Below are 72,089 nucleotides of genomic sequence, written 5' to 3'. Positions count from 1 at the left end.
CATGCTTACCCATCACACATGTTCTTCTCTTTTGTATGTTTTGGTACAATATAGACTGTATATAGACTGTAAGCTCCTTGAAGGTAGGGACTGTATCTATCTTGTTTACACCTTTCTCTCTAGCACCTGGAAGAGAACCTAGCATACAACAGATGCTTAGTAAATATCATGTGACTAAATACCTGGGCAGAGCACCAGCTCTGATCACACTGAGTTGTAATTACTTATTTAGGTCTCTCCAGTAACCATGAGCTTGAAGCCAAAAACTGGCAAACCCTGGGCCACATTTGGCCTGCAGTTTGAATAGTTTGTCCTACAAAATATTGCCCACACAACTTTAAATTTTTTAATTAATTGCCAGTGTTTAAGAACTGGGAAACTACACTTTAAAAGTCCATATTTTTGGCTTCTCTTGAAAAAGCCAAAGACTTGGCAACATTTCCCACATGGCAGTGATCCTCTGAGCTGAGACACATCTGCTCCTACAGGGAGCTCAGTTGTCCTGACTGCCACAGTCCTGATCTCCTCTGTTTCACTGCTTCCATTACTCTCCTAGGGCAGAGACTAATATTCCATCACCAAACTTTTCTCCTCTTCTCCCTGAGCTCAGAGCTATATTACATTTTGCAGCCTACCTTGCAGCTAGGCGTCGCCATGTGACTGAGTTCTAGCCAATGAACTCTGATAACACGTGATGAAAATTACTTCTGGTCATGGCCCATAAAAACTTCCAAGCAAGGTCCTCTCTCTTCCCTCATCTGTCAGGTGAACATTGATGCCCAGGACACTCCTGGAAGGCACCTGTTAAAGATGGAAAAGCCCCCATCAGCCTTGGTTCCTGAAAGATTGGGTACAAACTTCCCCACCTACCTCTGTGCCCACCAGGAACACCCACATGGGGCTGTTTCATTAGAGAGTAAAACATTCTTGCTATGTGAAAGCCACTGACATGTTGGGTTTTATTTTTAACAGCAGCTGATGTTACCCTAACACAGCCTCCATAAGGCATTTGAATTTGGTATCTCTGCATAAGCTTTTGGAAAACAGAGATGATGTCTTGCTCGCTCCTTCATCTGCAGTGCCTAGCACAGTGCTGGGCCCCTAATGGATGCTCAAAACATGTTTGCTGACTGCTTGAATTACAGGAAGAGAAAGAACACAATTAAGCTTCCAGCAGAGCTGAGACAGGCTAACTCTACCCCACCACCCTCATTAATGGCAGCACCAGCCTTGCCTCTCACCAGCCCTGCCCATCAAAGCCTTGCAGCCGAGCTCTCTCCTATAAGACCCTCCCCAGTTGGCCTCAGATCTGCCCTAGCCCCTGCGCCCTCATGGCCCACACCTGTGCCGAAGACAGCAGGAGGTGAGTGTGGAATTGGTAGGAAGATATAGGCATGCGGTGTTAGAATCTGCTTGGAAAATAAATTGCATGGAATCACCTGCTACTCCTCCCCAAATCTCACCTGGAAACCGCTCTCCCAGTCCCTGCTTCTGCTCCCTTCTCTTGGTTGCAGAATGCCCTGGAAACAGAGTTCCACTGGACAAGAGGAAGAACAGAACAGAATCCACCTTCAAAATCGTGTACCCCCATATATTTATTGCATGCCCAGCTTGGATAACAGTGGAGGCTGAGCCACTTCTGTGCATGCCTTCTTGTCCAGAAATTGAGAATGGTAACAGCTAATATTTTATATCGCATCTTGAAAATCTCATTCACTTGTATTACTTCATTTAATATTCAAACATCTGTGTGGTAAAATGCAGGCAGGATAGGGATGAATGCAAAACGTTCTCAGACTTTTGCTTCATATGTGCCAGGCACTGTGCTAAAGACTTTATGTGTATTATTTCATTCAAAGTGCAAAACAATTCTATGAGGCATGTTCTATTACCATCGTGTCCATTTTACTAATGAGGACTCTGAGACCTAAAAAGATAAAGTGGGTTGCTCTGACTCATGCGATAAGAGGTAGATCCAGAAATTGAACCCCTGTCTGTCTGACTCCAAGGTGCTATATACCCCTTAGCTTAGGGTTATACTTGAGTTATTTTTGTTACGCGTATGTCTGTCTCCTCTAGATTATGAGCTCCTCCAGCTGAAGACCAAGCCATAGCACTCTCCCCAGCGAGCACCATGCCTGAGACTTCCAACGGTACATATGTGATGGATGACACACAAAAAAGCAAGAGTGAGTGAGGGTTTAAATGACCTGTCCACAGCCACGTACCTAGTAGCTCCCTGACTTGAGACTCAGAATTTTGAATCCAAGAAATTTTCAATAATAATAATAGGAATAATCAAAACAATAGCTATCATATATTGAGAACTCATGTCAGGCATTTTTTGCCTACACTATTTCATTTAATTCTTAAAATAACCTTGTAAAGTGAGTAATAATACCCTCATTTTGAAACAGGGGCTCAATGAGATTAAATAACTTGCCTATGGTCACCCAGCTAACTAATATCAAAGACTCAGTTTGTCATATCTGGGTAACAACACTTTTCACTTTCCTCCAGTCTCTGTGTCTGTTCCAAGCTGATTGAAATTCGCACCTCATATCCCAAACCTTGACGCCCAACCATCAGACAGTAAGCACCTCACTGCTTAGACACTCCTGTGATAGAGCTCCACCTCCAGAGGAGGCCCTTTAGATACGGGGGACACTCCCCAGAATTATACCAGAGGGGCCAGGAGCATGAGCTTCTGCATCAGGCAGACCAAGCTTCAAATGCTCTGCTGCTTTCTAGCTGCATAAATGGTTAGAAGAAAGAAAGACAGGACTTACTGCAGACTATTATTTCTCTATTACGTGTGGCCTAGAACACACCTTATGCCCCCACCACATATTTCAGGATGTTTCATCCACCTATGCACCGATTCCTTTTTTGTCTGTCAATCAATCCATCAACCTTGCATCCTTTCCTTTCTTTTATCCATTCTTTTACCAATGTACCCTTCCATCATCTTTCCTTCTTCCTCTATTTACACCTTCCTTTCTTCCTTCAATCCATCCACTCAGCAAACATTTGCCAACTGAAAAAAAATGCACAGCCTAAAAGCTGAGGATTATGTCTTATTCAGCAGACATACTGAGGACTTAAGCCCAGGAGCAGCCTCTCAGATAGCTCTGAGGGACTCATCTGAAAACGTAAAGGAGGAGCCAGGATACATTGGAGGTTTTGCAAAAAACAAAAAACAAAAGAAAGAAAACAAAGAAGAAAAAACTGAGGTAGTCAAAACATCAAAAGATTACTGTTAATTAAACAAAACCAAACATCTTAAGTTAATGGATTTAGTGCTTTTCTGTGTGGGAGGATGCAAGAGTCTGGGCTCATTGAAGTCATTCCTTTGATATGCACCTTAACTATCTAGGGCCAGTATCCTGCTTTTCTTCAACCTGAATCTCTTCTGGAGGCACGGTCTGGGGCAGCTGCAGTGGCTGATGACTTGATGACTGCAACACTCTCTGTTTACTGATATGGCAGGTAACATTCTCTGTCCACACATTATTGACCAACTAATGCGTTCCCAGCATTGCATTGGGCTCTGGGTTTACAAAAATAAGACAGCACGTGACGTAGTACAGTGGTCAAGAATGGGGTCAGCAAGGAGAGAGAACTAAGTTAACATCTGAGCTCTGTGGCTTACAAGCTGAATGCCCTTGGATAAGCCCCTGAGCCTCTCTGAACCTCAGTTTCCTCCTTTATAAAACTAGGGGGAGAGTGCAGTACATGACTCGTAGAGCTGTTTGTGAGGAGAAGACAAGATGAAGCACAGAGTAAGTGCACAACACCTTTAGTCGGCTTTGTTATTACAAAACCACTTCCTGCCCTGGAGGAACTCACAGGAAGGTACACTTGTAAACAAGTTAAGACTTGTGATATGAGACCAAGTAGCGGGAGGTAACTAAAGTCAGCCTGAGGCATTAAGGTCAGCCTCAAGAATGAGGAAGACCTCAGCTTCTTTTCTAATAAAAAGACACTTCTTCCAAGAGAAGATTCATCCTGAATTACTTGATGACCTTGAGTTATTTAAAATGACTTTACGAATAATCACCTCTTTCTTCCCCTTGACCAAGGTCTTTGCCAAAGTATTTTCAGCACTCTGGTTCTGTGCTGATGTCTTGTGTCTGTTTCTGAGTTTAATAGATCTTCATTATGCCATCTAGAATATCCTTGGAACTTCATATATCTTAGATTCATCATAAAATTACAGCAGTGTGAACTACCTTAGGTACTATCTACCCTACACTTCTGCACTCACTAGAAGGAGAGGCCCAGAGAGGTTAAGTGAGTTGTCTGAGATCACACAACTAACCTCGTGACCCAGCTGAGATCAGACCCAAGGTACTGTGATGCCCACTTCAAGGTTACTTCCAGCCTACCATGCTGCCTACTCCTCTAATTTTTCATGCCTCCTAATACCAAGCTGCCACTCTGTAGTCCACTTTCTGTGTATTTCTTTATCTCTTCCTCATCCATGGTGGGGTGGCAAGTTGAGGGTCAAATTATCTTGAGAAAATTACTTTGCCTTGACTCACTGAGTCTCTTTTCCCATCTGTAAAATTATGTTGATAAGATCAACTTCACAGATTTGATGTAAAGATTAAAGGAGAGAATTTAAGTGAAAGTACTTCAAGAAATGCTATATATTGTCTTTGATTCTCACAACAGCCTATAATTGGTGGAATCAGAACTCAGACTTAGCTGGATCTGATGGCAATGTATATGTTCTTTGCACTACATTTCTGGCACTTAGTAGGTGCTTAACAAATAAAAGAAATTAGCTTCCGAGAAGGTCAAGTAGATGTACCTTTCTCCATTCCTCCTGCTAAGTACAACTAAAAACCCTGGACATCATATACAAAACAAACATAAGTACAACTTCTACCTAAAAGTAGCAGGGCTACACCACTCATTTCTCCTACCAGAGCAGTGTCAGAGAAAACCAGCCAAAACCAAAGGCTTTAAGAAGATCCAGGGTCTCATAATATAATACAAAAAATGTGCAGGCTTCAATGGAAAAATCAATCATCAGACCAAGAACCAGGAATATCTCAAACTGAATGAACAAATACAATTAATAGATGCCAACACAAATATGCCAGAGGTTTTAAAATGATCTGACAAGAAATTTAAAACAGCCATTGTAAAATTGCTTTAACGAGCAACTACAAACACCCCTGAGACAAATGAAAAGCTAGAAAACCTCCATAAATATAGGTGTCAGCAAACAGGTAAAAGTTATGAAAAGAACCAAATGATATTTTTAAAGTGAAAAGTACAATAACCAACATTTTAAGACTCAGTGAATGGGATCAATGGCATAATGGATGGGAGAGAGGAAATAATCAGTGAACGGAAAGAATGAACAATAGCAGTTACCCAATCCAAACAACAGAGAGAAAATAGGCTGAAAAAAGGAAAGTGAAAAGAGCCTCAGGGAGCTCTGGGACTATGAAAGGTATAAGATTCACGTCATTAGAGTCCCAAAAGGAGAAAGAGGATGAGTCAGAAAAGGTACTCATAGAGACAATGGCTGAAAACGTCCCAAATTTGGCAAGAGACAGAAACCTTCAGATTCAAGAAGTTAAGCAACACCCAAGCACAAAGATGGTCACACGTCATAAACAACCTTCTGGAAAATAAAGACAAATAAAAAATCCTAAAAACATCCAGAAAAAGAAAAATGACACCTTACCGACAGAGTGAAAAACAATTCAAATAACATCAGATTTACCATCGGAAACCATGGAGGCTAGGGACTTCCCTGGTGGCACAGTGGTTAAGAATCTGCCTGCCAATGCAGGGGATGTGGGTTCAATCCCTGGTCCAGGAAGATCCCACATGCCGAGGAGCAACTAAGCCCATGTGCCACAACTGCTGAGTCTGTGCTCTACAGCCCATGAGCCACAACTACTGAGCCCATGTGCCACAATTACTGAAGCCTGCGTGCCTAGAGCCTGTGCTTCACAACAAGAAAAACAACCACCCTGAGAAACCTGAGCACTGCACAAAGAGCAGCGCCTGCTCACAACAATTAGAGAAAGCCTACACACAGCAGTGAAGACACAACACAGCCAAAAATAACAAATAAATAAATAAACAAATAATTTTTTCTTTAGAAAGAAAGAAACCATGAAGGCTAAAAGGAAATGGCACAATATATTCAGGTGCTGAAAGAAAAACTGTCAATCCACAATCCTATACCCAGTGAAAACGTCCTTTAGAAATAAACAGGGAGTCAACATATTCTCAGGTGAAGGAAAACTAAGAGAATTTGTAACCAGAAGCCTAAAGAATGGCGAAAGAAAGCTCCCTGAACAGAAAGGTAATAATTTTTAAAAAAGAACCTTGGACTATCAAGAAGGAAGAAAGAACACAGCAAAAAATATGGGTGAATATAATAGGTTTCCCTTTTCCTTTTGAGTTTTATAAACTATGTTTGATGGTTGGGGAAAAATAGATAAATCATCTTCATAAGAAGAGAAAAATATTTGGAACTTAATTTATAAAAATTTGGAAATTTCTATATAGAAATGTCTTCTTGATATGTGCTTTATTTAGAATTTCTAAAAACTTCATTACTTCATTTTTCACTTGCTGTCTAAGAAGTACAAGTTCCAAGAAGAGCGATCTGTCATACATCACTCCTCCCTAGTCAAATCCCACCCAGGTAAGGCACAATGTGTCCAGCACCCAGAACATTTTTTTGTCTCTCTAAAAACTTTCCTTAAACATGGCTAAATTAGAACTCTCATTGCAAATGACAAATACTCAGTTTGAACTTTTTTTAAGCCAAACAATAGGAACGTCAAGGCTGGTGCTAAGAAATGGCTAGAATCAGTGTCTCCAATGCCATCAGCTTACCCTCCATCTCTGTCGCCTGTCATGAAATTGCTTCCTTCTGCATACCAATTTCATGATCTCCTACCTGGGCTTTCTATGAGTTTACATCCTAAGAGCCCTGGGCCCAGAGTAGAAAAAGATTTTTCTCCTCTGCCTCCCACTTGGGAAAAAAAAAAAAAAAAATCTTGGGAATTCTCTGGCAGTCCAGTGGTTAGAACTTGGCACTTACACTGCCAGGGCCTGGGTTCAATCTCCGGTCAGGAAACTAAGATCTTGCAAACCACCAGGTGTGGCAAAAAAAAAAAAAAAAAATCTTAGGGAAGTACTCTTATTAGTCACTCTTGGGTCATTTCTTCCCTTTTGACCAATCTCCTAAACCTATGCCTAGGGGGTGGGATCTATTAGTAAAATAGAGTCTTGGTTGCTGGTCAAACACAATTTGTGGCCTGCAAAATACTTTAAAACAGCGGTCCCCAACCCTCGGGCTGTGGGCCAGTAGCAGTCTGTGGCCTGTTAGGAACCAGGCCGCACAGCAGGAGGCGAGCAGCAGGCAGACCAGTGAGAGATGCTTCATTTGCTGCCCCCATCACTCCCCATCGCTCCCCATCACTCCCTGTCTCTCCCCGACACTCTCCGTCACTCGCATTACCACTTGAACCATCCCCTTCATCTCAGTCCCTGGAAAAATTGTCTTCCACGAAATGGGTTCCTGGTGCCAAAAAGGTTAGGGACCACTGTTTTAAAAACACGAAATCCAAACAAGCCTTGACTATTCTCCTCCCACTGACTTCCTCTTCCTTAGTTAAGAATCCTTAAGGAGTCCCATCACAGCGAAGCAGGATTTCTCAGCCTCAGCCTCAGCCTCAGCCTTAGCCTCAGCCCTACTGATGTTAGTTGCCAAGTAAGTCTTTGTTGTAGGGAGCTGTACTGTGGACTGTAGGATGTTGAGAGCATCCCTGGTTTACCCACTAGATGCCAGTAGCAGAGCTCCATCTCACATTTGTAATAACCAAAAATATCTCCAGACAATGCCAAGTGTCCCTTGGGGAACAAAACTGTTCCCAGTGTAGTCACTGCAGTAGAGGAATGTGAGATGGGAGAACAGAGGGCATTTTCCCAAAAGCTACTATCAAAGTGGACATCTTGCAGGGTGAGGGGAAGATAAAGAGAAAGACATGGAGGAAGGGAGGGAGGAGAGGATGGAGATGGCAGTACTTCCAGCACCTCCCATATCATTTTCCCATTAGCCCCTTGGAACCAATTAATTTATCATATTATCTAGCTGTCACCTTGGAAGAAGAGCTGGGGTCCAAGGGCATATGAAACAGAATGAAGCGTATAAATACTTCTGCCTGGGGGCATGGGGAGGGAAGGATGGACTAAGGATTCAGACTCCTTAATGGAGCAGCTCGATGTGGCAAATCAGCATCAGTGACCACAAGCTGCAGGTGCTGGACTGTGTTTCTTGTGTCTACCACCAATAGTTATCCATATTAACAAAAGTGATCGCTTGCAGTTCAGAATTTTCATTGGGCTTTCTCAGGCCCAATCTTATTTGATTCTCCCCTAAACCGTAAGCATTGGGCAAGGGAATATTGTGTTATGCCCATGTTCATATGAGGAAACTGAAATCCATTAACATGGAAATAGAGACACTATCCCATAAGGCACTAAAAGTGTGGGTGCCCACTTTTAATACAGACAAACCAGGCTTCACTTCCTGGCTCCACCACTTACTAGTTATTTGATCTTGTCACGTTACTTAATACCTCATCTGTAAAATGGAGTCAATGCCTAGGTAATGCAGGTTGTCTTGAGCATTAAGTTGGTTAATGCAGGTAAAGTATCTATTAAGGTACCTGATAATTAGCAAGCACATAAGAAAAGGTAGCAAGTATTATTACTATAGTTATCACTAGCCTCACTGACATTCCAAGAAAAATTAAAGTAAGCAATTTAGCCAGAGTCTCATAGCCTAAAAATGACGGATCATGTCCTTAAAATCAACTTGTGAATATTCGCTATCATTTTACTCTTCTGTGATGACGGAGACTGAATAAGGCGATAAAGACTGATTATTCGCTAAGGTGCCTGGTACTTTACCTTAGTTAACCTCACTATGATAATCAGTCAATGGTATCTGCATTTCACAGGTGAAAAAACCTTTGATGTAGAGAGGTAACTTGCCCCTGTCACTCAGGTTGGGAGTGGGGTTGGATTATCAGTGTTGTTGTATTGCTGCAAGAAGGGGGGCCCCTTCCAGAACCCGAGAGGGACCTCTTATCTAACACTTGGAAATGAATTGTCCGAGGAGATACACGTGCTGACAAAGCAAAAGACTATTGGGACGGGGCGCCCAGGAGGGTAAGGGAACCCAGGAGGACTGCTCTGCCATGTGGCTCACAGTCTCGGGTTTTATGGCCATGGGGTTAGTTTCTGGGTTTTCTCTGGCCAGTCATCTTGCTTGGCCCGTAGTCTGACTCAGGGTCCTTCCTGGTGGCGTGCTTCTCTCAGCCAAGGTGGATTCCAGCAAGAAGGATTCTGGGAGATTAGTCATCTCTTTTGGCCCCTCCTGAATTCTCCCAGTTAGTTTTCAGCTGCAGCACCATGTTGCTTACAGGAACCTCCTGTTATGAGAAAACTCAGGCAAGCAGGCCTGGCCAAGGAGGGTGGTCTCGGTCAACAGTTCCCTAACGACTCCCCCTGAGAGACGTCATACTCAAGATACTTCTTGGGAATTGGGGTGGAGGTCTATTTCTTCTGTAACTACTGCCGTCCTGCCTAATAGAGTACAAGTCTCTCTCCACCTGATCTAAATCGAGGTATTCTGTGTCTGAAACTGGCTTCCACCCTCACAGTGACAACAATTTAGCCTGAGATTGTTGGACCCTATTGGAGATAAACCTTGTAAGCCGACAGGGGCCAAACAGGAGGCCTAACAGAATGGTCATTGCTGAGCCCAGAAAAGGAAGGCAAAACTTGGGATGGGGGCTGCAGGGTGCGCGACTTTCTTCTGATTGGTTGGGGGTGAGGGCACAGGGTGGGGCTCCAGGAACCTTGCGCTCAACCTGAAGTTACCATCCTCCCCTCGGGTGGGGCCCCCAGTCCTGCAGAAGAACTCAAAGATGTTGTTATGTATATTCCTTGAGGAGGAACCAGGACCCTGCCCCAGGGCTGCAACACCACTCACTGCTCCTCCCCTGTTTCTGCATCCCCTCCCTTCCCTGATTAGCAACTGCTTGAATCTTCCCTTTGGAACTCAGGGCAGGTCATGGAGGCTGAAACAGAGGACACAGAAAGGATTTGTACCCAGGAGCCCCACAGGGTCCTGCTCAGTTTCAATTCCCCCTTTTCTTTGAAACTCATTGATCTTTCAGGGAACAGAGTGACAACCGTTCTGGCCATTTCTGCTGAAATGGGGCATAGTCCTGCCTCGATCTGGGGAACAGACACCAAATTGGAAATATGCCTGAGTTCCAAGTCCTGGATCTGGGTCTTACGTGATTAAGATCTCAATCCCTAGGTCTGCCATTTTGGTGTAGCAGACCCAATGAGAGGTAGTTGAAGGAGTGACAACTGGAATTTTGATAGCCAGAATAAATCTCATTCCCCAAGGAATTCAGAAGAATAAGCCTGAAACCCAGTCTGGACCTCACATCTTTGGGAGACTTGTAGCCAAGTAGCCAGTTGTCTAATTTTACCTAAGTAAGTTTTAACTTCTGATGTAGCATAAACATAAACATAACAGGAGCTATTGGCCACTACACATGTTGCCTCTTTTTGCTAATATCTGATCTAAAGTAATTTCATTGTCTACAAATTTAATAATTACAAGAGGATACCTTGAAACTATAAGGTTGTAGCTACCAGCTGCCAGCAGACATTGTTTTGAGAATCGCTGGTAGCATCTCATGTCTGACACAGCTCAGAAAACTCAAGTTCCCTGCAATACAAGGACTTGTCTGAAATCATGTCCATAATGCCACCTTGGATGTCTGAATCACAGCTACCCTATTTTGACTTTCAATTCCATTTCTCTCCTTAATGGCCAAAGCAGATGTCACTGTTAGTGATTTCAGTGCTTTTCTATACATGAGAAGATGCAAGAATTTGGGCTCATAAAATCTTCTCCTGAAAGTATCTAACTATCGAAGGCCCGTTCTGCGAACACAGAGTGCGTCGTTCCTGATCTCCACCCTGAATTCCTTTCAGGGGGTGTTGGAAGTCAGTGACCACAGTAGCCATAGACTTAATTCTTGCAGAGGCAGATGGCAAGTGTCAACTTTCAGTTGGTAGGGCCCCTTCATGGTCATAAATCTGACCATGGTTTGGGGATATTTCATGGCCATTTCATCCCACAATGCTAGGGAAGCTCATTACCAGGTCTGGCGAAGGTTTCGCTGACAGGCCACTCAATGTGCTGTTACTGGACTAGACCTAATTACAGTAGCCAAAAGTCTCTAGACCACCTGTCTCACTAGTCTTTTATGGTCCAGGAAAACATTCCCTCTTGTTGCTTCTCATATATAGAGCTACACTATTACCATCACTGATCTCATATGGAACTAAATATCATCATTTTATCAGAGGCTCAGTCACACATTTGGTAATGCAAGAAACAACGGTTTTGTAAAACAGGCAATATAAAAAAATAGTACACTTAGCAGTATTAGTAAGGTCAGAAGACAGCATTTAAGACAAGAACGTCCATGAGGTGCAGCCCAGTACATCCCACGTCGTCTGAATTAGTCTGTGTACCAGTCCTTATCTTTAAGGGAAATTGTATATTGGCTCTGTCCATTAGGCACCCAGCCCAGTTTCCTATTGTTGCTAAGCTGGTTATCCCTAGTATGGTTTGATTGTTCCCAACATGAGGGAGCCTTTCAATTTAAATGACCATAGCCTGGTGTTAATCTCCTGGTTGCAGATAATGAAGCATCTGATCTTCTCCCAAAGGTAGATTAGTGAGTTAAGCTTCAAAAACAAACCTAGAGTGCCCTTTTAATAATTTAATTAAACATTGCAACAATATAACCTAACAGCAAAGAACTATCTTGGAAGGTAGTCTTAGTAAACACAGACCTCAAGAAACAGAATTAGAATTGATATCCATTGATACATCTCTTTCTCTCTAAAATTACCCTCATTTTTATCAAATATGTTCAAATCAAGATTAATTTGTCTGCAAATTAAGTCTGATTATTGGATAAAAGCCCCCCTAGGGCCAGGAAAGCCACACCAAGGGCTTGTCACAGATTTCGCCTTACAAATTTAGGTGAATTCCTCCCTTTCTGAGGCCCACAGAATACTTTCAGATTCCTACAACTGTTAGAAGGTGGCCTTCCTAATTTAATTTATCAAAGCTGCTAGGAGCCTAAGAGTTTCCAGTCTCTGGAGGGATCAGGTAGAGAGAAAAGAGAAATGTTTAAATTCTACTCACAGAGGTGTCATTTACCAAATTGTTTTAAGTCATAAGTAACTTGAGGGGAAAGGCTTCCCTAAATCTGGAAGACACAAATCAAAACCAGTAATATTTCAAGACAAAACCCATTAAAATTATAACCATATTCACCAGTTCACTTAGTAAACAATCCTCTTGTTAACCTTTTATAAGCCATCAAGCTTTCCTTTAGGATTCTTTAGTTTCTTACCAAGTTCAGCATGATGGTCTCAAAGTCAGAAATTTGTATTTATCCAAAAGTTCTTTCTATAAATCTACTTGAAGAGGAAGCTTTTTGGCAAAGGTAACAGAGTAAAACCATAACTGTCTATAATGACAAAAAACTCAAGAAGGCATGTTTAAAATCTGATTACAATACAATTGACAAAGAAATTGATTACTGCTGTGGCATGCAACACTTTCAGATAATAACTCTAGTTTTGACTGACAACATTTTACCAGAACATATCAGATTATTAGGAATCCCATATAATTCCTAGGATATCTATATTAATAACAATTACCATGCAATATAACGTAAGAAGATTTATTACTCATTTGACAATACTTCCCATGTAATTTAACATACCAAATGAGCCTAATTAGTTTAATATCTCTCTTTGGGATGTTTCAGAGGCCCTTTGAAGCATCCCAAATTTAGCTAGAGGTCAAAAGGACTTCATTGGAATTTGATTCAGGAAGTTTTATTCAAAAAAAGAAAGAAAGAAAGAAAGAGAGAAAGAAAGAAGAAAAATACCAAAAAAGATTTTAAATACTTGGTCAGATAGGATCATAGGTCACTGTGAAACATCAGTTATTCACTTAGCCAAAGTGACAGTGAAAGATTTCAAAGGCAAATACAGAATTGTCCACTTAAAAGGTAAAGAAACTTAAAATCTATTGTCAAAAGCACTTCAACATTTTAAGAAAACTTGTTCTTTTAACACAGAGTAAAGCCAAATTCAAGTTTGCAACAGCTTACTTTTAAAATTCATTTACTCAGTTAAATTCACTCCAAATTCAGCCAGTGCCAACCACGCACAAAATCAGGGCCCACTTCTCACAAACCTTCCATCACTTTCTGTGTCTATATTAGCCCATCCCTCATCTTTCCATGCAAAAAAACCCAACTCCAAGGCAGACTCGCTTTCTTATTTCTTAATAAAATGTAATTCCATTCCTCATACCTCCCTTACTGAAAATGTACATCCTACTTTCCTTAAGCAACCATGAACTGTCTTTTACATTAGCATTGAACACAAATACCAGTGATAAATTCTAAAAACATTTGCTTTCTTATAGAGAACCTCTCAAGGAGGCACAAAACTCATTCATTAATAGTCCAAAATCCTTTAGTTTCTCTGTTTGATAATTTTATCTGGGAGTGACACAGCTAGTCAACAAATGTCCATCATTAAACTTAATTTAATGTAACTCTAAAATTTCACGTTACCAAGTATATGGAGAGATCATCCTCAGGTAGACATTCCTAAAACATACTTATTTCTATAGAGTTTACCTAAAGATCTTCACTCATTTACATTACTTTCCTTAAAAGTTTTTTTTTAGTTACTTTTCTTGTTGACAGATTTGTAACAGATAAAATAAGGTTTTATTTGACTTCTATTAAACCTAGGTACAATAAAAGTATTATACTTAATGTTGATGACTCTAAAGACATGCTTATATTAATTAAATTAATAAACAAACTACATTTAATACCATATATTAATTTAATACTGAATATTTCCCAGTTCACATGAATCTGAAATTAATTCTGGCCAGTTCTGTATTTTTGAGAATTTATGTAAGCACTTAATCACCTTTAAGGCAATTAAGTGGAGCTCACTGGCAAATTAATTTGATAATACCATCCAAAGATAAGGACATATGTATAATGCACACAGATGTAGAGACAAACACAACCAGAGATCTCATAGCTTCATTTTCTAAACAGTCATGAATCAGGTATTACAATATAAAACTCACTAGTTTATAAAAAACAGTTGAAATAAATAAAATTTTTAAATCTATTATTTATTTATTTTTTGGCTGCATTTGGTTGCATTATTATTTATTTATTTATTTATTTATTTATCTATTTTGCTGTGCACAGGATTTCTCTAGTTGTGACAAGGAGAGGGGGACGACTCTTCATTGAGGTGCTCAGGTTTCTCATTACAATGGCTTCTCTTGTTGTGGAGCACAGGCTCTAGGCATGTGCACTTCAGTAGTTGCAGCACAGGGGCTCAGTAGTGTGGCTCAAGGGCTCAAGAGCGCAGGCTCAGTAGTCACGGCGCACGGGCTTAGTTGCTTCCTGTACCAGGGCTCGAACCTGTGTCCCCTGCATTGGCAGGCAGATTCTTAACCACTGCACCACCAGGGAAGTCCAAAATAAGTAAAGGTTTTAAAGGGTTCTTTCCCCATCTTTTTCTCCTCAGCCTCAGGAATTAGGGATGATCTAAATAAGACACGTGATCCTGAGAGCCGTGGTCTCAAGGCACAGGGCAAGAAAAGCAAGTTCTTTTAGAAGGACTCATTCCTCAAGGCAGAATTCTGAAAAGACATTTATCAAGCTTGCTTTTACTAAATGTATATGAAAAAGGAACCAGTTTTGGAATTTTCAAGAGTTTTACCTAAACCAACTTTATCTGGAGTCTAAAGAATATTGTGGCCACATGATGTTATAATAAAATATCATTTCTTTTTCAGTCATCGTTTTTTAAGCTCATAGCTTAAATCTTTCCAGTCAGGCAGAATTCACTCACAAGGGCTTCATAGTGGAACAGAACCAGAATTTCCCATTTCACAAGGCAGAATGGCCATCACAAATCACAACACAGAACACAAAGTATAAAACACACATCGGCACAGCTGTCCTAATCAGACACTCCCTTAAATAAAAAATTGCAGTCACTCAGAAAACCTACAGAGACACAGAACTTCAGATCAGCGTATTGACGGAGTAAATGGAAATATCTCAGGTCTTCAATGATTTCAAAGGGAGGAAAGAAGTCCAGGTCGAAAGAGGAGGGGAAGGAAGAGGGACAAAAGGGGTGGCTTTACGGATATCTCCTGCCACCCTCAGATGCCCAGGCATTACAGGACTTTTCCCTGGGCTTCTAGGAAGGGAGGACAGGAACAGAGCCCTACCAGAAACCAGAAGCCAGATATCAGATAATTCGAGTTCTTGGCCCACCGGAGGTGATCCGGCTCCAGCCCTCAGATCAGGCTGGGGCCCTTCAACCAGCCTCCTGCGTCCAGGACCAGGACAGAAGGAAGGAGGGGGCAGATGGTGGGGGGGTGAAAAGAGGAAAGGGAGAGAGAAGGGGAAAGAGGTCAACAAAGTCTCTTGTTCCTTACCTGGTCAGGGCACTCTGATCAGTCACCCACGTCAGGAGGAGACCAGGGGCAAAAGGGTCTCAGTTGTGGCCTCCGGGTCTGGTCCATCAGCAGGCGCGTTGGTCCCTGAGAACTCTAAATGGTCAGGATGTCAGCTGTAGCAAAGAAGGTGTCCCACCAGAGTCTCCAGATGTTACAGGAAGGGGGACACCTTCCAGGGCCCGAGAGTGGGCTCTTGTCTAACACTTGGAAATGAATTGTCCGAGGAGATAAACATGCTGACAAAGCAAAAGACTCTATTGGGAAGGGACGCCTGTGGGGAGAGCAGGAGGGTGAGGGAACCCAGAAGGACTGCTCTGCCACGTGGCTCGCAGTCTTGGATTTTGTGGCTATGGGGTTAGTTTCCGGGTTGTCTCTGGCCAATCATCTTGCTTGGTCCGTAGTCTGACTCAGGGTCCTTCCTGGTGGTGCGCCCATCTCTCAGTCAAGATGGATCCCAGCAAGAAGGATTCTGGGAGATTGGTCGTCTCCTCTTTTGGCCCCTCCTAAATTCTCCTGGTTTCAGCTGCAGCACCATGTTGCTTATAGGAACCTCCTGCTGTGAGACATCTCAGGCAAGCCAGCCTGGCCAAAGCGGGAGGTTTCAGTCAACAGTTCCCTAACAGTGTGAAGCCCTACCACTCATTCTTTTGCAGTTCTAGTAACTAGTTGAAGTGTGGAATGGCAACACTATTCTGGCCATGAAAGTCACAGAGACTAAGGGAGTTTTAAAAAAGCTTTCCTTCACTAAAAAAAATAAAGATGCCCAGGGAAGAAATGGCCCCTCTTTTGTGTGATATGCACAGAATAGCTGCCACCATCTTGCAAGCAGGAGAAGAACAAACTGGAGAGGAAAGCTGAAACACCAAAGGCACCAGAGCAGATGACAAAGACATCTGGGCCTTGACGATATCACTCAGCCAAGCACTGATTTAACAGTCCTGGATAGCTCTGTCTCAGGACTTGTTTTCATGGGAGAAAATTAATCTCCTTTTTCATCCCTTTGAATTAGATTTTCTGTTATTTGCAGCCAAATGCATCCTGGTAAAATCAGCCATATTGATACCCGCACAACTAATAAGAACAGGATTCACTGTACACTTATTACATTCCAGATACCACACTAAGCTTTTTAGATTTCATATTTCCTTTGAAATATTTAATGTTTCATCCTTACAACAAACTCATAAAGTAGATACTATTATTAACTCCATTTTACAGATATGTAATAAAGTGGAAGAAAGAAAACTAGCATTTGTAGGTTGCAAATATACCTACGTAACATCTTGGGATGTTGGGAAGATGGCTAAGAGGACAGACTCCTGAGTCAGACCATCTATGTTCAAATTCAGTTTGATCTTTTACCAGCCCTGTGATCTTGGGCAAGTACTTGTAAAATATCCTCTTTGAGCCTCTGTTTCCTCATCCTTAAAATGGACATGACAATTGTATCCATCTCAAAGTGTTAGGATGAAGTGAAATTCATTGAAACAGCAAAAGTTGTGTGCATGATTTACTGTTCCTCATAATTTTGCAAGATTGGAAAATACTACCTCCATTTCCGAAAATGAGGAAACTGAGATTTAAAGAGGTAAAATTACTTGCCAAACTCCACACTATTAACAATCAGGGGGATGGGACCCAAATCTAGCTAGGTTTCTTTTAGTTTCAAAGAAATGTGGATAGCTACATGACAACGGCTGTATGGGTCTGAGCTTGCGACAGAGAGGTGGAAGGATGAACTAAGCACAGGTTGTGAAGAGCTCTTTGTCAAGGAACATGGGCAACACACTGGTGAACTGAGGCTGTGGGACTGTGAGAAGAAGGAGGCAGTGTGGTCTAGAGCTGGCAGTGGAGAACAGGAAAAGGTGAGCACTGCCAGATGGGTGACCCTCAGGCTACAGAAATGCAGCCAGTCTCTGGGGATACATTCTCCAAGGATGGCTACGGGATTGCCTCATTAATTATTAGATTTGCCTTGTGCACTGTGATATTGTGACTTTTAATAAGAAATATGTATTTGTCTCTGTCCTACGTCTGGCACAGAGCTCCTAAAACCCTTAGAATTTCCTAAGTGTTGGGAGTGATTAAGGCGTCTTCTGTTATGTACATGAGGTGAGTTTTGGACAACATCCAGATGAGGGCTGCTTACCAGAGGAACCAACCCTGTGATTGGAGGATTGGAACTTTCAGTCCCACCCCACTGACACCCAGGGAGAGGTAAGGAGCTGGAGACTGAACCAATACCCACAGGCCAAGGATTTAACCAATTATGCCCATGTAGCGAAGCCTCCATAGAAACCGAAATGGAGGGGTTCAGAGTGCTTCCAGGTTGGCGAACATGTGGAGGTGCTGAGCTCCATCCCCTCTCCCCACACCTTGCCCTACGCATCTGCTCCAATTGGCTGTGCCTGAGTTATATCCTTTTATTAACTACTCTAGTAAGTAAAATGTTTCTCTGAGCTCTGGTGAGTCACCCTAGCAAATTAATTGAACCTGAGGAGGGGGTTGTTGGAATCTCCCATCTATAGCCAGTTGGTCAGAAGTGTAGGTGACAACCTGGACTAGCGATAGATGTCTGAGGTAGGACAGGGTGGGGGTGGGAGAAATTCTCGTGGGACTGAGCCTGTAACCACTGAGACCTGACATTATCTCCCAGTGGAAAGTGTCAGAATTGAGTTGAATTGTAGGACTCCCAGCCAGTGTTGGAGAATTGCTTGGTGTGGGGAAAAAAAACCTACATGTTGGAATGGGTATCAGAATATTACGCACTTTTGTTGCCAAACATGCATGAGATGTTGCTGATGGTTACAGTTCAGTCACCTCTCCATTGACCAATGTGGGCACAAACTGACCTCAAGCATTTGGGCAATCAGGGCTCTGAAGTCTCAAATTATCTTATTCAAAAAAAAAAAAACAACATGATCTAGTAGCTACAGTAGATTTAGAGTCAGGCAGAGCTGGCCTGGAATCCTTCATATCTAGGTGACCTTAAGTCATGATGCTCCACTCTTAGGCCCTCAGTATAATGGTTCTGGAATCACACTATCTGGACTCATATCTTGGGTCTGCCACCTACGGGCTGTGTGACCTCAGATAAATCACTTACAAGCTCTCTGAGGCTGTTTCTTCATCTATAAGATAGGGAAGATAGTTTTTTTAAAATAAATTTATTTATTTATTTATTTATTTATTTATTTATTTGGCTGCATTTGGGTCTTTGTTGCTGCACACAGGCTTTCTATAGTTGGGATGAGTGGGGGCTACTCTTCATTGTGGTGCATGGGCTTCTCATTGCAGTGGCTTCCCTTGCTGCAGAGCACAGGCTCTAGGCGTGAGGGCTTCAGTAGCTGTGGCACATGGGCTCAATAGTTGTGGTGCACAGGCTTAGTTGCTCCACGGCATGTGGGATCTTCCTGGACCAGGGATCGAACCCATGTCCCCTGCCTTCGCAGGAGGATTCTTAACCACTGTTCTACCAAGGAAGCCTAGGGAAGATAGTTTTACCTACCTGTCAGAGTGGTGGAGATGAAAGTATATGTCACATATTCGATGAGTAGTTACTGAGAACCTTCTATTTGCCAGTTAGATTCTGGTGGTGACAAGACAGAGAAGATCCCTGTTCTTGTGGAACTCACACTGGAGTGGGGAGGTAAGAGATGATACACAGTTAATTAAAATAAGAAAATATTATGAAGCAGGGATCAAACTAGAGCTGCTTTGGACACAGAAGTGGAGGTTTGAATGAAAAGTTGAATAACGATTGAGCCGGGGCCACAGCAGGTACAAAGGCCCAGAGGCAACGCAGAGCCTGGCACAATCGTGGAGGAAAGTAAAAGGCAAGTCTGGACTAAGCAAAGGGAGGAGAAAGAGGTACAGGAGGTGGCCAAGGGCTGGACCCTAAGGAGCCTCATCACTCCTATTTTGGAGTTTACTTGAGAAAGGATGGTACTGGAGGAAGTTTTTAAACAAGAGAATTTCTTACCAGAGTGCCATCTATTCTAAACTTTACACCCAGGATTTGTGTTAATGAGACATGGTTAGACACGTAGACATGGAAGTGACTGTCACGAGGGAAGAAGTTTACACTCACAGATCCCTAGAAACGGGAGGCAGGGCTGCACAGTGAAGCACCAGGGTCAGTCAGGAAGCAGAGGTGGGATGGGGCAGAGTGTGGCCCACAGCCTTCACTAGGGTACTAGCAGGAAAGAAAAGGTAAGGCAGGGCAGGTATACTGAGCAACTTTAGAATTGGATGGTCTGAATAATTTTGATGAGCTCTGGATTATAGGGCCAGTCCCTGGTTGTATAGTACCTGGCCCTGGAGTGATTGAGGGCAGAGGGAACATTGGTTTGGTGTGTGAGAGTTTGATAAAGGAAATGATTGGGGGTATGGGATCTGTACTAGTTGGTTTGTGTATCAAAAGCACACTCAAAAAGAGTCGTTTGCTATTTCTAGGAATTAGCTAGCCATGGGAGTGGCCATCTCTCTAGCATCAAGACCCTAGATGTCAGAACACCAAGAATACAGAAAATAAGAAAATATAACCAATACACTATCACATAACAAGCTTTCCATAATTGACATCTATTAGTATTATCTAACAGAGAGATGAAGGCAATGCATCCTATTTTGAAAAATTGTGAGAAAGGATTTACAATGTATGCAAAGATCCAAAAACATAGGAAGCCCTCAAAATTGTTATTTCTTTCCCTTTCCTGCTACAACACATTTTGACCTCTAATGCTGTATTTAGACCAGAAAATACCCTATAGCACAAGGGTCCCCAATCCCCAGGCTGAGGACTGGTACCACACAGCAGGAGGTGGGGGGGCAGCAAAGCTTCATCTGCCGCTCCCCATTGCCCCCCATCGCCCACATTAGCACCTGAACCATCCCCCCATTGCCCATGTTATTACCTGAACCATCCCCCCATCGCTGGCATTACAACCTGAACCATCCCCCCGACCCCATCCCTGGAAGAATTGTCTTCCACAAACCAGTCCCTGGTGCCAAAAAAGTTGGGGACCGCTGCTATAGCAGAAGGGTTCTGACCTGCATTTTAAACTGAGAACAAAGTTTCACCTTCCACAAACCAAATCAGCCCTGGCAACTGATTAAAAAAAAGTGTATTCTTCATTGGAAGTGCTGCCACCACTTGTGACCCTCTGACAGTCACTTAAAAAGTAGCAGTGATGACAGGACAGGGAAAGAGAATAAACGTGTGTTGAGTGTATCCTGTGGGCCAAGCACTGTGTAAGAAACACAGCATCACAATGTTTCCCCAAGCACAAAAGATGCTGTGGTCTGACAGTTGTGCCCAGACTTCAAATTCACGTGTTGAAATCCTAACCCCAAAAGGTGGTGTTAGAAGGTGAGGGCTTTGGGGTTGATTAGGTCATGAGGGTGGAAACCTCATGAGGGAAATTTCTGCCCTTATAAAAGAGGCCCCACAGAGCTTCCTAGCCCCATTCCAGCAAATAAAGACAATGAGAGGTCTCTGGCAGTTCACCAGGAAGTGGGCCCTCACCAGCCGCTACACAAATCTGCTGGCGCCATGACCTTAGATTTCCCAGCCTCCAGAACTGTGAGGAATAAACTGCTGTGGTTTATAAGCTGCCCACTCTGTGGTATGCTGTTGTAGCAGCCTGATAAAGTAAAACAAGAGACTACGAAGAAGATATTTTAGAGATTCCTGGACCTAATATTAAATGACATTGAATCACACAGAGAGAGTGTTCATCCCTTTCCCATCATTCCAATTGCAGCAAGGGAAAGTCTCGAGTGAGTGCTAGCATACCTTTAATGCCTCTCTAACACGTATCAGTCTCCCCTTTCAGCAAAGAAAGTGTTAGGCCTTAGACTCAGAGCCTTGAAAGCCTACAATACTAGCTAGAATTTTAATGACAGTAGTTTTTTCCCCCCCTTGATTTCCTAAGTGATTTCCTTCTTTATAGAGCAAGAGAGGCTAGTTTGACTATATGTGATAAAAATTAATTTTAAAAATAATTTCAAATATCTAATTTTTAAATAGAAGTATTTCTAAGTGAATTGACTTAAAGAGAAATACTATGTAAATAATAGTACAAGCAGCAAAAATCATGCACATGGTACTCAAATGGCTACATTTCAGGAAATACTAGGTTATTTCTTTTATCTAATGACAACCCTATGAGGAAGATGCCATGTTTACCTCTGGTTTACCCATAGGAAACTGGGACACAGAGAAATGACTCAGCCAAGGTCACATAAGCCTCTTCAACACAGTTCCACCTGGCTCCAAAGTTTGAAATCTCACAACACTGATAGGTCATGGTGTTTGTTTCCAGAATCAGTTATCAATTTTGGAGAGCCTCATATTTATCTCTTACGGAGGCTCAAGGACCTGGCAGCTTTAGAAAGTAGCAGCCAGGTGTCTGGGTAACCCTCACCTGGGAAAGCTGAGCAAACACTCAATTCTCTCTTCAAATCTCCTGCGGCTTCTCCCACAGCACAGCGAGAGAGAGAAAGGCAGAGCAATACTAGAACCAGACATTACATCCTAAATTGGTCTCTTAGATCAGTAATGCAGAGTCCCTGGGATGACAGCCTTTTTCCAAAGAAGACAGCCTTTAGTGCTCAGGTATTCAGGACACTCTGAAACTTTCTTGAGCAGCACAGCTCATGCCTCTGCCCCCACCTAGCCTGGTCCAGCCGTTAGATGACCTACCTGCTGGGCTTTCCAGCCACTCGGCTTCTGTGCCCGTCCCTGCCTGGCCAAACTGGCCTTATCTGTACATTGATGACTCAGGCTTTCTGTACATTTCAATGTTTTATCCCTGCGGGGAAGATTCCGGTAAGTACCTTCACTCTCCCTGTTCTTAATACCCCATGCCTCCCTCTTAGGCCTATTTCTAAGGCTCTTAAAGAAAATTGAACTTTTTGGCAGTTATAGTACAGTGATTGGAGGTGCGGGGGAGGGGCAGGCTCAAGGACTGGGCGAATGTTCTCATGATCAGCTGGCTAGAAAGAATATTCAAACCTTCTCTCCTCTTCTAGTTTGACAACTTGAGTACCTGGAATGTCCTAGGTGTTATATGTTGTGTGAGAATTCTTGGCCTCCGAAATTCTACAAATCAAAGGAAAATGACATTTGGTAACTTTTTTTTTTTTTAAGATTCATTTTATTATTTATTTATTTATTTTTGGCTGCGTTGGGTCTTCATTGCTACACGCGGACTTTCTCTAGTTGTGACGAGTGGGGGCTACTCTTTGTTGTGGTGCGCAGGTTTCTCATTGCGGTGGCTTCTCTTGTTGCAGAGCATGGGCTCTAGGCATGCAGGCTTCGGTAGTTGCAGCACATGGGCTCAGTAGCTGTGGCTCACAGGCTCTAGAGCACAGGGTCAGTAGTTGTGGTGCATGGGCTTAGTAGCTCCAAGGCATGTGGGATCTTCCTGGCCCAGGGATCGCAGCCACGTCCCCTGCACTGGCAGGCAGATTCTTAACCACTGCGCCACCAGGGAAGTCCTCGTAACTTTTTATTCTAACAACACACATGCATGATGGTAACCCTACTGTTATTGTCTTTTTTAAAGCCAACTCTCAATTGTGCTCTGTGTCACATTGGCTTCAGCTTTGAGTATTAAAAGCTGCTTTGCATTCCAGCTCTGACACTAATTATGTGGTCATGGACACCTCACTTAAGTTATTTGAACCTCAATTCTCTCATCTGTAAAATGGGGGAACTAGAAGGAATTCTCTCTGCGGGTCCCACAGCTCTCAAGCATTAGGTCATCGTGGGCACATTGCTCCCTGACTCTGAGCCACAGATTTCTCATGTGCAGAACTAGCTAATTAAGCCCTGGCCACTTCACACAGCAGCGATGACGATGACGGTTAAAACAGAATGGTTCACGTGGCTACACAGGCAGCCTCAGAGACACTGCGGGCTCAGTTCCAGACCACTGCGATAAAGCAACTTTGCAATAAAGTGAGTCACACAAATGTTTCTGTTTCCCAGTGCACATAAAAGTTACATGTGCACATAAAAGTTACATTTACTCGCTACTGCCGTCTATTAAGTGTGCAATAGCATTACGTCTAAAACAATGCACATGCCTCACAAATGTAAAAATACTTTAGCTAAAAAATGCCAACCATCACCTGAGCCCTCAGCGGTCGTAATCTTTTTACTGGTGGAGGGGTTGGAATATTTGGAGAATTACCACAATGTGACACAGAGACACGAAGTGAGCAAATGCTGTCGGAAAAGTGACGCCCTGATGGTCTTGCTCGATGCAGGGTTGACACAAACCTTCAGTTTGTTAAAAATGCAGTACCTGCAAAGCACAGTAAAACAAGGCATGCCTGTGCTTTGTTAAAAATAAAGTCCTATCAGTCATGATGTGTCACTGTAATGACAACAAAGAATGCAAAAAAAAAAAAGTAGATATATGTATATGTACAACTGATTCACTTTGCTGTACATCTGCAACTAGCACAGCACTGTAAATTAACTATAATCCAATAAAAATTTTAAAATAAAATCGTCAAATTCTAAAAAAAAAAAACAAAACTTCGGCTGATCAATGTGTATCCTTTACATGAAAGGGAGGGTTTTAGGGGCTTTTTTGAGAAGTACTCCTATCTCTGCAGAGCCTTATCTAGACCCGCTTTATGTTTGGTGGATTTTTTACAAATTGTAGTGAGAACATTTAACATAAGATCTACCGTTCTAACAAATTTTTAAGTGTGTAATACAACATTGTTAACTGCAGGCACGATGTTAAGATAAGATCTCGGGGATGTATTCATCCGGCATAGCTGAAAGTGTGTGCCCCTTGAGTATCAACTCTCCATCCCCTCCACCCCCCAGCCCCAGGCAACCAGCACTCTACTTCTGCGTCTATGAGCTTGCTCTTTTAGATGCTCCACATAGGGGAAGCATGCAGCATTCGTCTCTCTGTGCTGCCTTACTTCACTCAGCCTAATGTCCTCCAGAGCCACCCATGTTGTCACAAATGGCAGGATCTCCTTTTTTTAAAGCTGAATAATATTCTATTGTATGTATAGACCACATTTTCCTTGTCCATTCATCCATCGGTGAACATTAGGTTGTGGCCACAGCTTGGTGACTGTGAATAACAATGCTGTGAACACGGGATGAAGAGGAATTAGAGGGCTGACGAGCAGGCAGGAAGCCATTGATCCGGGCATGGGCAGGAAATAGGAATCACAGAAACGGCCCCAGAGCAGATGAGTCCTGTTTGACCATCCCCACAGAGATGAATGGACTCCATCTCTCCTGCCCATGTTCCACTCACACAAGACTCTGTGCCCCAGAGGACAGAATCTAGTTGACCAAGTGTAGGGTTCCTGCCTGTCCCTGATTCTCCTGACTCAAAGGATCTGACCTCTTCTGCTCCCATAAAGAAGAGGCAGGCGCCTGAATTCACTCTCCTGAGCAAACATCCGGCTGAGTGAACCGACGTCCTAAAGCAAATCAGGATCTGCGGGGAAGAGGAATCAGGTTCTGTGCAGCCCCTAAATGTGAAATAACCACTGCCCAGAAATTACCTAACTGCTTAAGTAGTCACAACGTGTCACACTCAGATATGACTCCTTTTTTTATCTTTTTGCCGTTACACATTCTCCCACCTGATGGGACACAGATGATTTGGTGAGACAGACTGGTTTTGTTTCCTTCCTCCATCTCTTGCTCTCTTGTCTCCTGTCTTCACTCTTCCTCTCGCTTCCTGTTCCTCCCCTCTTCTTTTCTCCCTCTCCCCCAACTGACTTCTGTCAGGTGAGATGACAGGAGCAAAGTAAGCCTGAAAGGCTCTTCAGGGGTCTCATGGGTCTCTCTGAACGAGAAAAAAGACTCCTCCTGCTTCAATATCCTGGTCAATTACACCCTCCCTCCATCTACCCCACAAACACACACACACACACACACACCCTCCCTCAATCTAACAATCACATGTATCCACACACACCCATGTGTGTGCCCATACACACATGAACACACACACACATATAGAGTCATACACATGTGCAGGTACATCACACAGGCATGCACACACATGCACACATATACAAATACCTGTGCATGTATACACATGCATGCACACGTGCACAAATACACACACACACACACCCCGCAACCCTTGCCACCCTCTCAGACAAAGGCCCATTTCCTTCACCTCGTCCACAGCCATTCTTCGCCTGCTGGTGAAATTTATCCAGGTGTGACTTGAACTCTTTTCCCCACGCTGGGCTGTAGGGGAGAGAGAGGCATGCAGTTGTGGAAATATTTCCTTCCTGCTCTGTGGCAGCCACTACCACTTGACAGGTCAATGACAAGCAGCAAAAGACTTTCTCCAAATTCTATGAGAATCGACGTGCCCCTCAAAGAACTTAGTGCATGGCTGTTACAAGCAGCACGGGAAAGAATCCTCGGCAGCTCACCAAGATGTCCTCAACCACAAGCCGTGCCTGCAGAGTAAAACCAGCACAGCCAGCAAGGAATGCAAACAAGAGGCTGCAAAGACAGACTGGTTAGAATTGTAGCAGGGCTGGCCAAGGGCAGTGGAAAACCGGGAGCATCAGGGGAAAATGAGAGGTACCATTCTGACCACCTAATAGCAGGGAAGGAATGGTCTTCTGCGATATCCCTGAAGGCTAGATAGCTAAAGAGCTGCAACACCACCAGGAGGGTTTGGTTTCATCAAGAGCTTGTAACAACGTGCTTGGCCAAGAGAACTTACACAAGATATTTTTTCCTATATTTTACTATACGAATTTTCAAGGATACGTTAAAATTGAAAGAGTTTAATGGTGAAAACTCATGTACCATGACCTAGACTCTATTATTACTATCCTTGCTTTAACATATATCTATCTGCCCTTCTCTCTAGTCATCCAGCCATTCCATTTTTTGATGCACAGCACTCACGGTGACACACTTCACTCCAGAACTTCAGCATGTGTGTCGCTAACTAGAGTTCAATGTTTCTAATGGTTCAAACACAGGATACTCTTGACATTAAAAAAAACAGGGATTAGGTAAAGGGAGGGATGGATAGGTGGAGCACAAAGAATTTTTAGGGCAATTAAAATACTATTTATGATGCTACAATGGTGAATAATGTCCTTATCTGTTTGTCTAAACCCACAGAATGTGCACCACCAAGGGTGAAGGCTAATGTAAGATATGAACTGTGGGTGATAATAGTGTGTCATGTTCATCAGTTATAACAAATGTACCACTCTGGCAGGGGTGTTGATAACTGGGGAGGATCTGCATGTGTGAGGACAGAGGAGATATAGGAAATCTGTCTACCTTACACTCAATTTTGCTGTGACCTAAAACTGCTCTCAAAAGTAAAGTCTGGTTTTTAAATTAAATAAATAATTTAAAAATGAAACAAAACATATGACGTAGCCATGACAGAGGACCAGCAAACTGGCATCCCAGGGGCTGAATTCAGCTTGTAGGTGTGCCGGTTTTAGCTGCGTAGCATCTATCCCAATTTCTCCTGTTACAGAATCCCAAGTTTCCTTTGGATAAATGGTCTGCCTTATCTCACAGTCCATGTGGTTTGGGAAGAACTGACCCCTTCTCTTGGCTCCATCACTGGATCCATGAGCCCACCTGGCCAATCAGTACATTTGGGGCTGGCTTCAGAAATCCAACTCAAACTGGTGAGTTTGGTTGAGATGGGCACATGAGAAGGGTTGGCCGAACAAGAGCCGAACTTCTGTTTTAACTCAGGTTTCTAAGCTGTTAGGGTATGTCCAGGGGTGCTGGTGTCCATCTTTTTAGGATGTTGGAAGAGCCTGCATAAGAATGAAGCTCATCCACCACAAAGCAGAGCCCGTTGGTGGAAAAGGGCAGATATTTTTTGCTCCTGGATGCAGCCAGGCCTAAAGTTCAGCAAACTTCTATACTTTTCAGTTATGAGTCAATACATTCCTTTTTAAAAATTTCCTGATTTGAGCTTTTTAATATTGATTTCAATAAAAAGATTTCTGATGAATACACAGTAGTGAGCTGATCTAGGACTCACACCCAGGACTGGGTTCAAGGACCCATGACACATCCTACAATGAGGTCCTACATTAAGGATTCCAAGAGGAAAGAAACTGACCCTGCCCATGAAGCCATCTGAATGCAGGAACCGCAGGTAATGGGTAATGCCTGAGTGGCAACACAACGTGGTAAGTGTCGTAGAGGATGGCTGTCTGTGCAGGGAGCTGCCGCGGGCATGCAAGCTAGGAAAGGCTTCAAGGATGAGGAGTCTCAAAAGTGAGGAGGGGCCAGCGGACAAGTGACACTCTTATGGGAGGTGAGGGACAGAGCAGGTCAGCACCGTGGGCCCAGGCTGCTCCAAGCCCCCTTTCACCAGCCCTTCCATCCTGAACAATCTCAGCTGTAATCACTGTGTGGGTCTCTTTCCCTATCAATCTGTCTGTCTTTCTGTCTATTCATCTATCCCTTGTCTCTCCCGTGTCTCTCTCCACATCTTTGTCTCTCCCTCCCTGTCTCTCTTTTTCTTTTCCTCTCCCACTCTTCCTCTGTGTCCGTGTGTGTCCCCCTCTCCTTCCCCTCCTCCTCCCCCTCCCTCACACACTCGCTCTCCTAACTTCTGGGAGGCAGTCCTCTCTATCACCAGCACCACTGGAGTTCAACCCAACGTCATTTCTCGCATGTCCAACTTGACAGCCTCATAACTTGTCTTCCTGCCCCCATTCTTGCCTCCCTTCCATCAATGCTCCACCTCCCCGACAAAGCAAATGTTTTAAATGCAGATCTAATCCTGGCACTCCCCTGCTGAAAACCAGGGATAGAGACCAAACCCCTCCCCACAGGCTACAAGGCCCTTCCCACTCTCCAACCTCAACCAGCTCCATGCACCACCCCTGCAACTCACTGCACCCCAGTCTCCCTGGTCTTCTGGTTCCTCAAAGAGTCCTTCTCACCCCCGCCCTAGGACCTTTGCACTTGCTCTTTTTTCTCCATGAGATGCTCTCCTCGCTCCCAGCCCCACATGCCTCCCCTAATTAACTATCATTCATCCTTCACATCTCGTTTCAGGTCCAAATATTGCTTCCTCAGAGAAGCCTTCCCTGATTGCCAGACCACATCAGATATCACTAGTATATGTTCTCTCATTCCTTTGACTTTTTTAAAATGCATTTATCCAAATTTATAATTGTGTGTGTGTGTGTGTGTGTGTGTGTGTGTGTTTACGGTAACAGATGGATTAATTCATGCCTATCTTTTGCACTTAAGATCCAGGAAAGCAGAGACCAACTTTTTTTTTTTTTTCAGATCTTTATTGGAGTATAATTGCTTTACAATGCTGTGTTAGTTTCCGCTGCACAACAAAGTGAGTCAGCTCTATTTATACATATATCCCCTCCCTCATGAGCCTCCCACCCTCCCCCCCCTCACTATCCCACCCCTCTAGGAGACCAACTTTTCAAAACAAACTGTTTTAAACTCCATACAGTGGCTGGCATGCACCTCTCCCTATTGCCTCCCCAACACTGAGTAAAGTGTTAGTTACAGTTTATATTATATTCGTGCTACTGTTTTTCTTAGAGTAAAGAATTATGACTTCATCCCACCGTCTCCATCAAAGGGTGGAGAAATGAAAGCTAGACCAAGGAGGCCAGGTGTCAGCAGGAAAACGGGAAACAGCAGATTGCCCTATGGAAATGAAGAGGAAACAATGGTTCTGCCTCGCTCATGTTTATTGCCTGTCCAGGCTTATAGGCATTTGAGTTTGCAACCTCCTCCCCTAACATTCTCTACATATTTCTATTATATTTCTTTATTCATTCATTTAAGATTTATTGCTAGACACCGACCTGGCACTGTTCTTAGCAATGGGATACAGCAGAGGACAAGACAGATGAAGTCCCTGACCTAGTGTCACATGGAGCCCACATTACATTGTGTGACAGTTTTCTGTTGGATACCTGTCTTTCCACTAAACTAAGCTCCTCTCAGTGGTTATAGCACAGGCTCTGAAGCCAGACCACCTTGGACCTAATCCCAGCCAGGTGCCCTTGGCAAATTACTAAGCTCTGTGCCTTGGTTTTCTCACCTGTGAAATGGGGCTAATAACTGTACCTTCCTTCCAGTGTTGTCATGAGGATAAGATGAGTTAAGACATAGCTGTTTCATAAACCCCCAATCAATGTTAACTCTTATTCCCCACCTCTGTACCCTAAGCAGGACCACTTTCATGGGTGTGCTTTCACCTAGGCCCCTCGCTTAAAAAGGCTCCGTGTTTGTTTTAATGCTCTGCTGTTACCACCCTGAAATTCTGAACTTTTGAACAAGGGCCCCACAGTTTCATTTTTGCATCAGTCCCTGCAATTATGTGGCCAGTCCTGGTCAACACAAGTCAAACGTCCAGTTTGTTGAAAAACCTGTTGAAAAATGAATAAGTATATGAATTTCACCAACCACAGCTGTCGGCTCACACACACCATTGTCTTATAGAGCCCATCAAGTGGGTCAGCTCTTGAGCAAAATTAAACAGGCTTTGTTGTTGACTCATTATGTGCCTCTCCCAGGACCAAGAACACCCAAGGCCTGACCTAGGACCTTGAAGTTCCTCTCATCCAACCCATCCATTTTCCAGGAAACTTGGACCTCGATAAGCTGCCAAGGCTATAATAGAGCCACAGAGAACCCCGTTCAACTCCCTGTTCTCTGGACAGGGCTGCAGTCAGCACTGTCTTTGCTGCTCCACACCACCTCTCCCCGCTCAGCATCCCTAGAATGAGGCATACCTGGTTTCCTTCATCCCCATTTTACAGATGGGGAAATGAAGGCTAGAAATAAGGCCCACTGAGATTCCCCATGCAGCCAAGTTCCTCTGCCCGGTCAAGTTCTAGTTTTATAAAGAGTCTCTAACTAGAGCCCCAGAATCAAACCACACAAATTATTTTTAAAATAGCAGTCATATATGATAATTACATGCTCAACCTAGGATTATGCCCTACCCCACCCCATCAGCATCCAATATTCTGAAATTCTAGTTCACAAAGACAAAGATAAACTCATTTCCTCCTGCAAGCCCAAAGTCAGTGGTGCTGAGATCCTCCATTCTTTCAATGTTTCTTGAGAATCTGCAAAATGCAAGCACTATGTAGCAGTACAAACAAGAAACAAACTAAATAAATAAATGGTATATGGTATGTCCGTGGTGCTAAGCCTATGGAGAAAACATTAAACAGGGGAGGGGCAGAGGAAGTGAGTATTTTGCACAGGGGTTGGGTGAAGATTTTAATTTTAAATAGGATTGTCAGGGAAAGCTTCAATGAGAAGGAGACATATAAGCAAAGACCCGAAGAAGGTGAAGAAGCAGGTTAATGCAGCTTTCTGGGGGAAGAGCTCTCCAAGCTGAGGAAAGAGCCAGTGCAAAATCTCCATACTGAGGATTCTCCTCCCAGGGCAGGGGCTGGGAAGAGGAAGCTGTAGGAGCAAGGATGCTCTAGGGTTGTCCGTTCTCCTGGACCAGAGGAACTGAGATTAAAAGGAAGTGTGCGTGCATCTGAGTGCATGTGTTGACTCTGGAGGAGGCTGGAGGTGGACTGTCCCTGAGCTGAGTGCCTTTGAACGGGATGCGGGCACGGTAGCAGAGGCCCCCCACATGGAGTGCTCCTGCCAGGGATAGGTCGTTACAGCCACTCAGACACACTCCATCCACACTCACACAGACACGATACCCAGTCATGGGGGCACACTCATGCTCTCATGTGGGCATGTGGAAGCCCTCTCACCCCACATCCAGACTCGTGAAAACGCCAGGGCATCTTCATCAACGTGCACAATGACCACACTCACATGATAAATCAAACACACACGCAGACGTATGTGGGAGCTACCTGGGGGTGGTCTAGTGTTTGAAGGTTGAGTGAAGAATAAGAGAGGTAAAGCAGGCGGGATCTAGGCAATCTTGGAGAGTTGGGGTGAATGGGCACTCCCCTTCTCCTCAGGGTAGGCAGAGGGAGCGTGCCCCATACAGCTCTTCTGTGGGCCATGACAGACTTGGGAAGGGAAACACACCTGTCTGGGGCTCAAGGCAGTGCATGTGAGAGCGTTAAAGATGCTGCAGAAATCCCAAGGAGAGGCAGGGCTGAGCATGTGATGGGCTCAGAGAAGAATAAGACCCCCTTCTGTGCCCCAACAGCACCCCCCCCACATAACATTCATTGCAGGGAGAAAGGAACTGGGTGGGCTTTCCCCAGCCTCTCCAGGTCTCCCAAGATGGAGGGGGCCCCTGCCCCTTGTGTCCAGCCAGGGGCCCGTGTCCAGCTCCCATCATTGTTAAGATTGTTGGATCATTACAGATCATTGTTAATTTATTACAGTGATCTGTAATGATCCAACATGTGAGCTCAGTGAGGCCAGGTCTGATATCTCAAGCCAAGTTAGATATTGAAATTTTGCTGTGAACTCTCCCATTTAAATGTGCCTACCCCAAACAAAAACAAAACAAAAAACCCCAGTGTGTTGCTAAACAAAGCAGTGCCATCATAGAGGCTCTACAAATAATTGTTCTAGAACCTATAGGTTAGATCTGTCTGCAGGCAACTAGACCGAGATGAAAAACGGGCTGGTGAGGGGTAGGTGTATGTGATTTGACAAAGCTCCCAGTCTCTTCGGAGATCTCCTTACCTTGTGAACCATGTGAGTGAACCATCTTATGAACCATGACTGGGTACCCTGTCTGTGTGAGTGTGGATGGAGTGTGTCTGAGTGGCTGTAACGACCTATCCCTGGCAGGAGCACTCCATGTGGGGGGCCTCTGCTACCGTGCCCGCATCCCGTTCAAAGGCACTCAGCTCAGGGACAGTCCACCTCCAGCCTCTTCCAGAGTCAACACATGCACTCAGATGCACGCACACTTCCTTTTAAGCCCAGCTCCTCTGGTCCGGGAGAACGGACAACCCTAGAGCATCCTTGCTCCTACAGCTTCCTCTTCCCAGCCCCTGCCCTGGGAGGAGAATCCTCAATATGGAGATGGACTCCAAGCACTGGCGGTGGGGAGGGGGTGGGGGGTGGCTAGGAAGAGAGGTGGCTGGGGGGAAGGTCGAGAAAGGCAAACTGAGGACACGCTGGAGGAGTACAGAGCCTTTGCTGGAGAAGCAGGTCCCACCCACACCACGCCCCTCCCGCGGCGGGTGGAGATGAGGGCAGCCTGTTCCCACCCAGGCTTCCTCTGGGGTTCCCAGGTCTAACTCCATCTCTTCTCTAGAAACTGGAGCCGAGAGAGGCAGCCGGGACCCCCTCCTCCCGAGCATCTCCCCCAGCCCGCCCCCCACCGGGTCCAGGCATAGCTGATTGGCTGAGGGGAGCGGCGTCCCAACCCCCAGGCTCCGAGGCGGGAGCCTAGCGGGTCGGAGGTGGGAGGCGCACCGACCGGCTCCGGGAGCCCCTCCCAGGTCCCTGCGCCCAGCGCCCTGCGCCCTGCGCCCTGCTCCCTGCGCCCTGCGGGAGGGCTGAGCCAGGACTCCAGACGGGCAGGTGCGGAGGGAGCAGAGGGGGCCGCGGCCAAGGGTAGAGGCACGTCCTGCAGGGAGAGAGGCGCTGCTGTTCCAGCTGCTGCCTTGGCGGCCGCCACCACCGAGCCGGCGTCCAGAACCGGGCTGGCAGGCCGGGCGCCGAGCCGAGGGGAGTGAGGGGCGCGCTCATGGAGCACACGCACGCCCACCTCGCAGCCAACAGCTCGCTGTCCTGGTCCCCCGGCTCGGCCTGCGGCTTGGGCTTCGTGCCCGTGGTCTACTACAGCCTCTTGCTGTGCCTCGGTTTACCAGGTGAGGGGCGTGGGGGAGAGGGAGGGAAGCCGGGAGCACTGAGTACGGGGCGACCCTGCCCAGGGCCCCCAGACCTAGTCACCCTCTCGGTGCGATCCCCGGCGCCCCCTCTGAAAAAGTTTACGCCTTAAGGGCAACTGCGGACATTTCCAGGCTGGGGGAGGAAAGGAAGTTGCGGTGGCCTAGCGGGGTCCGTGCGTGTGTGCGTCGCACGAGTGCGCGCGGCAGGCGATGCGCAGGGTGTGAGTGAGTCGGGGCGTGTTTGTGTGCGCGGCTGAAGCGGTCGGCGTCCGTGAGGGGGTCCAGGGAGGGCCGTGTGTGTGTGACTCGAGTGCAAGTCTGGACAGATGGTTTCGTGGGGGCCTTCCCTCTCCCGTCGCCCCCTACGTCCCCCCAGACGAGGGGAACCTCTGCCCCGGGGCGCGTCGCCGCCTGGCAGGAGATGAAGCTGGAAACCCTGAACCTGGACACCCTCTTGCTCCGGGGGCGCTGAGATGGAGCAGATGGTGCCAGGGATGAGCCCCCTCTGCCACCCTGAGGAACGCGTCTCCAAGCCGGCTAGGAGTCAGGGTGGCTGTGGGAGCCTGCCCTGGACAGGGCAAGGGTGCAGAGGAACACGGCGGCTGTGGAGGCTGCCACCTCAGGGGGGTCACAGTCTCCTTGAGGACATGCCTCACCCCTTAGCTTTGCCTCCCAGTCCACCCACCCTGGGCAGCTCACGGCTGCTGCAGATGTCTGGCTGGTCCCACATCCTAGCCCCCTGTCCAAGTGTAGCTGAGACTTGTACTGAATTCCTGAAGAGAGCTGAGCTGCTGGGGGAAGGGGGTGCTGAGGGGGGAAGGGGGGGGAGTTGCTGCTTGCCATGGTCGCCTGAATTTGGGGGGGGGGGGTCCTCGGGCTCCAGCTTGAGAGGGACCTTTCTTCCAGAGAGTCCCTGAGACAGTCTTTGTGGCAGAAAGATTCCTGAAGATCACTTGCAGGCAGATGGGAGAGAGGGACGGAAAGAAACAAACAAACAAAAATCCAATCCTATGTAAAGCCTAGAGCCGTAGCATCATCCACCCAGCTGTCTTTAGCATGCTGGGGTCCTGGGAACTTGGGAGCTGCATTTCTGAGAGCCTTGCTGAGATTTCCCTTCCAAAACATTCAACTTGGTGGTTATAGTCCCTGCTAAGGTTGTTTAAATAAATCCCTCTCCCAAATTTGGCAGGTTCAAGGAAGCATAAGTTTGCTAAGGCTGAGCCTCTCCCCCAGTGAGTGATGAGGCTTTTATTACTAACTAATCGCTCTGGCTGCCTGGGCAGACTCTAGCCTGATTTGCCCTGCCGGGGTGGTGGCACGTGTCCTGTAATTACTTAGGGCTGGCATTGATTTCAGCCCAGTTCCCACTCCCCACGCTGGCCCTCCTGAGCCTCTCCAGAGCTCTCCTTTGGAGAGTGGTGTTGAGAAGGTTGGTTATTTCCTGAACTGGAGAAGTGACAGGGCCCCTTTCTGACCCCCACCCCTCCATCTTCTCCTTGGGCTGAAGTAACCACTCTCTCAGGCTTTTCTTCTGAAAACCCCTTAAGGGACAGAACCGTAAAGCCAAGGAGAGGCTCTAAGGGTCCAGAGCAGGGAAATGAGGATGGGGAGAGTGAGGGAAAGCTCAGACCTTCAAATACCTCAAGGTGGGAGTCAAGGTACCACACACCTTTACAGCTTAACTCCTGCACCAGCTAGACCCTGCCTGACCCATTGGCATTGGCGCCTACTGTTTGCTAAGCACAGGCTCTTTAAGGCTGAGCCCAGAGCTTAGAGACTTAAAAAGAGTGAGGGATTGTGATTAGAATTCGGAGGGCGTTGATGTGTTCATACATTCAGAGTTATGACCACCTACTGTGTGCCAAGGGCTAAGGAAGTGTAAAAAGGGGACTCGGAAACCCCTAAGATGCAGTCTCTGAGGTCAGGGAGCCCATAAGTGGAGCTTGTGATGGATGCAGAAAGACCAGACATTTTGGAGAAAAAAGATGTGAGAGGCCAGGCTTGCAGCAGGATCATGGGCTGGTAGCAGCTTTGTTAATGGCTTGCAAGGTGGTTCAAAGGTGAAATCCTTCAGTCACTCTCTTAAAACTGTAAGGGCAGACAAGTATGTCCTAGTGACTAAGAATGCAGACTGTAGAATGAAGCAGAGCTGGGTATGAATCTATGACCCTTGTATGTCTCTGTGCCTTAGTTTCCACATCTGTAAAACGGGCCTTATGAGAGTACCTACCCCAAGAAATTGTGGTGAGAAGTAAAGGTGTTGATGGAGATGAAGGTGCCAGTTAAGCGCCAAGCTCGGTGCCCGACACCACGCGTTGATGGCTGCTGTGCTGCTGCAGTTGTGGTTATGATGCAGCTGATTTGGTTGTAGGGAGGAGGGGGCTGCTCAGCCCTGCCTGAGCCAGAGAAGGCACTGAGGGGCGTGCTGAGAAGAACATTCAGCTCAGTGCCCTGCTCCTCTGCTGAGCTCACTACCGTGTTCCCGGTCCCCAGCCCCCAGCAGTTAGCAAACCCTCGCTACCCTGCCTGGGACCCGAAGATGCCACTAAGCTGGGTGTGAAGGAACAGACCACAGGGCTTGGTAATATATTGCTGAAAACTGAGATTTTAATTGAATCCCTTTTCCTGGCCATGGACTCACCCAAATTCCAAATTCTCACTGTGGTGGTGGGAGACTGAAAGAGGGATGGGGAGGGCCTGAGTGTTTGGCAACAGGGGATCTGATACCTGGGGGAAAGCGGGGCTGTTTCTTAGCACCGTCAGCCTCTCAGTTGAAAGGAAGAGCTTGGAAAGGCCATGTGGTCCAATCCCCTGCCTCTAGGAATTATGCCAGACAGTCTGATTTATCTGGTCTTGTGTGGAATCCAAGGGGTTATCATGTGAAGTGTAGGCAGCACTCTGCCACTTCAGAATTTTTACTCTCTGTACCACGGTTTTCCCCACCCATAGAATGGCGGTAACCTTAGCCCACAGGCAGTGTGTGTTAAATAAGATGGCCCATGTTAAAATGGCTTAGCACAGTGCCTGGACTGTGGAAGGTACTGTCACTCGGTGCCTTCTCCACACTGGATCTTTTCCTGTATTAAATGCTTACATTGTTGCACTGAATCCCCACCACATCCGTGCAACCTATACGTGCCCTGAACACATTTTACAGAGGAGCAAACTGAGATTCAGAGACGTGGAGCATCTTGTCTACGGTCACACAGTCCAAGCAGCGTGCAAACACCTGCTCTTCGTTACTGCTGAGAAGCTCTTTTAACTAACTTCAGTCCTTCGTGATGTGTGCTCAGCGGAGAAGATCAGTGTCCCAGCTGTTCCTAAAACTCCATCTCTTTCCTTCTCCCTTTTAAATAAGGAAGACGTTTCCAACTTTTCAAAACACATGCAATAATCCAACACAGTAGAGTTGGGGACACTGATTGGGCCAGCTGGGACAAGACAGTGCAAAGCAGAAGGCGGTGCTGGAGGAAAAGATGAGCCTGAATGCCTGGGGGAAGAGAGTGGGAGGGAGGACGGGTGAGCCCGCCTGATAAGGAAGGAGTAGAGCAAAATTAAACCGAGATTTGAAAGATATTTTTAAAATATTACCTTTTAAAGGGCACAATGGATGTTAAGGGAGACAAAGTGAGGAAGATGAAGCCTGAAACCGCATGTAGAAGGGAGCGTTTCCACAACTGCCTGCCTGCCTCTGAGGGCGGGTGCCAGATGAAAGGAGACCGTGAGTCTGTAGCCTGGCAGGTAGTAAGTGCTTTGGCACATGCTAGTAACTGTTGTCACCCACGGGTGGAAGAATAGCTAAGCTGGGCTGAGCCCTCCAGATGTGTTCTCTTTTGCCTGTAAACGTCTTTAGAGAAAATGTAGTAAACATATTAAGACTACAAAGTCTGGAGCTGGACTTCTGGAGTTTGAGTGTTGGTTTTACTACTTATAAGCTGTGCGACTTTAGGCAAGTGGCTTTGACCTCTCTTTGCCTCGGTTTCCCCATCTATAAAGTGGGGATGATGGTAATAATGTACATACTTCTTAGGGCTCCCATAAGGATTAAATAAGTTACGCACTTACAATGCCTGGCACACAGGAAGCACTCTATCAGTCATTTTTTCATCATTTAAAAATTAGAGAAGTCAAGGGAAAATTCCCTACTTGTTTTGTGACATCAGCTTTAGCCTAAAATCAAAACTAGACAAGGACACTACAAGAAAACTACCAATCAATAGTCCTCATGAACATAGACATAAAAGTCCTCAACAAAATATTAGCAAATCTAATCCAGCACTGTATAAGAAGGATAATACATAAGACCGAGTTGGGTTTGTCTCAGGAATGCAAGGCCAGTTCAACATGTGAAAATCATTCACCATGTTAACAATGCGATTCACTGTATTAACAATGTGATTCACTGTATTAACGGAAAAAGAAAATCTATGTAATCATTTTAACAGATGCAGGGCAATACCGGACAGACTTCAGCATCCATCCACTTGATAAAACTTATCAAAGAACAGAGAGAGAACTTCTTTAACCTGATAAAGGACATCTATAAATAACCTACCACTAGCATCACACTTGATGATGGAAGATGGAACGCTTTCCCTGTAAGATCTGGAACAAGGCGAGGATGTTCTCATCGCTCCTACTCAGCGTCCTACTGGAAGTTTTAGCCAGCGCAGTAAGGCAAGAAAAAGGGGTGGGGTGGGGAGGTATACAGGAAGGAAGAAATTAAATCGTTTCTATTCCCAGATGATATAATCGCCTCCATAGACATTCACAAAGACCCCACAATAAAAGCTCCTAAGAACAAAATAAGTGAGTTCAGCATGTTTGCATACTGTTAATAGGCAAAAACCCTGTTGTATTTCTACATATTAGCAATGAACAATTTGAAATTAAACATTAGGATTAAAATAAAATAGATTTCCAGGTCCCCTAAAAAGCCAAAACTGAAAACATTAGGCTCATATTCCCAGAAAGTAGCAGTTGGCTATAGCTGAGGAATAGGCTGCTTTTCCTGTGAAGCTGCATGTGTGTGTGTGTGTGTGTGTGTGTTTGTGTGTGTACATGCACACACATTAAATAGGTAATAACATTTATATTACTTGAAGACCTAAAAGTATAAAAAAGACACACATTGCAAAGTCTCCCTCCCATCCTTTCCCCTGCTCCATCCCATCACCACCACCACCACCACACAAGTAACCACTGCATTAGTATCTTAGTTTCCTATTTATTCTTTCACGGTTTTAAGTATATATACAAGCAAATATGAATAAAGGATTTCAACTCTCCCTTTTTTCTTTTTACTTTTTCCAAAATGAGCACATTATACACACCATCCCATATCTTGCTTTTTTTCCACTTAATATATTAATCACCCAAAACACTACCTATAATGCGTTTTCATTCTTTAATGAATGTGCATAGTATTCAATTGTATATTTAATGGTTGCCCCTTCGAAAGCACACATGCACCCCAGTTCGAAACGGTCCCTGTGTGGTACACCTAATTCTCCTCTGAAACCTGTCTGCCGCTCTTAATGTGCCTTTGGCCTTAGGATCCGTGTTACGACAGTGGGAGAAAGCACTGCATGAGGAGTTCTGAATTCCAGGCTTGATTCTGGTAATAACTCACTGTGTGATCTTGGACAAGTCATTCTTAATGGTTCTGTCAAAGGCCCAGGAGAGCTGGGCTCTGCTTGTGTTGCTCAGTTAGAGACACGGCCTGTGGATGGGACATAAGTACAGACAGATGATGTAGCTGTGCTGGAGGCTACCTGGGCTGGCTGTGGGCTGGGGTCCAGAACAGTGGCTTTGTAATCCTTGCCTCCCACTAAGAGCTCAGTAAATGTTATTAACCTTCTGTGCCCTGCGTTGTTTTGTGGCCATTTGAAATAAAACATGCAAAGGCTTCTCATAGTCCCTCGCACATTATAGAAGCTCACATTGTTTTTACTGCCTAACACGTCAATGTGTTCAAGCCTTGTAAATCCCCCGAAGGCAGACACTGCTTTATACGTAGGTCTTTTCCATAAATGCACAGTTCCACACCAATGGTACCCACCAGATATGAAGCTCCATGTCCTGGCAAACTAGGAGAGAATGACCCAGTGGACAATGCAATCAGTGCCCTCGTAAGCCTAGGGAACGTGTACCCCTAAGCGAGCTTCCTGGGGTTCAGTAAAACCTCCAGAAATAATACCAGTCCAGAACACAAAACGGTCTTCAGCTACAGCTAGTGAAGAGAGTGACAAGTACCACCAGCGAGACCACCCTGCATGCGGCAGCCAGAATCGTGAACAGAAGGGGGCAGGGAGGTGGACACAGATCCTGCCACTGAACCTCCCTGTGGATCTGAAACATGTGGGCGATGTTTCTAGGGGGTACGGCCCTGCAGTGCTAGGGGTGGGGGAGAGCAGAGACCTGCCTGGGGCAGTCAGACCGTGTAAATGAACAAAATGGGCCAGTTTTAAGAACTGCTTCCCTTATCCAAAGAATTGTGCTTCCCTGTCGTTTTCCTGAAAACACTTGGCTCCTTTGGTCTCTCATCTCCCCTCAATGATAGAGATGTAAGTACCAAAAACATTGCCTTTCTCCTTAATAATTGCTAGCACTTATGTGGCATTCACTATGTGCTAGAGATTCTTCAAAGCACTTTATGTACATTAGCTTATTTAATTCTCTCGACAACCCTTTGAGGCATGGGTAATTATGCCCATTTTTCAGATGAGAACATTGAGACTCTTACCCAGGGTCACATAGCTAGAGAATGACAGAGCAGTACTCGGCACTGCTGTCCAGCTTTATTATAAGAACAAGGCAGCACACGTGCAATGACAGCTGACATCTGACACTCAGGCTGGGTTGAGAGATGGGGGGATAGATGAGAGGGAGGAGGGGGCCTGGGGGAGTTCGAGAGTGCTGCCACTGTTCAGCTTTCCAGCCAATGGTCCAGTGTTGCCCAATTGTTCCAAAAACTCTAGAAATCCAGATTTTTACATGAAATGTCCCAGTGTTTAATGTTGGCAACTAACTGAAAAATTTTAAAAACACTATGTGAGCCAGCACCGCCTGAGCCAAGTCAAACACGTCTGCAGGCTGGATAGGCCCACCAGGCTGCCAATTCACAAACTCCAGAGTGGGCAGAGCTGCAGGAAGCACCAAGAAACACCAAGGGGGTAACAGTGAGTGAAGAATAAAAACCAGAAGCTCAAGGAAGGAGTAAGAAATAATAGAGATGGAGACCCAAAAGAAAAAGCATGCCAACTCAGGAAACCAGGGACGTGGCATAAACTAGAAGGAAAAGCTGCAAGAGATACCACAAATTGCATGTTGACGATGTCTTCAAACACTACCATTTGGGGTGGGGGTAGGGGTTGCTGAGAATTGCCCTGAGAACCTGGCAGCGAGGGCTCAGTGGTCCCCAGAACTGGATGAAAGTTCTAACTTTGAGGCTTCTATTGGTGGGGCACTGGCAGGATGCTCAAAGCTCTCGAGCCTCCACGTTCCTCCCTGCAGAATGCGTGGAGCAGCGCCTTTCCCGCAGGCTTTATGGTGTGGACAAAATGAGACAATTTGCGGCTAGCCAGGGCCAAGAGCCTGCCACTCCATGGCTGCTGGGTTCTGGTGAGTCCAAACACTCCCACTTCACAAAACGAGGACACTGAGACCTCACCCAGAGTCACAGAGCTGGGAATGGCAGAGTCTGAACCAGAACGTAGTTTTCCCAAGCCTCGCTTCGTTCACGTTTTACGAGATCACATGCCGGTGGTCTCTGAAGAGGAAGCAAAGTCATGAGAGTAAAGGAGCAGGAGGCTACAGCATTTTAGAGCTCGGGGCGATCACCTAGATTTGGGGGGGGTCTGCTGCTGTTTTATGTAGGATTATTTTAGGTGGTACAAGGCTACAGCATTAAATCCCTTTTCAGGTTTCTTAATCCTTCTGATTCCATCAAAGGGAGAGTCTCTGCTAGGCGCCAGTGTGTCTTTAACACCTTTGCATGTGTGCTAAATCTCCCTTTTTAACAGACACGGAGCAGGCCGAGGGCTCAGCATCTCGGCAGGCGGCAGTATCTAGCTAGAATTTAATGTCACTCTTGTGTTGTCATTGTATTTATTTTTAAGGCCGCCTTCTGTTTACAACAGGAAGGTGGGCTTGTTATGCACGATGGTCATGCTTGCATGTAGCTGTTGAGCATTTGACACTTAACTAGTGCAACTTGCAGAACTGGGTTTTTATCTCATTTCCATTAATTTACAATGAAAATCTGCTCCTCGACTCAGTTATTAGAAAATAACTGTATGCTTAGAACAACTTGAGTATGTGAGTCTACTCTTTTAACTGTACACTTTATGGGATCTAAACAGAGACCAAGGATTTCCAGTGGTAATTTAGCATCCATAGAGAGAGTGCTGGAAGTGTAAAGTACACGGCAGACTCTGGACATTTAGTATGAAAAAAAGGCTAAATATCTGGGTGATGTATATGGATTACATTTTGGGTGAAAGTGGTTGAATAAAAGATATTGTTAAAATTAATGTCACCTGTTTCTTTTTTTTTTTTTTTTTGATGTGGCTGCTAGAAAAATTGAAAGTACATATGTAGTTCATATGTAGTTCACGTTACATTTATATCGGAGAGTAGTATTATATAAAGTATAAATTCAAGGAAAAAAGGCAAATCACTTTAAAACAAGATGTTAAGTAAATAATAATACAGGGGACACACGAATATGGCAAACGTGACAACATTGGTGGGCCAGTTACTAACATCTGGGGAACGCTGATCTAATGCAATGCTCTTGATGAAAAAACTGAGGCCCAGAGAGGGCAAGGAAGTTCCCCCAAGGTTTCACAGCTAATTAGGGACGACCTTGACCAAATCAAGTGAGCTTTGGCCATTGCAGGGGTGCTACACTTGCCATCTCCACGCCTCTCCCCCCAAGAGAAATGTAAGGAAGGTAGGATCAGGGTGTGGGGGGGATGTGGCTACCCTGGCGCCCAGTGGAATTCAGAGGGAAGAAACTTCTCTGTACGGACGGCCAAGGAGCTTGGCCTTCCTCTCACGTGGAAGCAGAATGACTGGGGTTTTGCCTGAGGAAAGGCATGACCAGTTGAACTATACTGAGGGGAAGCTAGGGCTTTTAAGCCAAAGGTATGTTTTCATTTTGCCCCATGACAAAGAAGGATGAGAGGAGAAACCAGAGGGTACAACTCAACCCAGAGAGCATCTGCATTCATTGATTCCCTTACCCACCCATCCTTCCATCCGGCCATCTGTCCGTGTGCCCGGCAGTGCCAAGTACCAGGCACTGTACTAGGCACATGACAAACCAAAAAAATCCCCCGGCTTGCCTCTGTGCACATGTGCACACAACCACACACACACACATGCACAAATACACACACGTGTGCACACACACGTGCACACACACACAACCACCCACACACACACACACAACCACACACACACATGGGAAAGACCAGCATGAACAGAAGCCCGAATAAATGTAAACAGTCACCTATGAGAAGATCATGAAGGAGAGAGGGGCACATGGGGCGCTCTTTATGGGGTGACCTGCCCAAACGGGGAGCCCAAGGATGGGGAGCCCCAGGAGGAGCAGCTGGAACCTGAGGCTGAGGCGGGGAAGGATGGAAGGAGGAGGGCGACGGGAGTGGGCTGTGTGGCCACCTGTGGCAGGAGGGCACCTGGTGCCCACACTGCGGGACGGAAGGAGCAGCCGAGTCTGGGGCCCAAAGGTGGCCGCGTTGCGGAGAAACATGGTGTGAGATGAGAACCAAGGGGCACAGGAAGCCAGAGCTTCATAAAAACCACGCACCTTGACCCTGAGCTGAGACAACAGGCTCTGCAGCGGGAGGACTGATGGGTCCACCAGCAGCTTCTTTCCTTCCCCATCATCTGCTGTCGATAGAGCTCAGGGAATTGCTTTTCTGCCACAGACATTTCTTATCATTTTCAGCTAAGTGGAGAGCAAGCCATCGGCCACATCACTTCAACTGAGGGCCTCTGCGCGCACGCACAGACACACGCACACACACGCAGATACACAGAGATGGGCACACACAGATACACACAGACAGACACACACACACACCACACACACACACACACAGACACACACACACTCCACAAGCAAAGTCATAGACTAGCCGGTGGTCCTGTTCTGGCTGCAGCCTTGCTTTTAGCATTCCTGGCCTCACCCCTTGGTTCAGCTCCACCCAACCACTGACAAGAACCATCATCTGCCTCTCGAAAGAAAAGCAGCAGCTTCCCTGGAAAGTGGTAGAACAGAGCAGTGATTGCAGAGAGAACTTGAACCAGCGGGGCCAGTGTGTGAGGAGTGTGGGAATGGGTGTTCCTTAAAGGAATCACAGGACCCGCGCTCTTGACCTTCACAGAGTGTGGTTCCTGCACATGTCCTCCCTCCACATGTCCTCCCTCCACACCCAGGACTCTTCCAGAACTCCACCACTCCTGGCCAGAGGGAGTTCCACTTTGCTAGCTGTGAGGTCTTTTTTTTTTTTTGGCTGTGCGGGGCTTTGGGCTTTTCTCTAGTTGTGGCGAGCAGGGGCTACACTTCGTTGCAGTGTGCGGGCTTCTCAGTGCGGTGGCTTCTCTTCTTGCAGAGCATGGGCTATAGGCACCCGGGCTTCAGTAGTTGCGGTGCACGGGCTTAGTTGCTCCTTGGCACATGGGATCTTCCCGGACCAGGGCTCAAACCCCTGCATTGGCAGGCGGATTCTTTTTTTTTTTTTTTTTTTTTTTTTTTATTATTTTATTTTATTTTTTTGGGGGGTACACCAGGTTCAATCAACTGTTTTTATACACATATCCCCGTATTCCCTCCCTTCCTTGACGCCCCCCCCTCGAGTCCCCCCCACCCTCCCTGCCCCAGTCCTCTAAGGCATCTGCCATCCTCGAGTTGGACTCCCTTTGTTATACAACAACTTCCCACTGACTATTTTACAGTTGGTAGTATATATATGTCTGTACTACTCTCCCGCTTCTTCTCAGTTTCCCCTTCACCCCCCGCCCCCTCCCATACCTCGAGTTCTCCAGTCCATTCCCTGTATCTGCTTCCCTGTTCTTGTCACTGAGTTCATCAGTACCATTTTTAGATTCCGTATATGTGAGTTAGCATACAATATTTGTCTTTCTCTTTCTGACTTACTTCACTCTGTATGACAGATTGTAGTTCTATCCACCTCATTACATATAGCTCCATCTCATCCCTTTTTATAGCTGAGTAATATTCCATTGTATATATATGCCACATCTTCTGTATCCATTCATTTGTTGATGGGCATTTAGGTTGCTTCCATGTCCTGGCTATTGTAAAGAGTGGGCAGGCGGATTCTTAACCACTGCTCCACCAGGGAAGTCCCAGCTGTGAGGTCTTGAGTGGGTGATTTCCTCTTCTTCGAGCCTCAGTCTCCCACTGAGCATGCATATGTGGAGACCCTTCCAGCTGCCAGGAACCGCTGTCAGCGTTGGGGGAAAAGCAGGGGACCGAGCAGTGAGTGAGGAAACCATGCATGCACAAAGCCGTGTTAGATACTGATACGCCTAAGGGGATAAGAAGACGCGGTAGAGTGATGGGGGCAGGCGAGGGCTCTCGGGAGAGCTGATGTCTGAGTGGAGGCTGGAATGATGCGCAGGCACCATGCGGCAGTGGGAAAGGAAGGGCGCGTGGGCGGAGGGACCGGGAGGGTGAAAGCCGGGAGGGGGGCTGCGCCTCGCGGAGGCAGAGCTGCAGGGCTGGGATGTGACAAGCAGAGGTGGGGACAAGGCAGTCACAGGCTGGATGGCCTGGGCCTTCGGTCCAGGGAGGAGCTTGGATTTTACTCTAAGTGTTGCAAGACACACTAAGCAGATGACATGACCTAATCTGAGTTTTCCAAAGGCCTGTCTGGCTGCTGTGAGAAGACTCGAGGGAAGGTGGTGCGAGGGGAGCAGTGAGCAGCTGAGGAGGCAGCTGCCGTGGGAAGAGGTGTCAAGGGCCCCTGGGCGCCGGCGCAGGGCAGGGCACGCAGCAGGAGTGCAGGTCAAGGGTCACATTCACAGCCCTCACATCCCAGTCCTGCCCACCTACCATCTCCTCTGTCTCCAAGTAAAACAGAGGCGGGCAAGAGCAGTCATGTCCACGGACATGTGCCCGCCCTGGGGCCCTGGGGGGGGCCGCCCGCGCTGGGAGGGCCGTGGACAAGTGCCACTGATGGTCCAGCTGTCCCTTACAAGAGCTGTGATCAGAGAGGAAGCAAGTGCCTGGGCGGGAAGAACAGGGTTACCTGCGGTTCTGTCCCTTGACAAATGAACGGGAGCGCGTTGTGGCCAGCGTGGCAGAGGGACATTGTCACTGTGACTGCATTCAGTTCTGAGGACCAGGGTCAAGCAGGTGGAAGGGAGTAACGTCCCCAAGGCTGAGGTGGAGACACTGAGGACATCTTGACAATAGGCGGAGAGAGCTCGTGGAAGAGGGAAGAGAAGACTTGTCGCCTCTTGGATCGTCTCAGAGTCGACCTTCTGGACAGAGGAGGTGGGCTCTGAGAAATGAGAGGACTTTTTTCCCTTAATCACTGTCAGCACGAAATGCTGGTCAGATGCCTGCTGGTTAACACCTTCTCAAGCCCCTCATGACATCACTTCCCAAAGAGGCCTGGACTGGGGGTCACAGCCGACAGCTGACTGGAAACTCAGAGCTTTCAAAGTGGGAGAGAAGCCTGTTGAAGGTTTGCTTCTAAAGCAGTACCTTTCCTGCTAACATTCAGAGACAAGCTCATAACAATTCAGATTTCTCATGACTCTTGAGAAATTTTAAAGTCTGGCAAAACTGAGCTCTCCTCGACTGTCATCAAGTGCCGAGAGCCAGGTAGCCGTGGCCGCCTTCACACGGAGCTGGTGCTGTCCAGCTCATCACAGGCCCGCCTCTCGCTACTCATGCCCAACGCAAAGATGACTTTCCTCAAATTTAACAATGGATACAACACACACACACCCCGTATCCACATACAGTATCACACTTTTGGCCTCATACCCACTTTCCAACTACTCTAAATGCTTTACTGCAAGAAAGGAGGTTGGTAAGACCTGGATTTGGGATCCACTGGACCTGCTGGGTGTGTGCAATTAACTTCTCTGGGGCTCTATTTCCACATCTATAACACAAAGCTAAGAGTATCCACACTGCTGAGAGTACATGAGACGGTGCACATCACGGGCCTGGCGTGTAGCAGGTGATCGGGGTCAAAAAACCAAAACATTAAACAGAAGCAATATTGTAACAAATTCCATAAAGGTTTTTAATAAATGGTCCACATCAAAAAAAAAAGAAAAAAAAAACAAGATTGACAAGGGCTCTTGGGCTGCATGAAGGATGAGGCCCTGCTTTGTGCTGAAGGTTATAGGGGATAACAGTGGGGGAAAGGACAAAGATGATGGTGAAGTGGTGCCTTAAAGTGCTCACACTAGTTAGGTAGAAAGGCAAATAAATAATCATAATGCAATGTGGCATATTCTATAACATTAGCGAGGATGAGGCATTTAAATTCCTGTGGGGACCCACACTTATCTCTGCCTGGGAGCAACAAAAAGATACTGAGTCAGGCGATGTGTCCTTGACAGTTGGCACAGGGTCTGAGTCCTCTCTTTGACTCCTGTGCCCTCTGGTATTGGCATATGGCACATGGTAAAGGGCTTGTTCAGTATTGGATGGATGGATGGATGGATGGATGGATAGATGGATGGGCGGATGGATGGAGGGAGGGACGGGTGGATGGATGAATAAACAGATGACTGCCTTCTTAATTCCGTAAGTGTAATTTCCTTACTCATCTTGAAGAGACTGAAGAAAACATCTTGACCATAACTGTCATCCTCGTCATCCTCATCATCACCACCACTACCATTTACTGAGCACTTACTCGGAGACAAACACTAGATCACTTTGCTCCATGATGCCTCATTTAATCCTCACAGCAGTGGCCATGAGGTTGGAACTTCTGTGCTCATTTGGGCAGGTGGGGAAGCTGAGACTCTGAGAAGTAAAGTGAGCTTCCCCAGAATTCAGCCACTGAGCAGCAGAGCTGAGCTGCGACAAGCCTGTGCACCCCTGCTTGTGCCCGTGCTGCTGCTGGGCCTGCAGTGGACACTGGTATTCAGAGCATCAGAGAGGACAGATGCCATGTCCACAGACCTCTGCCTCCCAGCCTGGTCTTTGCACGCATTTTGAGGGACCATGTCTTCCTTCACGATTGAGGACTCTCCCAGCGTCCCCAGTGCCCTTTCCCCAAGCAGATGGTTTAATTACTTGAAATTATTTTTAAGCAAGGACAGGAAGGTGAATTCCCTCTCTACCCCACACCTAACCTACAAAATGAAAATTGAGTTGCCTCTTTTCTTTTCAAGTAGCATATTGTGATGAAACAACTCCATGGAAAACTCTGCCATCTTCCAGAGCCTTCCAAGGTCTCCTTTATCAGCCAGAAGTGGACTTGATTCAAGCAAGTGCTCAGAATTCTAAATCCAGTTCATAGGGTGAATGTTTATTGACCACCAATTACGTGCCAGGCTCTGTTCCTAATGTTTAAAAAGAGTCATCAGTAATAGCCATTAATGTTATTATAGTGTTGGCCAATATGCAAAGTGAATTAAAATTTACAAAGGGCTTTCTCATCCATTATGAAACTGAAGTTAAGAGGAGTAAAATAGCTTTCCCAAGTTACTCCTAGTAAGCAGCCCTAAAAAACCAAAGCTACATCATTGGATCTCAAACCCAGGGTTGCTTGTTCCACTAAATATACAAAAGCTGCTAAAGACAGGAATGAGCCCCCACGAATGGAGCCACCCCTCTGAATCCTGCTGGGACTTTCCAGTATTCATTCATTTGAGAACAGAGTACTCCGTCCTGGTGCCACAAACAGATCTGGGTTCCTGCCCTCAGGGAGAGCACAGTCTAGTTGGAGAGATGAAAAAGCAGTGTGAAGGTTAGAGTGTGATGTACCAGAAGTGAGCCTGAGTACCATGGGACACAGAGGAAGGCGTCAACTCCAGTTCTGGGTTGGGGGCAGCACTGAGGATGGGGTGGGGCTATCAGGGCAGATATTTGCCCCTGCTCTCTGGAACTCCCCTTCCTCCCATCTGGAATTTGAGATGCTGTGTGTGTTCTGACCACGAGTCTGTTTCTTCATCACGCACAGCGCTGAGCACCTCCTTCAGCATCAGAACGATTGCCGAGGACTGGGGACCAGAAAGAGGAATGAACTTTGCCCATGCTTTCAAGACACACACTGTCCAGTAGGCAAAACAAGTAAATTGAAAGTGATTAGGTTGTATTATGTGAAATTGTCAATATTTGGCCACTTTTTGCCTTTTAAAATGTCCATTTTGTATGGGTAAACTTATTACCCTATAATGTAATAACTTGCGGTTCTGAAGAAAAGCTCAGGATAATATGAGATTCCCAAATCCTAAGCCAAATACTGCACACTTCCTCCTCCACCACCCCTCTGTGGCAGTCAGTATCCACTGCTGAAGCTTAGCGAGCACGGCTACTGAAATCTTGACAGTGGAATCATAACAAACATTAATTGAGTGCCTACTACCTACTGGGCACTGTTTCAAGCACTTTCCATGAATTAACTCATTTAATCCTAATAACCCCATGAAGTAAATGCTATTATTATCCCATTTTACAGATAAGGAAACTGAGGCACATGGTTGTTAAGTGGCTCAAGGTCACACAGTGCTATGGCAAAGACAGACTTCTGACCCAGACAGACACAGGGAGCCAGAGCCTGTGTGCCCATCTGTTAGCTGCAGCAAGGGATGGAGATTTCCATAGTGCTTTCCATCAGTTTTGTGAGAGACTTAGGGAGATTTCAGGCACAAGCAGGGCTGCTTGGAGACCCAGGAGACAAAGTACAACCCAGAGTTGGAAAGGAGGCCATTCTTAGAATGCTATGAATGGAATCTTCTGCCCCTTCCATCTTCTGATCGGCCGTTGCTGTTACGTTTGGGCTTGGGTCCTCTTGAGGTCTCACTTGCTCGTTCCAAAAAAATTTTAACTACTTGTCTTGAGTTCTCTAAACATACTATTATATAATCTGCAAATAAGAATAATAATAAATATGCTTTCTTGAATAGTTTCACCTCTGTGTTTAGTTTCCTACCTTAGCGTTTTGGTTAAACTGTAGATTTGGATTCTTTATGAGTAGCATTAGTATGTAATAATAAAGTTACTTTTACCAATAGTATTTTATTAGACTGAGGGAAATTGATTGAGGTCTTGAGCAAACGTAGACAAACGGCTTCAGGAACAGAGGGGCAGGGGCCAGGGTGGAGCTAAGAAGTCCCTGCAGTGACTCAGGTATATGATGCCATCTAACTTGGATGCTGCACTAACCAAATATTTATCAAGTGCCTACTCTCTGTCAGACACAGTGCTAGTGACTAAGAATATGTCCCAAAACGAAGCAGACACAGACCTACCCCCCGACCCCAGAGCTCTCAGTGTCAGAGGAAAGAGAAGAGACAGGGTGCATCTAAGAAGTATTCGGATAAAGAATTAGCTGGTTGTGATCTCATGGGTGGGCAACAAAAAATTACCGCAAGTTCTCAAAACCTGGTACTGTAATTAATGATGACCAGGAAATTGGCTGAATTTTTACTAGCATCCAAAATCTATTACAATTTACCCACCTGAAAAAAAGATGAGAGCAATGAAATGAGAATTTTTCATTTATGAATGTTTTTGAGAACGTGGATTCAAGAGAAATTAGCAAGTATTTTAATTTTCTGCTCTCTCCTTCCGATACCAGTCAGGCTCCTCTGAAACATCTTCTGAGGATGCGCATTTGCCTAACGCTTCTCCAGTTTGCAGAGCCGCTTCCCATGCGCTGTCTCCTTCGGTCCCCACAACAACCTTGGGAGTCTGCACAGCAATCTCACTGAGGTTATCACACTGGAGTCTTGAATTCTCAAACCTCATTTCCCCGCAGTCCACACGCCAGCCAAGCCTGTCCTTTTACAGTTCTGCAAACACAGCATGGTTTCACACTTGCTTGATTTTGTCCTCGTGGTTCCCTCTGACAAGAAAGAAGCCCACCCCTCCCCTGTTCAACCAAGGAGTGCCCTCTTCATGCTGGGAAACCCTGGGAGGCAGGGAAAGGCCTTTTTCCCTGGGGGACCCTGGAGTCAGGAGCACCCAAGCAGGGGGCCCGTAACAGAGGCAGACCAGCAGGTCTGTGAGCACAGGGTCTGTCCTGCAGCGGATTTGGGTGTCAGTAGAAGCAATGATCCCAAGGCCTTCTGACTGCTTAAAGAGTGTAGCAGTTAACGCTTTGCAGTTGGACAGACCTGAGTTCAAATCATGGCTTTACTAGCTTTGTATACTCGGGCAAGTCTCTAAACCCAGTCCCGAATTCCCTCCTCTGTAGAAAGGATCTGACAATACCCACCTTTAAAGTGAGGGGAGCAGCAGTGGCTATTAAGTGTAAAACACTTATCACTGTTTTTAGCATATAAGAGATTGTTAAGTGGAAGCTCTTCTTCTTATTATTAAGACCACTTCCAGGAATGCCCTGGCGATCCCGTGGTTAAGACTGTGCACTTGAATTGCCAAGGGGCCTGGGTTCGATCCCTTGTCGGGGAACTAAGATCCCACAAGCTGTGCAATGAGACCAAAAACAAACAAAACAAACAAAAACCAAATAAGTAAAAAAAACATAGCCTGGAGAGTTGGATTGAATTTTTCAAAATAGCAACATTATAAAAAAAAAGAGAGAGAGACCACTTCCCTCATGGCAGAAAAGGTATAGGATCACTCATCACCATCGTCATCACTATTATTACTCCTGTTGCTATTATTATTACGTTTTCTGTTATTTCTAACGAGAGAATAAAAAACCCTTGCTTTTCTACTGACACTCCCTGTCCTCTCTTGGAAATGATATTTCTGCTCAGAAAAGAAAGGGAGGCAGATTGTGTTGTCATAGGCAGGGCCGCAGCAGAGCATCAGGGGCATCCATCTACGGGGCTGGACAAGCCGGCTCCTACAGGGTCAAGGACAAGGGTCAACCAGACACAGGGGGTGAGGAGTGTTACAGGAAGAGAGAACTGCACAGGCAGAGACTGAGAGCTGGAGACAGTGAGGCTTGTTTGGGGAGCTGCAGGTGTCATGGTTCCTCCCAGCGGGGACAGAGGGAGGGCAGGAGTGGCGAGTGGGATGGGATGGAGACGGGAGCCGGGGCCACGATTCCGGTGGTGTCTACTATGCAGCCCTAACTTTTCTAAGCACTCTCTACGCATTAACTTCTGTAGTCCTAACAATAGGCTCCATTTCACAGATGAGCGCATGGAGGCACAGAAAAGTTAGGTAACTTGCCCAGGGTCACGCAGCAAGTACGAGTCAGATCTGGATCCAGTGCCCAAGCTCATCACCACGGCACTAGGAAGGTCATTGCTTCTTCTCGTCTGTGACATTCAGGCGTGTGTCCTCAAACCTGAAGAGAAACAAACCCCCTCAAAATCACGAGGAAGCAAGCTGTCCTTCACCTGCTGAAGCCAGCTCGGGCAGAATGGAAGCTACTGTCTCTCTCTGCCACCTCCCAGTGTGCAGAGGTGGGTCTTTAGAAGTTCCCAAACATAAATCCATTTCCATATAATTATACCTCCTTGACCTACATGTCATTTGGCTGTGTGCATGGGCTGGAGGCACAAAAACCAATTTCTCCAACCAGAGAAAATTGCTTCCTGAGGCCCCCGGGTAATTAGACATTGTCTTCTGGGCATGGCCTGTTCCCTGTCTGTCCCCGTCCTCTGGCACAGGTGCTGCCACTTCAGCCCCTTGTCTGCTGGGAGAATGCAGGTCCCATTGTGGAACAGAACATCCACCAGGACGGCGGCCTTGGAGAACGTGCAGCCGGGCGGGGTGCCTCAGAGAATTTCCCAGTGTTCTCGAACATCCAAATCCCGTGGCACTTTCCCCTGCCAGCCTACGAGGGGAAGGGGGCATGTTATGACGGAAGATGGTACCTCTCAGCACTGCTGCTGCTCCTAGCAAATGTTATATTGAAGGAAGCTACAGTACCAACCCATGTTTGGAACTTTCAATGTTACATAAAGGACCCTCTGTTCTCCACAACCCCCTCATCTACCTTCAGGGATGTCTGTGGTTTGGTACAGAAATAACAAGCATCTTACTTAGTAAAACCCTTTAATGCTTAAAGCCTTTCAATGACTCTCCATTGCCTCAGGACAAATTCAACTCAAACCCAGTTTGAATCATTAGAATCAAGTGCTGTTACTTCTCTATCTCTTGTCCCACCAGGCCTCCCTCCAACTCCCTCTCCAGCTCCAGGTAGGGGCAGGAAGATGGCAGAAATGAGTGAGGCCTGTGGGGACTTATTGAACTGGAGGGTAGCCCCATGTGGAAATGTGGGCCCAGTGTGGCTTCCCCTTCTGATTTTCAAAAGAAGTTCAAATCCTCAACTGGATGTGAAATACTCCAATTTGTAAACATGGCAACTGATTCAAAAATCTTAAAGGTACATCTCAAGCCCCCAGTCTGTGGCCTCTATTCCATGCTGAGTTCCAGCTGCTCCAGTGGCCATCCTCCCTCTCTCACCTCTTGGCCTTTGCACATTCTGTTCCCTCTTGTCGACACACTTTGCTCCCCAGTCACTCGATTGGCTGCCTCTCCTCCATGTCACTGCACATGCGCCACTTCCTCCAAGAAGCCTTCCGTGATCCTCCAGGTTAGACTCGTTACCCCTTCCTAAGTGCTCCCATAGCACGCTGCCTCCTGCTGTTGTGGAGCTTCACCCCGGGGATCTATCTGGCTTCTGCGAGGCTGGGCGTTCCAGAAAGGAAGAAACCATTTCCTCTGGTTTACTGTGATGTCCACCGCTGTAGCCAGGTGCTGAATCCGGCAGGGATTCCAATGGCCTGAATGTCTTGGTGGATATGCAAAATCCTCCTCACCCCTGAGTGTCTTGGGTTGGGCTGGTGAGCAACAAAATGAACACTTACTGAGCACTCACTATGTGTCAAATACACTTCTAAGCCCTTGACTTAATTCCCACAAGAACCCTAGGAGACAGGTATCATTATCCCCATTTTACACAGTATTTAAGTAACTTAGTCAGGATCACAAAGCTGGGAATTGACAAACTTGGGATTCAAGCCCATGAGGTCTGGTTTCAGAGCTGGGGCTTCCCACGTTCCAACAAGGGAAAGAGTCAGCGCTCTAAGAAAGAAACTATCACTCCCGATAGAGAAATGAATGATACTTTTGGATGCTTTTATACATGAAGTTACTCAGTCTTCTTAATAAGCCCTTTGGGGAAATGGTATTTTCCCCATTGCACAGATGAGGAAACTGAGTTAAGAGCATGCCTGGAATGGGGAATGTGAACCTATATCCGTCAGCCATCATAGGAGATAATAAGAAAACGTTCCCAAGAGGCTGCCTAGAGAGACTGGGTTTAAAGAGAAGACAGAGGAAGGGCTAAATTCAAGTCATCATGGATATAACGGGGCATCACGGCAGTGGCAGCCAGCAGATGAATGCTTCGCAGAGAGTGCCTTGGGGGATCCGCCCATCCACCCACCCATCCATCCACTCATCCACCCATCCATCCACCCATTCACCCATCCATCCACCCATCCATCCACCCATCCATCCACCCATCCATCCACCCATTCACCCATCCATCCACCCATCCATACATCCATCCACCCACCCATCCATCCATCCACCCACCTGTCCGTCCATCCAACCATCCTTCCGTCCATCCACCCATGCGCCCATCCACCCATCTGTCCACCCATCCACCCAGCCAGCCAGCCAGCCACCCACCCATCCACCCGTCCGTCCACCCATCTACCCACCCCTCCACCCACCCGTCCACCTGTCCACCCACCCAGCCACCCACCCACCCAGCCTCCCAGCCAGCCAACCAGCCAGCCAGCCATCCACCCATCCGTCCACCTGTCCGTCCACCCGTCCACCCACCCATCCATCCGTCACCATTTCATTCCTCTAACAGTGACATAGTGCATACTCTTTGATTGACCTGTGATAGGCCCTCAAGGTTCAGAGAAAAAAGATACAGTCTCTGCCTTTCCAGTGGCTCCCAGTGAATGGGTGATAAAGATTTTGAAGGAGATTAGTACAAAAATGTTCTAAATACTGTATCCAATGAGGTGCTTACCTCAGTGCATTGAGATCAGGAAAGGCTTTAAAAGTAAAAAGTCTGCCAGGCAAAGTGGTGTAGGCAGGGAAGGCATTTCAGGCAGAAGAAATAGCCCATACAATGCTACAAAGCTAAGAAAGAGCACTGCACATGCAGGCAATAGCTCGTAAAGTGAAGAGCATTTGCATGGGATGCAGAAGGACGCAGATGGTGTGGGAGGTGTCTGGTTGGCTGTACAGAGACACTGGATTTTGCTGTAGGGTAGAGGTTTCAAACCTGTGGCCCATGGGCCACCCTGTGTGTGTGTGTGTGTGTGTGTGTGTGTGTGTGTGTGGTGTGTTGCTTGCAAGCCTCTCTTAAAACACTGGACAACGTGGCCACAGTTGGCTGTCATTCCCTCCTGGGAAACCACCAGGTGGAACTAAACAGTGGCTGCCCTCTTGAAAGGGAGTATAAGCTGGGCAGCTCACTAAAGGCCCCCACAGGCTCACCGCACACATGGATGTCACCTGCCTGGTCCCTTGTGCCATTTGAGTTTATAAGCCCTGGCATAGAGCCATTGAAGGGAGCAGGGAGCTTGAGTGACTCCTTATGCTGCCTTGGGATGACTTCTTCAGTAAGATCTCAGTGCCCTGAGCCCAGGGCCTTGTACTCCTTGAGAGCCTGACCCACGCTTGGCACATAGCTGGGCATCACTAAATTTATGTTGAGCTGAAACTGCATTCACATGGAAGATTCTGGCACAAAACCTCTTCTGGAGAAGCTAGTCTTTTTTATTTTTTTTATTTTTATTTTTTTATTTTTTTGGGGGTACACCAGGTTCAATCAACTGTTTTTATACACATATCCCCGTATTCCCTCCCTTCCTTGACGCCCCCCCCTCGAGTCCCCCCCACCCTCCCTGCCCCAGTCCTCTAAGGCATCTTCCATCCTCGAGTTGGACTCCCTTTGTTATACAACAACTTCCCACTGACTATTTTACAGTTGGTAGTATATATATGTCTGTGCTACTCTCTCGCTTCTTCTCAGTTTCCCCTTCACCCCCCGCTCCCTCCCATACCTCGAGTTCTCCAGTCCATTCTCTGTATCTGCTTCCTTGTTCTTGTCACTGAGTTCATCAGTACCATTTTTAGAATAGAGAAGCTAGTCTTTAAAAGATCTCTCTCACACACTGAACACTAAATTAATTTCCAATTAATTTCCAGTTACCCTTGATCACATCACCTGACTCATTTTCTGCAGTAGACACTTAGCAATCTTACAGTCTATTCAAAACTATGGCAAAGTCCTTCTGCATGTCTACAATGCCACGTTAATCTACGTTCATAGTCCTTCATTCATTCATTCATTCATTCAACAGATATTTAGAGCACCTACCACATGCCCGGAACTGTGTAAGAGGCTGGCAATATATTAATAGTGATGAGAAAAGCAAACACACTTCCTGCCCTTCTGGATTTCTAACCTAATCGTTATGATGGTAAAATTATATAGCCTGTATGGTACCAGGCACTGTGCTCGGCACTTTCCACATATTAATTCATTTAATGCTCACCAAAGCCTGCGATGCGTACCATGTCATTACGCTTTACATAGATGAGCAAACTAAGGCACAGAGAGGTTAAGTAAACTGTCTGAGGTCACACAACTAGAAAGTGGCACAGGCAGGTTTGAACCCTAGCAGCATGGCTCTGGAATCTGTACTCTTTGCCTCTTGTCGTTCTGGGATGACACTGGAAGTCCCTGAAGGGGCTCCCAGATCATCAAAGTGAGGGCGTGACAGTTGGGGTCAGCACTGGGGGTGCCATAGCAGTGGAACCCCGGGTAAGCGGATTAACCGTAACAACACGTCCTGGGACTTTGTGTATACTAGTGCGTGGTTTTTGGTTTTGTTCTCCTGACATCACATGGTATTGCTTTTCCTCCTTTTAAATTGGAAACACTTGATGCAGACCTAAATCTGGAAAGCAGCTGGAGGTGCGAAGTCGACAGCTGATTGCTGTGGTTTACACGTGGCCTGGGCTGCAGGGCAACCAGCTGTCCCTAGGAAGTGGCCCTGGGAAGAGAAGCCACAGGCTGGAAAGACAGTTTGGGTCATTAGCTGAAGAACTGTTTGTTTCATTTATCTATTATGTTCCTGCTTCTCGACCGTGTCGCCCATGGTCCTGCTTCCTGTGTCCACGAGGGTCCTGGACCCCAGCGGCTCCTCCTTCATGCTTCCGCACAAGCTTTCCCAGGCCCCCAGGTCAGAACTCATTGCCACATCCTCCCCGTGGGCCCGAGAAAATGCCTGGGCCGCCTGGGTCACACTCGCTGCTTGGTCATGCAACCTCTTTCCTTTTCTACCTCCCTTGCGAGTGGGGGCACACTTGCCTCCCCGCGCCAGCAGCCTCAGTGCTGTGAATAGCACATAAAACGCGCCCAGCACATGCTTTCTGATTGAAAAAAGGTCCAGAGACATGTGTGACTCACCCAAGGCCTCAGAGTTAGGAGGTAGCAGAGCAGACCTCTGCTTGGTCAAAGTAGATCGTAAGCCCATGTGGGCTCTCTCCACCTGTGTGTTTGCACACTGCTGCGTCCACAGTGCCTGGCTCAGCACCTGGTGCACGGTGGGCAGCTCAGGAAAGGTTCGTGGAATAAGTAAATGAGTGCCAACCTCCTTTAATTATTCTGTTGTCTTTGCCCACGTGGAAGAAGACAGGCAACAGGAATGAAGGCTTTGTGTTGGCTGCATTTTGTATGCACCATTGATACGCCATTTGCCCGCAGCTAAAAATATCAACCCCCCGGCAGCCACTGGGAGACAGACGGATGGTGCCTAGTGCAAGACGTTTAATCACACAGCGACAACCCGAGCAGGGCCACAATTAGCCTCTGACACCCTGGTGACCTCCAGATGAAGAGCCCAGAAGCCTCTGACTTCCTGTTGGTTCCCTAACACCCAGTGACCATCACTCTGGGTCCACAAAACAGCAAAACGAATGAGCATCCTGTGCACACGGCAGCCACCAGCTGCACATCTGGGGAGAGTCATGCGGGCAGAAACCGGGCACCTGGGGCAAATCCCGGGGAGGATCAGCCGGTGCGAGCCCCACTCCACATGGGGAGATGCCATGGAGAGGGTCTTGGGCTTAAGCTCTGGACTTGGAGGAAGCGATTAGACCCTTTGGAGGCAGAGGTGGACCTCCTGGCTCTACCCTTGCTTATTCCCAGGGGCTGGGAGTGGCGGGTGTTCTTGAAGGACCTGCAACTCCTCCAAGGGAATTCTTCCCTCAGCTGCTTCATGCCACATACATGCCAGCTGATACACACTGTTTAAAAAGAAAAAGAAACAAAGAAAGAACTGACCCATTGCTACATAATGGTCAGTTCCCTCAAGCTAATGATGGAAGCATCTGGACGAGCAGGTGCATCAAATGGGCTCTAGAGTCTAATAAATTGTTTTTGAATCCTGGATTCAGCACACATTTGATGTCTGATCTCGCACGTCTCTTAACACACTGAGCCTCAGTGTTTTCATCTCTATCATGGGGATATTAACAGCATCTATCTCCTAATGTCGTGTGAGGATTAAATTTAATGCAAGTAAATCCTCCAGCAAGTGAGCCACACATAGCAAGTGCCTAATAAAAGGAACCATTATTAATAAATATACCAGTTATTACTGCATGTGCTCAGCCCTTCTATTACAGGTCTGTGTGAGTGGAAGACCCGGAAGAGGCATTTGACACTTTTGCCTCCAAGCGCAGTCAACCTCTTCACCCTCTGAGCCTCAGTCTTTCTTGCCTATCATAAGAGGATGAAAATAGTACCTACTTTATTAGCAAGGATTACATATGGGATATTTAATATTAGATATAATGCTAGATAATGTTTGATATTATAGGCATGAAATATGCTTCGTGTATACAAAGAAGTGAATTCAGAGCCTGCCATATAGTGAACACGCAATAACTGTTAGCCGCTGGAGAGAACAGTGGGAGGTCTTCCTCTTTCCTGCCTCTTGGTCTTTGCACATGCTGTTCACTCTACCTGGGAGCCCTTCCTTGTCTTGTGTGCCTGTTAAACCCCTGCCCACCTTTACCAGATGGGAGCTATACTATTTTTTTAATTATTGCTTTATTAATAACTGGCTCACTTTGCAGATCTGGAAACTGAGGCTCTGAGAAGGGAAGCCTGGCCCAGGAGCACAGGTGTCTGCCTGAGAACTCAGTCTAACCCCGAGGGGTCCCCTAAAAAAACTGGAAAAGCCAAGGATGCTTTCTTTTTTCCGCACTTTCGCGGAGGTAGTAACAGTCATCACTGTGTCCATTGAAGGTGTACAGCATGATGCTTTGCCTTACATATATTGTGAAATGATTACCGCACTTAGTTGGCATCTGTCATCTCATAGAGAGACAAGAAAAAGAGAAAGCAGGAAAGGAAACAAACATTTTTTCATTGTGATGAGAACTCAGGATTTACTCTCTTAACAACTTTCCTATGTAACATACAGCAGCATGGAGGACACGTTCACCGACTGACTGTGAGCAATAAGTCAGAGGTCTTTTCCACGGCCAGTTCTCCCAGCCTCAGGATCTGCACCAGGAGAAGCCCCACCTAGAGTTTCAGGCGCTGCTTCCTCTGTATCAGGCCTTCACCTGGTTCGGCTTGTCACCTTCACAGGACTGGTCATCACACTCATCGACAGTAACTGTGACCACTTCCTGCACGCTCTCCCCGTGCCTGGCGCCGTGTTAAGAACTGTGTGTGTGTGTGATTCCCTCTAAGCCTCACAACAGACCTCTGAACCGGACACCGCTGTTACTGCCTTTCGCTGACTGCTCATTGCATTTACCTGCCCAAGAGCGCCAACTAGAAACATGCAGGTCTGGGGTGCTGACTCAGTTCCTCCGTGCCTCTCACTTTAGGGGGCCTGCCTTTCTGATAACTCTTGTGCTCTGTGTTTGCTGGAGAGCCGCACAATCCCTGCCCCCATCCGTCTCTGTGACAAACCCCCAGCGCTGAGAAAACGCAGCTGCAGCCATCACTTGGTACAAAACTGGACCCAGAATGGCACCATCAAGTGCTTTCGAAATGCTTCTTCGACTTACCAGCTGTGCCGTCTTGGGCAGGTGGCTAAACCTTTCTGAATAGTAGTTTTTCCTCATTTGTAAAATGGAGATTAAAGCCCACATTTTGCTTGCACTGTCATCTCCTTATATACTTCTTTCAATCAACTCACTTTTTAAAAAATTTATTTATTTATTTGTTGGCTGCATTGGGTCTTTGTTGCTGCACACGGGCTTTCTCTATTTGCGGCAAGCAGGGTCTACTCTTCATTGTGGTGCACGGGCTTCTCATTGTGGTGGCTTCTCTTGTTGCAGAGCACGGGCTCTAGGCGCGTGGGCTTCAGTAATTGTGGCATTTGGGCTCAATAGCTGTGGCTTACAGGCTCTAGAGCGCAGGATCAGTAGTTGTGACACACGGGCTTAGTTGCTCCACAGCATGTGGAATCTTCCTGGACCAGGGCTCGAACCCATGTCCCCTGCATTGGCAGGCGGATTCTTAACCACTGTGCCACCTAGGAAGTCCCTCAACTCACTTTTTTAATAAAGTTATTTTATAAACAGGCTTTATCACTACCCTCAATGGAAAAATAACATTCCTCTAATACCATTTAAATTAAATGCACAACTTTGAATGTAAAAGTGTTCATCAGCAAATCTCATAAAATCATCTCATCTATACAAAGCCACTGAGCACATAGTAGGTGCTCAATGTACCAAAAGAAAATGAAGCTTGGCACTGAGAAGTATGGGTTGGAAGCTGTTGAGTCTGTTGGCCAACTTGAATGTAGTTTCCCAGCTGAGAATCTAGTAGTTGTCATGGTTACCCACAGAAGCTGCCCCTGGTCAAAAAGCCAGAACCAACTTCACTGTCAGGAGAAGGCCAGATGATTGGCCCATAGCCTGGAGGCTGACTCACTTCTCCCCATCGCCCTGTGTCAGATTGGCCTGGGGTGGCAGCCATCTTCGTGCTTGCTGACTACTCGACCACAAGGGCAGTCTTGCTAGGTTTCAACTTGTCCTGGTATGCACTGGAAACCACTCCTTTGGTAAGTTCTGGGGGAAAGCAAAGCTGCACCATGGATCCAGGTCCCAAAACTTCCTCATGGTGAATCCACAGCCTTCTGCCCACCATGGCAGGCATCACCAATCCATCGCAGCACTGCTAATCCCAGGTGTGCTTTTGGAATAAGCTTCAACCTGTCGCCCAGCAGCCCCTACCAATCAATTGAAGACTGAATGTTTCTGTCATCCCTGCCTCAGGCTGTGCTCTCACCCTGGGCATGAGATCCTAGAAAAGGAGATGCAAAGAAAGGAGGAAACGCTGATCCCAGCCTTGAAAAGAATCCACGCAAGTGCTAAATGTGGTGACAAGTAGGGTCTCCACAAAAAAATAACAGTGAAGGGCATGATAGTAAAGCTACAAAGAAAATTAAAGAGCTATCAAAATAAGAACTAAAATTTAAAAAGAACAAACGCTATTTCCGAGAATCCAAGAGACGTCATGAGTCATCGTGTAGTCATGGCTCTTAAGGGTGTAGTTCCAGAGATAAAGACCCACGTTTTTCTCCACCAAGCAGAGAAGCACAGAAGGGGCTGGGGTGGGACACAGCTGCAGCTAGAGGGATTGGGGATGAACACTATCCAGCTAAGGGGACAGGACCGTCGTGTCCGGAATGTTCCATGGAGGTAACGAGAATCCCCTATGGATTCCTTGAGAGTCAGACTCTCTCCTGTTCAGCTCTGCTTCCAGCAGCAGGTCTGGCCTCTAGCTCAATAATTGTCCGCTGAACTGAACTGGCCAAGTGTGAAAAGGAACAACGGCTAACATTCCCAGAGCGCTCCCCATGCGCCAGGAACTGCACTAAGCATTATTAAAAAAACACACGTTATTTCCTGAATCTTTCTAACAGCCTACGAGGGTCCTATTTATATTGCTGCCAATTTCACAGATTCGGGAACTGAGATTCAGGGAGATTCATCACTACACTTCACAACCTCTTCCAACTATGATAGGTTCTTATATACCTGGATATGTGGGGTAAAGTTCAGCCTGCAAAGAGCGAAAAGAACAAATGGTCCTTCAGAACACTTCCAGGAACCTGCAAGCCATCCCTCAGGGACTGCCTTCCTGTGAAGGGGGGCCCCAACGCCTGACCTCCACCCCACTAGTCCACAGTTGGTTTCATGCCCATAATAACCAACTTCAGGAAGTACATTCCACATTCCCTGCCTTCTGCCCTGGGGCACGTGGAACAACGAGAAACAAGGATGGCAACTGGCCAGCGGGCAGTGCCTGGGGTTGGGACCATGTGGAGGGACAGCCGCCCTCAGGAAACCCTTCCCTGCTCCTCTCCCAGGAGCCCTCAAGGGCACAACCTCCTGAAGACCTCCTGGCACCATCCACAGAGGTCAGAAAGGCTGAACACCAAGTCTCATCAGCATCGTCTTTCCCCAACCCCTGCTGGAGGCAGGAGATTTTACTAATGCTGATGGGGTAGGAAGGGCCCGGAGGGGATGGGGAGCTCAGCCAGTCAGCAGATGCAGAAGGCCTGGGCACGTGGGGGTAGGTTAGGGCACATTCACCTTCCCCGAGTTCTGTGGCTCCTTCTTTGGGGAAGAGAGAGAGCATCTTGAGGGGGGAACAATTTGAAGAGCAGTGAGGGAGCAGTTAGGGACTGGACAGCTGAGAGCTCCTAACCTGAAAGGAGGCAGCACATAGGCAGCAAGGTCCGTGTGGGAAAGTGGGGAGGGGCAGTGGGTGGGCTTCTTGGGGAGAGATCCAACCGTGGCCTGGGTGAGCGCTTGAGAATACCTGGTATTCCCAAGCAGAGTGGGGCAGGGCCCAAAGCCCCTTCCCTGTGGGCCTCCTTAAGGAGAAAAAAATCATTCAGGGAACACCCTCCCCAAGGGGTTCCAGAATAGTCCTTAAGGCTCAGCTGGGGGCAGACAAGGCACCAAGGCATAGCTTTTCGAGGCTAAGGGCAGAGGGCAGCCATCAAGCTAAGTGCCGTCCTTGCTCCAGGTCGAGCCCTCCAGGTAGTACACAGCAGGGATCTACTTGGCCAGCACCTGGCCCTGCTCCCCGAGGCACTGCAGGTATCAGGCTGGGTCTCAGGTCCTTCCTCGTGCCCACCAGGAGGATGGGCACCTCAGGGCAGCGGTGACACACTTCCGGATGCCAGTTGTGCCGCACGGTCTCTGGCCATGGAGATACAGATGACAAAGACGTTGGTCTGAGGGTGGGAAAGTGTGCGAGATGGTCGTACTCCTCCTGGCCCTGCGTCCCACAGGTTCGGGCTCCCCGTGTGCCAGGCAGCTGCACTCTGGGCGCGGTAATCGTCAAACCCTGCGGGGCTGTACTCCTTGGGGGAGGCATCAGCTGTGTAGCGGATGAGCCCATCACCCACCACCACACACCTGGTGTTCTGCATCGTGGGTGCAGCGGCTGCAGTGGAGGCAACGCCTTCTTCTCCTTCTGGCCCCTCTGGGTGCAGCGATGTGGTGCTCTCCCCAGTGCAGGGGGAGCTGCAGGCAGCAGCAGAGGCTTGGTTCAGGGTTCCAGAGCCAGCACCAGCATTTTATTCAGCCTTTCCCTGCTCCAAAATTCCTCCAAGATCGGTAGAGGAGCAGGTAACAGTAAAGGAGGTGGCAGCCCTCAAGAGGCAATGCCCCATCACACCATTCAGTCCCCACTCCCCAGCTGATCTAAACAAGGGCAGTGCTGACTTCTTGCCTGAGAGGCTTCGAAATTGCTTGTCCTAAAACTCTGTCCTTGAGGCACCTCCCAGCAGCCACATAAATAACACCACTAGAATTGCCCACCACGTCAGGGGTCCTCACGCGTCTGTGGGACGTGAGGGCTGAGTGCAGAAGATGGGCACCTTGAAGGAGGGAGGGATGCGTATAAGTCACAGGGGATGATGGCTGAAAGGGGTGAATGGCTCTCTTTTTGGAAATTCACAAGAACATAATTCAGGATGCAGAGAAAGAGGATTTGCAGAAGGTAACCCCAGGAACTTAATCAGCCCACATACACAACTCTGTTCTTTTCAGAAGACCTGCATGGACCAAACAGTTGTGGTGTCAGTGGCCTGCTCTCGTTCACGTAACTGCCACCGCAGTCAGAAAGTGCTTCTTAGTGTCTTAACTCACAATTTTTGGTAGCTTCACCTTGACCTCTTTTCCTTCTTACAAATTCTATCAGCTGGCTTTAGGGAGAAAGGAGAGAGAAAGGGAGGGAGAGAAAAAATTGTTACCCTTTAAACTAGCATTTCTCCTTTTGAGAACTTATTCTACAGAAATATGCAAAGATGTTTAATGAAGCTCTGTGGTGGCCAAAATAAAACAAAATATAATAGGTAATGTCCAGCCATAAGTGAATATTTCATGAATGTTACTGACATGGGAAAAATCCACAATTTATTTCTAATTGAAAAAAAACCAACGTGCACAGCAGTATTAGCGTATGATCTCAGTTTGTGGTGAGGATCGTCATTACTAATTATATTTATAGGCACATAAACATCCTGGAGATACACACACCAAGCGGTTAATAAAGCTCTGTCCTGGTTGCAGCATCGCACCCCTTAACACAACAGCTTAGGATCACCTGTCCTGGTTCTCAGGCTGACTGGGCTCTCGCTCAGGGTCTCTTGCAGTTGCAGCCGCAGGGCATCCGGGACTGCCGGGATTTGGGGTTTCCATCGAGCTGGACATCCAAGAGCCCGCGCTCACATGACAAGACAGTTCATGTTGGATGTTGGCTACGAGCTCACCTGGGGCTTTCAACCAGTGTCCCTGCACACAGCCTCTGCATGCGGCTTGGGCTTCTCCCAGCGAGGTTCCAAGATGGAGCATCCCAAAGCGAGTATTCAAAAGGCCCACTTGCAACCTGGTCTTGCAGTGTCACTTCCACAATTGTCTATTGGTTAAAAGTGAGTCATAGGACCAGCTCCAATTCACAGCGAGGAGACTACACGAAGGCATGAATACCAGGAGGTATGGTTCACCAGGGGCCCTCTAAGAGCCTAGATACTATAATATCGCTAGAAAATGGGATGTAGACAGACTTTCACTTTCCTGGGTCTAATGCAAGAGTTAAATGTACAAACTCAGGAGACAAACAGCCTGGCTTAATATCCTGGGTAACCTCTTGCTTGCTGTGTGACCTCAAACAAGTTACGTAACCTCTCTGAGCCTCGATGGTCTCAGATAATTGTTCCAACCTCATAGGGTGGTTGTAAAAATTAAATGAGATTAAATGAGTGTAGGATGCTTAGAAGTAAAGGCTCAATAAACGTGAGCTAGTAATATTATGATACACTAATATAATGTTTAATTTTTACAAGTACATTTTACTTTCATGATTGAAAAAAATAATTTTCAAAGACCAAAAAAAAGAAAGAAAAGAAATGTAGCAGAATTAAGAGATATAAACTCAGAACTCCCAGTCAGGGCTCTTGCAAGGAATCTGCAGGGACCTCTTACTCCTCATGGACACAGAAAACACCTCTGGAAGATCTCGACCCTTTCCTTCTGCCCCAGTTGACCGTCCAGCAGTAGGGTCGGACAGCCCAGCCTGTCAGACCTTTTGTTGACCTTTTAGCTGCTCCCCAAATCCTCTCAACTTTTGACAACAGTAAGCTGCAAAGTATAGGAAATGAATTCCCCCAAGAATATAACCAAGAAGCTTTGCAATCACAAAACATGTGCTTTATCTTACCCAGGAGCTTAAACCTGTCCTACGACACCATTGACAGAAAGGATTTGCTTTTCAGAAGCGCTGACATTTTGATCATGAAGTTCACTGGGACTTGCTTAGATGGGATTGGTTGGGTTTCCACACAACAGATTCTTGGGCCAGTTCGTTTGAGAAAAAAGCTGAGAAATGGAATTTCAGGCGGCGATGACTCGGGTTCCTTTGCTTATTCACCCTTTATAAATACACACAGATGCTGTCAACACCACTCCTTTTGTTTGGGGAAAAAACTGTCACAGTGGAAATGAAAGGATTTTTCAATGTGGAGAATTAGAGTAAATGTCAAACCTTAAGAGCTGAAAATTCTACCTTCTCATTTCTTTTTCAGAAAATCAATACGCAGGCATCATTCCATTCCCCTCTGGGTCTCTGTGGCTTACACATCTTTCTCATCCCAAGGATGTTCTAAGTGTTCTTGATGTTGCCTTGGGGGCAAATCTACCTGCACGAAGGAAATGGGAAACTCAATGTCTGTGGGCTAGCTTCTCGAGAGACACAATTACTAGAAACTCAAGGAAATGTCAGATCTGAAGCGCTGGCAATTTCATTCGGAGTTGATGAATTGCCTGACTTAAAGCATTAATTAGGTGGAACTGAAATATTTTTAAAGAGTTTGGATATGGAAAATTTTCAGCACCACACTACAAACAGGGTTCGATGAGGAAGTAAGAGATGGTGGTGAAGAGTCACTCTCTGCAGAATATATCCTCAGATGCAGAACCCATGGAGACAGAGAGCCATCTGTACTCTACAATTTTATATAAGGGACTTGAGCATCCGCAGATTCTGGTATAACAGGAGGGTCCTGGAGCTAATACCCTGTGATGACTGTATAACATTTTTTTCTGGGGAGACCCCAGCATTTATTCATTCCTACCCCCATTATAAGGTGGGGAGCAGAGCAGGGACATGAGAGAGAGCGTGGGCATTGTTTAATGAATGGAAAAAAGATGTTCTGAAAAACGATGGCACTTTTCTAAGTCAGGAGCAACCTAGAGAACAGGAGTCACTTTCCTCCGCTGGAAACAAAATGGAACTTGATATGCCATAAGGTAAGACATAGCTGGAGTCACTTTCAGGCTCTCCACTTACTCGTTTGTGGCTAGAGACAGATAACCTAAAAATCCAAGTCTCAGTCTGCTCACCTGTAAAATGGGGATGGTAATAGGACTAATGAGAGTCCTTCTTTCAGTTCCATGAATACCAAGTTCATTCCCACCTCAGGGCCTTTGCATGTGCCATCCCCCTGCTTAGAATTCTTTTCTCACTGATCTGTTTATGGCAGGTTGCCTCTCCTCATCCTTAATTGAACTCAAATGTTCAATCTAAAAAACAACCCCCCATCAATTTGTCTCTTCCCCTGGTTTTACTCTGTATAGCATTACTCTCTGAAATTCTGTTGCACTCTTTTGTGTTTATGTGTTGTCTCTCTTACCCACTACACTATAGGCCCCATGATGAAAGGGAACTTGTCCATTTTGTTAATTCCTGCATCTCCAGGACCTCATGCAGGGCCTGGCACATCGTAAATGCTCAGTTAGTATTTGTTGAATGAGTGGATTCTCAGTCAAGAGCTAACATTCATTGAGAACTTACCACATGCCAGATACTACTCTAACCACTTTATAAAAATTATCTCACTTAATCCTCAGAACAACCCTATGAAGTAGATAGTCCTATTAATCCTATTTTATAAAAAAGGAAACTAAGGCACAGAGGGATTAAATAAATTTGCTCAAAGCCAAAGAGCCAATAAATAATAGAGCCAGGACTGAACTGAACTCCGGGCCACCTGGCCCAGAACTCCACATTCTACGTCACTGGGCTCTGATGCTCTTGATTTGATGAGAAAGCATCTGACCTGGTTTTACAGCTTGAGCTCCATGAAGCTCTGAGTATCAGGTCAGAGTAGCCAGACTTTTGACCCATAACCTCCTGCAAAGCCTTTGCCCTTCATTCTGTATCCATGCGCCTGCAGCTCTTGTATCACTATGTGTGTTCTTGTTTGTCTCTTTAATACTCAGCCCCTTGCATGCTGTTTCTACAGTCTCTGAGTGAAGATTCTGAATATCTACAGTACTGATGTGTATCCATCTTGGGCCCATGTACCCAGAAGGAAGATGCTAGATATTTTTTGAAAGGATTTCTAAATGAATAAGACATTTTGGAACACTTTTCAACAGGCTGTTTAATAAAAGAGAGCTGTGAAATGCAAAAATGCATACGAGGTAAACAGAAATCAATATGAGTATCCCTTGCCTTAATAAACGCAGCTCTTCATGCCTCCCCCACCACAGGGTCTTTGCACATGCTGTTTCCTTTGCTTGAAACAGTTTCTCCTCCCACATTTTTTGCTGGTTTACCTCCTACTGGGTCTCCAAACTTCAGCTTGGACATCACTTCCTTAGCAAAGATTTTTCTGATCATTAACAGCACTTGAGCTTCCAGTTACACATTTTCTTCTGTGGTTGTTCAGTTGATGTTTTTCTTGCATAGTAAGCTCTAAGCTCCATGAAGTTAAGATGGATCACGTCTATTTTGTTCAATACCTCCTCCCAGAGCTCCTAGTAAGTATAGAAAAACAGTGTTGAATGTATAAGTAAACTTTTGAAATTTCAGGATTAATAATATAAAGGATTTTGCTTTAATAGACCTCTTTTCTTAGGTATTGACTTAAAATGTACTCATAATTTTTCTTTATTGTGAAGAGTGTAACATACCTGCGTGGTACCTCCAGCCCAGCTTAGAAGTATTGATATTGCCGAGTGGTTTAGAGCATGGGTATTGGTCCTGGGTTTGATTACTGGATAATTAATATAATCAGTACCTTAACTCTCCACCACTTCAAAATGTTATTTCAAAGTGCTTTGAAGAAGAACAAGGACAGCATAGACTTAAACAAACAAAAAACCTGACCTGCCAAGTCCTGAGAAGTTATGGAGCAGCTGGGACCCTCACACTCTACTGTTGGGAGTGCAGATTAGTAAAACCACTTCACAGAGCAATTCAGCAATGTCTGGTAAAGATGAAGATGCACATATTCTGAAACGTAATAAGCACACCTTTACATATGTATACACTACATGGGAGAAACTCTCACACGTAGCTACTTCTCATGGAGAGCCGTATCAAGGTATTAACTACAGTAGTTTGTAATAGCAAGATCCTGAAACCAATTTAAATGTGAATGTGTGTGTATGTGTATATACACACACATAGATGTCTACATAATGTGTGTGTGTATATATATACACACACATATAGACAGCTAGATGTATACATCTGCATAATATGTGCCTATATACATACATAGACGTGTGTATATGTATAAATATGTCTATGTATATATGAATACATGAATTGCAGTCAGTTTATTAATGGAATTGCTCATATAGTTATTAGGATGAGTGAAATAGATCTACACATATAAATAAACATAGGTCTCAAAAGCATCTTGTTGAGTGACAAAAGCAGCATGTAGAGTGGCAGGTTCTGCATAAAAGAAAGTTAAGAGTATACAAATGTGGCCCTGAAGACCACAGCACTGTGGCTGCCTCTAGGGAGGGAAAGGGGGAAGGGAAATGATGAGATGGAACAATTTCAAAGAAGACTTCAACTGCGTCTACGGTGTTATTTCTTTTTTAAAAAAACAACGAAAGCATATGTGGCAAAATGTTAAAAGTTGTTTAATCTGAGTGATGAATACACCAGGGTGTGTATATCAAAGACATTTTCACATGTGAACTATTGTGAAATAATTTTAAAGGTGCATGCGAGAAAGAGAGCCCTAGATTCCAGCTCTGCCAACTGCAATTCAGACAAGGGACATAAGTTCTCTGAGACCCTTGTTTGCAAACCAGGATTAATAATGTTCAAATTTCAGGGTTGGTTGTGAGTTAATTATAATAAATGTGTAGAATGACTTGCAGATATTATCCATCGGGATATCATTTTAGACTGAGTCCCTAATGACTTTCCAGATGTATCTTATTCAGAGAGACATTTTTTTTAAACTGATCAGAAATTATGTGATTGCATTTCAAAACAATTCTGACCCCCAGAGAAATAATATACTGCTACTATTTTTGCAAAAACTATATACACACATATTTCACAGATGTGTATAAGCACAGATTATTTATTAACTATGATTGCCTTGAGGGAGGGGTACTTGGGTGGTTGGAGAATAAGAGTGAAAGGAAATTTTACTTTTCTCTGCTATTAACTTTAATTATGTACCATGTGTGTGGATTACCTACTCTAAAAATAAATGTAGTTTATTTTTAAATTAATCTAAAGGTCATGATCTTCTCCATTCCTTCAATTCTAAACCCAGTTAAAAAGGAAAAGTCTAACAGGGCAAGAATAAAGATGCAGATGTAGAGAACAGACTTGAGGACACTGTGGGGGTTGGGGGGTGGCGAAGGGGAAGCTGGGACGAAGTGAGAGGGTAGCATTGGCATATATGCACTACCAAATGTAAAATAGATAGCTAGTGGGAAGCTGCTGCATAACACAGGGAGATCAACTTGATGATGGGCGATGACTTAGAGGGCTGGGATAGGGAGGGTGGGAGGGAGTCACGGGAGGGAGGGGATATGGGGATATATGTATAAACACAGCTGATTCACTTTGTTGTACAGCAGACACTGGCACAACAGTGTAAAGCAATTATATTCCAATTATATATTAAGGAAAGATCTTAAAATCCAAGTTCTAAAGGTTCTTAAGAGGTTCTATAGTCCAGTCTCCTACTTGAGCACAGGAAAAAGGAAATGGCATCCCAGCTCATATTCTCCATGCAGTCAAACAAAAGAAAGAGCATGGGATTGGGGATTAGGGGATCTGGATTTGGTCCCTGTTGCCATGAATTCCTAACTCTGTGGCTCTAAGCTAGTTCCTTAAGTTCTCTGAGCCCCAGGTTCAGTTCCAAAGTGAGGACAATGGCAGCACCACTGTCATGAATGCGTGAGGGACAAATAAAATAAAATGTGAACATGAAACTTTGTCAAAATGGTATCCAGAGGTTTGTGTGAGGTGCAATCACAGTGCAGAGATTGTTCCTCAAGAGCATGGCTTTGGTCCCTTCGATTTCTGTGGGAGTGTCCAACATACTATGCCTTATAAAGTCACCTTGCTTCAGATGCAAACCAAATTCTCTTCTCTCCACAGCAAATATCCTAACTGTGATCATCCTCTCTCAGCTGGTGGCTAGGAGACAGAAGTCCTCCTACAACTATCTCTTGGCACTTGCTGCTGCTGACATCTTGGTCCTCTTTTTCATCGTGTTCGTAGACTTCCTGTTGGAAGATTTCATCTTGAACATGCAGATGCCTCAGGTTCCCAACAAGATCATAGAAGTGCTGGAATTCTCATCCATCCACACCTCCATCTGGATTACTGTTCCATTAACCATTGACCGGTACATCGCCGTCTGCCACCCACTCAAGTACCACACAGTGTCCTACCCAGCCCGCACCCGGAAAGTCATTGTAAGTGTTTACATCACCTGCTTCCTGACCAGCATCCCTTATTACTGGTGGCCCAACATCTGGACTGAAGACTACATCAGCACCTCCATGCACCATGTCCTCATCTGGATTCACTGCTTCACTGTGTACTTGGTACCCTGTTCCATCTTCTTCATCTTGAACTCAATAATTGTGTACAAGCTCAGGCGCAAGAGCAATTTTCGCCTCCGTGGCTATTCCACAGGGAAAACCACTGCCATCTTGTTTACCATCACCTCCATCTTTGCCACACTCTGGGCCCCACGCATCATCTTGATCCTCTACCACCTCTACGGGGCACCCATCCAGAACCGCTGGCTGGTGCACATTATGTCCGACATTGCCAACATGCTGGCGCTCCTGAACACGGCCATCAACTTCTTCCTCTATTGCTTCATCAGCAAGCGGTTCCGCACCATGGCAGCTGCTACTCTCAAGGCCTTCTTCAAGTGCCAGAAGCAACCGATACAATTCTACACCAACCATAACTTTTCCATAACTAGTAGCCCCTGGATCTCACCGGCCAACTCACACTGTATCAAGATGCTGGTGTACCAGTATGACAAAAATGGAAAACCTATAAAAGTATCCCCATGACCCCATAGGTTTGGCACTGAGTGCCTCTGCGTGATCCATTTCCAGATGGGAACGTGGCCCATCCAGTGGCCAAACAGCTCTCCTTAAGAGTGCTCACCTGATTTCCAGTCTCCACAGACTGAGCAACTCTCAGACTGGTGGATGAGAGAAGATGGAGGAGAAGAAAGAAAAGCATGGATCTCGTTTTCATTTATGCATTTATTTCCACCAAATCAGGTTGACGGCAAAAGTTCCTACCAGTTTGAAGACGTCATTGGAGGTTGTGTCATTATCCCATGGCCTGTAAGGACACACAGTAGAGAAATAGTCTGTGGCACCATCCACAGTTACTGGGAGCTACTCATTTATGTGACACATCAAGCCACAGTAGCATGTAGCTGAGCCCACGCTCTTCTTCCATGAGCTGAGGTCATCCGTCATTTCCCTGTGCCGTTACCAGCAGCTAACATGCTG

General features: G+C 46.1%; 1 protein-coding gene across 1 annotated transcript; it reads left to right on the top strand.

Annotated features, from left to right (window-relative positions):
• The first annotated feature begins 33,366 nt into the window (after positions 1 to 33,366).
• Positions 33,367 to 71,636, top strand: GPR139 (G protein-coupled receptor 139). The gene is made up of 2 exons (XM_057695744.1): positions 33,367 to 33,490; positions 70,702 to 71,636. The coding sequence occupies exons 1-2, from the start codon at positions 33,367 to 33,369 to the stop codon at positions 71,634 to 71,636; spliced, it is 1,059 nt and encodes a 352-aa protein (XP_057551727.1).
• Positions 71,637 to 72,089: the final 453 nt, after the last annotated feature.

Source organism: Hippopotamus amphibius, chromosome 9 (assembly GCF_030028045.1).
Source record: "Hippopotamus amphibius kiboko isolate mHipAmp2 chromosome 9, mHipAmp2.hap2, whole genome shotgun sequence".
Lineage (NCBI taxonomy): Eukaryota > Metazoa > Chordata > Mammalia > Artiodactyla > Hippopotamidae > Hippopotamus > Hippopotamus amphibius.
The sequence above is the reverse complement of the archived record's forward strand: the minus strand, read 5'-3'. Positions and strand labels throughout refer to the sequence as shown.

What these genes read in the sequence shown, in the direction of transcription:
- GPR139 (XM_057695744.1), top strand. Translation starts at nt 33,367, where the DNA reads ATGGAGCACACGCACGCCCACCTCGCAGCCAACAGCTCGCTGTCCTGG. An exon ending in GCTGTGCCTCGGTTTACCAG is followed by an intron (nt 33,491 to 70,701) that starts GTGAGGGGCGTG and finishes TTCTCTCCACAG; the next exon opens with CAAATATCCTAACTGTGATC.